Source organism: Talpa europaea, assembly GCF_964194135.1.
Source record: "Talpa europaea genome assembly, chromosome: 14".
Taxonomy (NCBI): domain Eukaryota; kingdom Metazoa; phylum Chordata; class Mammalia; order Eulipotyphla; family Talpidae; genus Talpa; species Talpa europaea.
The window spans coordinates 35,159,505-35,216,396 of NC_140082.1; the positions used below are offsets into that span (position 1 = coordinate 35,159,505).

General features: G+C 40.6%; 1 protein-coding gene across 1 annotated transcript; it reads left to right on the forward strand.

Moving 5' to 3' along the window:
• Nucleotides 1-10,527: 10,527 nt before the first annotated feature.
• Nucleotides 10,528-43,456, forward strand: IL15RA (interleukin 15 receptor subunit alpha; the record flags this gene model as incomplete). The annotated part of the gene is made up of 4 exons (XM_084253974.1): nt 10,528-10,612; nt 39,550-39,744; nt 41,471-41,563; nt 43,079-43,456. 4 exons carry the CDS (start codon nt 10,528-10,530, stop codon nt 43,276-43,278), a joined length of 573 nt encoding a protein of 190 aa, XP_084110100.1. The 3' UTR covers nt 43,279-43,456.
• Nucleotides 43,457-56,892: the final 13,436 nt, after the last annotated feature.

Consider the following 56,892-nt stretch of genomic DNA (forward strand, 5'->3'; position numbering starts at 1 on the left):
ATAACATGGAATACTACTCAGTTATAAAAAAGGATGAACTCCAGCCATTTGCAACCTGGAAGGAATCAGAGAGAATAATGCGAAGTGAAATAATTCAGAAAGAGAAAAACAAACACCATATGGTTTCATTTACATGTGGAATATAGAGAAACAAAACAAGTGTCAGTCAAAATCAAACCAATAATATTTGATTGCAAAACTGAAGCAACCTGGGGCAGGGGGAGGGGATTGGAAGTAGAGGAGGGATGGGACCCAGTGGAACATATTAGAGGGTTGTTGCGGTAATGGTGGTGAGCAGGGTTTAAAAGTGTACATTTGTACACATTTGAACTTACAACCCCCAGAACAGATTCAAAGATAGAACTCTATTTTACCCCAATAAACATAATTTTGGGGAAAAACAAATCAATGATCTTTGTTAATTTAGTGCTACCTTGCATATCTTCTTCTTTTTTTTTTTAGGTAAAACAAATTTTTTTTTTAAATTTTAACATTTATCCTTTTTTTTTACATTTTTAGACAATATTTGCTTCCCCCCACCCTCTCAGATTGAGTCCCATAGAATTTCCTTCCCCAAGGCACCCATGTACCATCACCACAGTCCCCTGTGCTCCTCACTCCCTCCCTCTGATCCCTCTCCCTCCTCCTCCCCTGCAGGATGTCTCTGGTTTACAATTGTCTGTTTTTGCTTTGTTGTGGTTTGTACTGTAATTATTATTTTTTGAAATTTTTTTAAAGAATTATTTATTTATTTATACAAGCACTGGGTACAGTCAGAAGCACAGGAGGGTGAGAGACTTCACCAGAGCCAGAGCGGGGAACAGAACAGGCAGACTGATTAAATACACTGCTGAGGGGAGCAGTGGAAGCAGCAGGAGAGGTCTGGGCGCCATGTGGGACCCTCACTGGTGGCCGGGGATCAAACTGGCGCTGTGGGCAGCTTTGCAACCCAGCGCTCAACCACTGCACCACCAGGGGAGGCCCTGTAATTATTATTTTTTTACACTGATGTCCTATTTGGTTCCCCTATTTTCCTATTATAAGTGAAACCATCCGATATTTTTCTTTTTCCTTCTGGCTTATTTCACTGAGCATAATTCCTTCTAGCTCCATCTACATTGCTGCGTACCTTGCATATCTTCTATAACAATCCTAAACCCCCATCTTCTTAGTTCCCGCTGAAAAGGTAGATGACCCAGTTCAAAAAAAAAAAAAACAAAGATTGTGGCCTCAGAGAGACAAAAAAGAAAAGAATATTATTTTCTAAGTATAATTCTTATCAAGGGCCTCCCTGGTGACACAAGGGGTTAAGTCACAGCGCTATGAGGTTATCCATGAGTTCAATCCCTGGCTAGGGATCTAACCCTCATGGTGCAGCAGACCTCTTCTGCCTTACCCGCTTCTCCCCTCAGCAGTGTATTTCAGTCAATCCGCCTGTGCTGTTCCTCACTCTGTCTCTGGTGAATCCTCTCACGCCCCTGCACCTCTGGCCTGTACCTCAGTTCTTGTATGCATAAATAAATAAATCTTTAATATATATATGTAATTTTTATCAAATAGGACTTTTGACCCACCATTCTTAATTAACTTGTCTAAGTTCAGTCTTTAGGTTAATGATTGAATGATAGTTTTATTTGGTTACTGAAGTGGCAAGGACATATTTTAGTCTTAATGTTAGTTCATTGCACAGCAAACTAAACTCCATGCTTATAACATTTTGACTCAGATTGTGGAAATCTTTCCAGAACAGAAGTTTGTGGTTATGAATCAGAAGTTTATCTGGAAGGAAACAAGTGTTTGAGACTCAAAATTCATTCCCCCCATATTTAGCGGTGTGTCTGGGAAGGTGGAATGTAAATTTATTTAAGCACAAGTCCCAATCTCTTCTCTGTCTAGATGAATCTTGCTGGTTGCTTTAGAACAGTTTCTTTTCTCTGGTTTGAGTATTTGCTCTTTTGTTAAGAAAATTGGAAGCTAGGAAGCAACTCCAGCCCTAGGAAAAAACATAATCAGACCTCCAATTAACAGGGAAATGCTATCCTTCCAATCCTTGCAATCCCTTGAGCTTGCAGAACATCCGATATGCAATAAGTCAATTTCCAAAGGAGCTCTCCTGACTCCTACCTTTTTGAGGATCAGTGTATGTAAAGCTTCTCTACTATACTATGATAACCACAAAGAGATATACAGATGAAAAAAGACATCACAAACTCCAACACATCATAAGGGAGCAAGGGATTTGTATCAGGTATCTACGCCCCAAATCAGACATTAAATATTTATGGAGCTAGTCCTACTGTTATAGGACAAAGAGAGGGGCAGCCCAAACCCCACAAACCTGCCTACTCTAAATGGGTTCTGCCATCCGCTGCATCAACACAAAACATATGAGACTTTAATGGGAAGGAACTTTAATAAAACTAGGAAACAATACAGGAAAGGCAAAGAGTCTAGTTTCTAAATGAAGCACCCAAAGTTACCCGTCCCCTCGTGGGTAAAAGTCCATCCATATGGGAATGGCCTAGAGCAAGGCCCCAAAGCCTGCCACAAGTCTAAAGCATCTTCCAGTTGGGACCCACAGAAAAGGGTCAGAAACAACCAGACAAGCCCAGAAGGAAAAGAGCAAAATCAACATCAAGATAAAAGCTGCCATTGTCACCCCCCCACGGGTCTCACCCACATCTGTGTCACCCAGTCCACAAACAAAAGACAAGCGCAGTTTCTTCATGTGTCTCTAGGCTCCATGCACCTCCTCCAGGTCTCCTGGCTCCATCCTGCTTCCTTCCTCAGTCCCCTCTGCATCCTCTTCTCTTCCTGCTCAGCTCCACCCTCCCTTGGGTGGGGCAGGGAACCTCCCCCTTTCCTGGGGACCACCCTGTTACACTACCACCACACATGACGAAGCCTAGTTTGGTAAAAATGCACTGTGGATTGTTTCAGCCTGCACCCAGCCAGGAGAATAGAAAGCTTCCTACTTGCGTCAAACAAAAAGTGTTTTAAGACAGGAAATCAAACAAAAAGGGATTTCAGGGTCTCCCCAGTGGCTCAGCGGTTGAGCGCTGGAGTGAGAAGCCCGCAGCCTTTGCAGCACCAGTTGGATCCCCGGTTGCCCACTGGTGAGGGTCCCACATGGCACGCAGACCTCTCCTGCCCCCCGCTGCTCCCCTCAGCAGTGTACTTCAGTCCTTCTGCCTGTTCTGCTCCCCGCTCTGGCTCTGGTGAATTCTCTCACCCTCCCGCGCTTCTGACTGTATAAATAAATAAATAAATAAATAAATAAATAAATAAATAAATAAATAAATAAATAAATCTTTTTTTAAAAAAAGGGATTTAAGACAAGGAGTCAGGTGCAAAAGTTTTAGAATGATTAACAGGACAAAAGGTGGAAGGTTACACAACAATGAGGGTAACACTAGGTGCGGGGTGTTGACTTGGAACTAAACAGCATAGTGGTTCTTCCACGCATCCTCCTGAACTACTCAGATTAGAAGCCTGAAAGCTACATTTCTTAATCTCCCATGCCAGCTGAGTCTAGTTAGGTTTTGCCCAATGGGAGGCACTTGCACAGAGGATAAGTAGGAAGAATGCACAAGTCAGCTTGCTCCTGGCAATAGATTCAGGAGTGTAGAATTCCGGGCTCCTCCAGCATCAGTAGCTGCCCACATCTGAGCAGCAGTGTTGGCTCTAATAGAGCACAGCAGTAGTAGCAAATGAGTGTTCATGGACTCTGGTAATAGCTTTCGCAACTCTAACCCTAGGACCCAGGAACCCATTAGCCTGGAGGCCTCCAGCCTAGAGCCCAGAGCCTAGAGGCAAGTCTCAAAGAAAAGTTTAAAAAGTTTCTTTTTTGTGCTCTTTGGGTTTGAGACCAATTGAACCATTTAACTTGGTTACAAACTCATTTCATTACATTTAATACTTCTGATTTCTAATATAATTGAGAAATAAAAATACTCTAATGCTATATATTAGATGTTGCAAAGCCTATAGATTGGTTTTGTTTGTTTTGCGTGGTATTTTGATCTTTTTTCATAAAATAATAATCATTTATTAACTGGGAGGTTTCATGTAAGGATCTATATTTTCAAAGTTTCTTCAAAAATTAAAAATCTAGGGGCCTCCCTGGTGGCGCAAAGGTTTGAGACGCAGCACTGCGAGGTTATCCACAGCCACTGCAACATGAGTTCGATCCCTGGCCGGGGAGCTAACCCATATGGCGCAGCAGACCTCTCCCGTCTCGCCTGCTGTTCCCCTCAATAGTGTATGTCAGTCAATCCAGCTGTTCTGCTCCCTACTTTGTCTCTGGTGAATCCTCTCACCCCCCACACTTCTGGCCTGTACCCCAGTTCTTGTATGTATAAATAGATAAATCTTTTAAAAAAATTAAAAACCTAGTGGCCCTGGACACACATTGCTCCACATGAGTCCCATGTGCTTTCAGCCCACTTCCTTGGATCTCATTTCCATCACCCCTTTTGTCTGACCCAGACAGTTGGGTTTGTGATAGCTGGACAAATCTTGGATGTGTATTTTTAAAACTCTAAGTTTTTGTCACTTTCTTCTTCAGTTTTATCCGGAGGTGTTTTTTTTGTTTTTTTGTTTTTTTAATATTTATTTATTTATACAAGAACCACTGCACAGGTCAGAGGTACGGGGAGGGTGAGAGAATTCACAAGAGAGAGCAGGGAGCAGAACAGGCAGACTGACAGAAACACTGCTGAGGGGAGCAGCAGGCGAGGCAGGAGAGGTCTGCCCTGCCATGTGGGTTGCTTTGCAGCCTGCGGGGGTCCAAGCGGCGCTGCAGAAGCTACAGACCCCTTCACAGCGCTGCACTCAAACCGCAGCTCCACCAGGGAGGCCCCTATCCGGAGTTATTTAACGATAAACAAACAACAACAAAAAATGGTGAAAGCAGGAGGTTTTTAAGTTTTCTTTCTTCTTACCAGGAGGTAAAACAGGGAAGGTAGAGATGGTTGGTGATGGAAGAGAAAGAGCAGATATATTTTGTGAAAATGAAGGAAAAATCCCAAAGGTGACAAGCCAAATCAGAGTCCCAGGGGAGGTGAGGATCAGTAGGGGTGCTCATGATGTAATAGGGAGCCATACATGAAGCCATTTCTTCTTTGGGCCAGTTTGCTTTAATGTGTTTATCATTTTAGTCAAGTGTAGTCTTACTGTAGAAGTGTAGAAGTGACAGCGAAAGTGGGAACACTGGTTCTAGCTGTGGGAACTTCCAGCCAGAGCAGAGTTTCTATCTTCACCATCTGTTCATCCATCCATCTTCTTGGTGCTCTGGCATCCTACCTTGACATATGACTCTGATCTTGTATCATAGATAATATTTCTCTGGAGAGTCTCTCAGTTGTACTTAACATTATTTACTAACAACTTTACCATCATCATAGGTAGGTTACACAGGATAACATATTACATACTGTGTATTATATTTCTAATACTGACTGAGCATTTATTGTATGTCAGGCACTGTTCAAAATGCTTTTATAAATGTACTTAAACTCACAACCACCCTATGGTGTAAGTCCTATTATCCCCATCCATATATATGAAGAACTGGAGGGGATGTGGTTTCAACGTTAATTCAAAAGAACATTCCAAAATAACTCTGAGTTGGAAAACAATGAAATGTTAAATAGTTTCAGACTTAATCTACTTTGACATGTCTAAATATTCAAAATTCAAAATTCAAAGCTTAAGTTTTCAACTACAGATGTGGGGAGTTATGAAGTTCAGAATTAATATAATTGAGCAAGTTATCAAGATATGAACTGTTGTCTTGGAGATTTTTGCTACCAAGACTCATCAAAGGGGAAAAAAGTAAAGGATGACTTTCCCCAACAGCAGGTAAGCTTTTGTGTCCTAGAATTTGCTCCATGGATATAATTTACAGATTGCTTACTTATTTAGTGACTGCAAGAAGGTGACCTAGCTAGAGAGAGGAATACACCCCAAATAGCCAGAGAAAGACATATGCTCATTGAGATAATCTGCATATGTTACCTGTATAACCTCGGATATAGGCTATATCCTGTATACCTAGGATAACTGGATATGCCAGAGTGTTTTGAAGAGAAAAGCAGCGGACTACTTAAAGGAAATCAGTTGGGTTTGTTGAGACCAGAGAACATTAACCATCAGGAATAACCAAGAAAATATAAGTCATAGGCCCCACACTATTTTTATGGGACCTGGTAAAACCCAAGGGAAGGGAAGAGAGGCTATTTGCATTCAGAGAAAATGATATCAGATTTTTGTTGATCTTGGCAAGTGGAAGTTTGGAGCCAGATATGATAGGATTTATGAAAATGAAAAAATATGATTGCCTAATTATTTGAATATTGAGAAGCAATTGCATCAGTTTTTTTCTCCTGCTCTTAAGTAAAACTCCTTTTGTGAGTGAAACAATTTTCTTTCATTTCCTCCACCTCATTTTCACTGCCTTTGTTTCTTTAAGTTAACTGATTTCTTTAAGTTTACCTCAATTAAATTCCCTTGTGTTGATGGATAGCGTATCTACAGACTTATGTCGCCTTAGTTCCTAAGTTAATATCTCCCAAAGCCAAGTGCACATCTTTTGGTGAACATTAGATATGAGTCAGTCCCCAGCTGCACTTGGCCCTAAATGGCTTCCTGAGTCTCTTTTTTGTCCTTCAAGAATGTTAGAATTACCATATGACTCAACAATTCCACCCCTAGGTATATACCCAAGAAAACGGAAAACATATGTTCACACAAAAGCTTGTGCATGAATGTTCATAGAGGATTGTTCATGATAACCAGAAAGTAACAACAACTCAAACATCCATGAACCGCTGAGTGAATAAACAAAAGGTAGAATATCTATTTGCTAATAAAAAGGACTGAAGGATGGATCTATGTTCCACTGTGGATGAACCTTGGAAAATTATGCTGAGTGAAAGAAACTATATACATGCATATTGCATGATTTACTTTGTGTGAAATATTCAGAATAGGTAAATCCACAGAAACAAAATAGATCAGCGGTAATTAGAGGCTAGGAGCAGGAAAATTAGGAGTCACTCTTAACAGGTACTGGGTTTCTTTTGGGGGTGATGAAAATATTTTGGAATTTGATAAGGGTGATAATTATACAATATTGTGAAGATACTTTTTAAAACACTGAATTACATATTTTTCATGGTGAAATTCATGTTATATGAATTATTTCTCAATTTTTGAAAGTGAAGATTGTAAAGCAAGAAAGAAAACTCATTAGCCCCGAGTCACAGCTCTCTCCTTGGTGGCCAAGTGTGACATCTTCCTGTCCTCAGGTCAAGGATCCACTGTCTACCCCCTCCAAATGACAGCTGATGGCTGAAGATTCTGCTACTACATGTTGTCTTTCCTGACCCCACAGCCTTGTTTTTAACTCCAGCTTGCTCTGGGGGATGTTGCTGACCAAAGTCCCCACCCTAATATAGGTCCTCCGACTTGGAGTCCCCCAATGAATCACCCCTGGAGTGTGGACACCATACCTCAGGAATCCAGTCTTCCTAAAGCCAAATCATTTCCTTTGACTTGAGAAAATGGATCTTGGACTTTGTCCTCAGAAATAAAGATATATTGTTATGGGAGAAAGTGCACCCCCAAAATCATATATTGAAATCCTAATCCTCAATACCTCAAAATGTGATCTTATTTGGTAATAAGGTCTTTACAGAGGACACCAAGTTAAAACGAGGTCATTAGGGTGGACCCTAATCCAACATGAATCGTGTCCTTATAAAAAAAGAAAAATTTGAACACAGCAACACATACAGAAAGAAGGTATCATGGAGACACACAATAGATGGCTACATATCGATAGTAATGCATCTACAAGCCCCAGAATACCAATGATTGCTGGCAACCTTGAACTAGAAGCTAGAAGAGATAAGGAAAGATCTTCCGTTGGAGTCTTTCCAGAAAACAAGGCCCTGTCTTTATTTATTTTTTTTAAAAGGCTGTAAACATCCCTCGGCCAAGTCTTTATTTTTTGTTTTTAAAGATTTATTTTTATTTATTTATACAAGCACTGGGTACAGTCAGAAGCGCACGAGGGTGAGAGAATTCACCAGAGCCAGAGCGGGAAGCAGAACAGGCAGAAGGACCGAAGTACACTGCTGAGGGGAGCAGCGGGGAGCAGGAGAGGTCTGCGCGACATGTGGGACCCTCCTCCGGTGGCCGCAGGGATCCAACCCCTGCTGCAGAGGCTGCGGGGAGCTTCGCAACCCAGAGCTCAACCGCTGCGCCACCGGGGAGGCCCAAGGCCCTGTCTTTATACATTGATCCTCTCCAAAATTGTGAGAGGATCAACTCCTGTTAAGCCACCTTGTTTCTGATACTTTGTTAAGATGGCTCTAGGAAAATAATTCACATATAAAAGCATAGTGTTTTCGTATGTGGATGGGAGGGATTCATACATTAAAAAAAAAGAAACGGCCTCCCCGGTGGCGCAGCGGTTGAGCGCTGGGTTGCAAAGCTGCTCGCAGCCTCTGCAGCGCCTATTAGATACCCCACCGCGGGGTGAGGGTCCCACATGGCGCACAGACATCTCCTGCCGCCCGCTGCTCCCCCCAGCAGTGTACTTCTGTCTGCCTGCTCTGCTCCCTGCTCTGGCTCTGGTGAATTCTCTCACCCTCCCGCGCTTCTGACTGTACCCAGTGCTTGTATAAATAAATAATCTTTTTTTTTAAAAAAAAAAATGAAACCATCAATACTATTCATAACAAAGAACAACAACTAGAGTGTATCTCAAGGGAATTATACCGTTGAAAAAAAGTCAACCTCTACAGCTTACATAGTGCATGATTCCATTTATATAATATTTGTCAAAGACAAAATTTTAAAGATGAAGAAAAGGTTGGTGGACTATCTAATAAAATCCTTGGTGAAAGGAGATGGGGGAGGGCAGGGTACAAGGGTAGGAGGAAAGGTAAATATGGCTATAAGAGAGAAGCAGGAGTGGGTCACCCTGGTGAGCAGGCGGTTGAGCACCGCACAGTGAAGCTGTCCACAGCCTCTGCCGCGCCGGTTCATCCCGGCCAGCCGGCGAGGGTCCCACACCGTGCAGCAAACCTCTCCTGTTTCGCCCACTCCTCCCCTCAGCAGTGTATTTCAGTCTGCCTGTTCTGCTCCCGGCTCTGTTTCTGGTGAATCCTCTCACCCTCCCACGCATCTGGCCTGCACCCCGGGTCTTGTATAAATAAATAAATCTTTAAAGAGAGAGAGAGAGAAAGAGAGAGAGAGAGACATCCTTGTAGGGGAGCTCTCCCTGTCTTGCCAGTGGTGGGGGGTCACAGATGTCTACATATGTGACAAGCTTGCACAAAGCTAAATGCACACACATGCAACTATGAATGCAATGAAAACTGGCAAAATGTGAATAGTGTCTAAGGCTAGTATCAAGATTACATTCCACGACAGTTATTTACGACGCTACCGCTAGGGGACCAGCTGGAAGACCAGAGATGTCTCCTATTTCCCAATTTCACTCCCAGAACTGGGATTTTCCGCGAGTGTGTCTAGAGCTGTTTCATTACAGACCTGGGATTTCACTACGGTCAGGGAACTTGCATTCCCAGGAAAGAAGCAAAAACAAAAGCAAACACACAAACGAAACAACACCGCAAAAGGGCAGGCTGGCAGACTGGTAGAACTAAGCACAGAGACGAAAACCGTCAGATCCCCTCCCCATGTCTGCTCCCTCCCGGAGCCCCTCAATCATTTGAAAGGTTATTGGGGAAGCAGATGCAGCAGGGAGGAGACCAAGTGGCGGTGCGCGAAGCCGGGAGGAGAGTGAGCAGACGGCCTGAGCAAAGCCCCCGCTGCCAGACCCGGGCACACGGGGCAAATGACCTGGCCAGCCGCGCCACGGCGACACCTGCACGATCACCCTTGGCCACCGGGTCCGAAAGGCGGAGCGAGAGCAGGGTCACTCGGTCGCCAGCTCATGGCCCAGGAGCGCAGGGAAACTCGAAAAAGTTGAAGTCAGAGCGACTGAATGAGACAAGGGGACGTGCCCAAGCGCAGCAGAAGCCAGGTATGAATGCCGACCAACAGCGTTTGCTGGAAAGAATTTGTTTCGGATGACTTTGCTTTCGGATGACATTAGATCGAAAGATTTTCTGGGATCACCAGGGGCGAGTAGAGAAGAGGCAGGACCCTGGGCCTCCGCAGTTGAAAAGCCGGATCCAGGCTCCGCGGGCGCAGCGATGCTCAGGGGACCCGGGCGGCGTGCGGGGGGTCCGCGCGGCCGCCGGGGCTTTTTCTAGAGGAGGGGTTGGGGCTGCTGAGTCATGGATCTGTCACTGCTTCTCACCTCTCCCCAGCCCTCCGGGGGCTAAAGCAAAAGCGAAAGCAAATGCGACTCGCGGGGCGGCGAGCACCGGGAGCTGCACCCGCCACCTCTCCCGGACCGTCGGGCATCCGCACGCGCGGGGTGGCTGGGCATCCCGACCGGTGCCAACACCCGAGGTGGCCCGCTGGGACGCGGCTGAAAGTTCAGCCATGGCCCGGCGGCGGCTCCAAGGCTGCGGGGTCAGCGCCCTCCTTGCGCTGCTGCTGTTGCTGCTCGGGCCGCCGGTGACTCCGGGTAGGGAGAGGCGTGTGTCCCGGGTGGGGAGGCGGAGAGGGGCTGGGGCGGCCGCGGCAGACTGCACCGAGCGCCGCACCTACGGTCGCGGGGAGTGCGCCGGGAAAGAAGGGGTGTGCGCCAGGAAAGACGGGGCGTGCGCCGGGAAAGAAGGGGTGTGCGCCGGGAAAGCAGGGGTGTGCGCAGCACTGGAGGAAGGGAGGGGGCGTTGCGCCCGCGCGCAGGGACACGTGGAGGGAGCCGTGGGGAGAGGCTGCGCTGGTCCCCGCGCTCGCACCCACCCGGGCATGTCTCCACTGGGTAGTGGAGGGAGCCGCGTAGCCAGTTTGTAATTCCACTAGAGTTTTACAACAGTTTGGAAAAATGCGTGAGTGCAGTCTCCAGAGCCCCCCAGGAAAGCCGCGCGAGTGGCTCGACCTGAGTCTGGGTTGGGTAAGTGGTAGGACCGGGCAGGTTGCACACCTTGGGAACCTGGAACCCACTCCAAATTCTTAAGCTGCAGAAAGCCTTGCCAGGGCGCGGGCGTGGTGCGCGCTCTTGGGCAAAGGAGCAGAAATGAAGCTGATGACGGCTTTGGTGGATTTAGGAAGGTAGAGCTCACAGATGTTATCTAGCAGGGAGAAGAAAATGAGTGAGTTTTGGCCTTGGAGAGAGAAGAGGAGGGAGAAGAAAGATAGTTGGGTCTAACTTTATCCCTGTTGGCGCTTCATAATTTTTTTTTTTTAAGTGAGGTTGATCTTGAAGCTCCTTGATAAAAGCTCCAAAGCCTCTCCCATAAAAATGCATAAATGCGGGCCACCCCGGTGGCGCAGCGGTTGAGCGCTGGGTTGCAAAGCTGCCCGCAGCCTCTGCAGCGCCGGTTCGATCCCCGGCTGCTCCCCGGCCACCAGAGGAGGGTCCCACATGGCGCGCAGACCTCTCCTGCCGCCCACTGCTCCCCTCAGCAGTGTACTTCGGTCCTTCTGCCTGCTCTGCTCCCCGCTCTGGCTCTGGTGAATTCTCTCACCCTCCTGCGCTTCTGACTGTACCCAGTGCTTGTATAAATAAATAAATAAATAAATAAATAGATAGATAGATAAATAAATAAATAAATAAATTTTTAAAAAATAATAAATGCACATATTTACAAAACTCGCGTGTAATTTTGGAATCAAGGGCACACTGAGGACCACCTGACTTCAGAAGAGTCATTGACTTTTCAGAAGTCAGTAACCCCAGGATATGTGTGTGTGTGTGTGTGTGTGTGTGTATGTAAGGCAAGTGACCCAGTAACTTACATCCAGTCATGCCTGTCTACCCAGTACTCTGTGTGTATGTGCGTTTGTGTGTGTGTGTGAAAGGCAAGTCACCCAGTAACTTACATCCAGTCAGGCCAGTCTACCCAGTACTTGATGAAAGCCATCCCAGGCACAGCTGCAGTTGAACCTCATAGTTCTGTGGGCTCTCATGAAGTTTTATTTTCAAGAGACTATAATGTTTGGATTTCCCCCCCTACCCCCCCCCCACATCTGAAAAGCTGACTGATGTTGGTGACCTGGTCAGTTCCTCCTAACTGGCTAGCCAGCCTCAGGCTTGACTCAGAGGCTATTCCAGAGAAAGCCTGTGTACCAGGACAACTCTGTCTTAGAATGTGAAAGTGAAGCCCAGCTTTAGTGAGAACCCAGCAAGGATGAGCTGTTTGCTTCAAAGTGCAGACAGGGAGCACAGCATGACAGGCAAGATCTTCAACTTATCAATCACACTTGTTCTTATAGAGATATTGCTGCCATCCTGTAGCTCCTGATGTTTCTTAGTTTTTTAAAGGCAGCTTTAGTTTTTAATTGCCTGTTTGGTTTTGTTTTGTTGTTTTTTGTATTGTTATTATTGCCCCCCCCCCATGTCTTATTTGGTTCCCTTATATTCCCCCTATAAGTGAAACCATGTGATATTTTTCTTTTTCCTTCTGACTTATATCACTGAGCATAATTCCTTCTAGCTCCATCCATGCTGCAAGGATGAATCGGTGAAGGAAATTCTATGGAGACTACACTTAGGGGGCAGGGGGGGAAGCAAACATTGTTTAAAAACAAACAGTGATGTAAAATATATATAAATTAAAAAAATAAAGGCAGCTTTATTGAGTTATCATGGACAGATATTAGCAGTATACACACAATTTGGTAAGTTTAGAGGTAAATGTAAATTCACTTGTGAAACTACCACCACGATGTAGAAAGTAATTATCATTTAGAAAGTTTCCTCATGCTCCGCATACTCCTTACCTCCTAGCTTGCTCTGCACCCGCTGCCCTGGCAAACACTATGTGCTTTCTGTCACTATTGATTTGTTGCATTTTCTAAAATTTTATATAGATGGGGTCATACAGTATATACTCTTTCTTGCCTGGCTTCTTTTACTCATAGTAATTATTTTGAGATTTCATCCATCTGCATTATAATTTGTATTGACATTTCTTTTTCTTTTCTTTTTTTAAAGATTTATTTATTTATTTATACAACAACTGGATACAGTCAGAGGTGTGGGAGGGTGAGAGGATTCACCAGAGTCAGAGGGAAGAGCAGAGCAGGCAGAGTGACGAAATATGCTGCTGAGGGGAGCAGCGGGTGGCAGGAGAGGTCTGCGTGTCATGTGGGACGCTCGACCAGCGGCCGGGGATTGAACTGGCACTGTAGAGGCTGTGGGCAGCTTTGCAGCCCAGCACTCAACCGCTGCGCCACCAGGGGAGGCCCTATTTATTTTTTAAAAAAAGATTTATTTATTTATTTATTTATTTATTTGTTTGTTTGTTTATTTATTTATTTATTTATACAAGCGCTGGGTACAGTCAGAAGTGCGGAAGGGTGAGAGAATTCACCAGAGCCAGAACGGGGAGCAGAACAGGCAGACTGATGAAGTATACTGCTGAGGGGAGCAGTGGGTGCGGCAGGATCCAACCCGCGCTTCAGAGGCTGCGGCAGCTTCGCAGCCCAGAGTTCAACCGCTGCGCCACGGGGGAGGCCCTTGAGTTAGTTTTTTTAAATGAGGTGAAGTATGGATTAAAGTTTTTGCATTGGTTTGGTTCCAGGGTTTTTTTGAATGGACATCCAGTTGCTCCAGCACTTTTGGTTGCAAAGGTTATCTCTGCTGAATTGCTCAGATCTTTCATGAACATTAGCTGCCCAAACATGTGTTATATATCAAAAAATCAATATACAGAAATCATTTCTATTTCTGTAATTAGCAATTAGAAATTGAAATTTTGGGGCCTCCCTGGTTGGCCTAGGGGTTAAGTCTCAGCGCTATCACAGCTGCAGCCTCAGTTTGATCCCTGGGCCAGGGAGCTAAACACTTGGCGCAGCAGACCTCTCCTGTCTCACCCGCTGCTCCCCTCAGCAGTATATTTCAGTAGATCTGCCTGTTCTACTCCCCACTGTCTCTGGTGAGTCCTCTCATCCCCCATACATCTGGCCTATACCCCAGTTCTTCTATGCAAAAAAAAAAAAAATGGAAATTTTAAAATAAATATCATTTGCAATAAGATCAAAAAATATGAAACAGGGATAAATCTGACCAAAAAATTAGAGCTACCTATACACTGAAAACCACAAACCATTGCTAAGAGAAATTAAAGATCTAAACAAGTGGATAGATGTGCCATGTTCATGGATTCGATAATCAATCTCATTAAGATGTCCATGTCCCCAGAAATTGACAAACTAATTCCAAAATTTACATTGAAATACCAAAGACCTAGTATAGCCAAAAGAAATCTGAAAAAGAACTGAGTCAGGGAAACAACACTTCTGATTTTGAAACAAATTATAAAGTTATAATAATCAGGGCCATGTGGTATTGGTATAAAGATAGACAAAAGGTCAGTAAAATAGGGGCTGCCCAATGTTTTTGAGTGGGTTCAGAAGGGTTTGGATCCAAGTTATTACATTTATTACTCTGGAGTATAATCTTGGTCAGAAATTATAGAGAAAAGCCCATTCTTTATCACTAGCTGGATAAATAATATAGTCTCAGATTTTTCCCTGATGGTTTATATTGCTACTAGACAAAGCAAGTTGCTATAAGTCTGCACTTATTCAAAAGGCTTGTTGGTGGCCGCAGGTGATTTGCCAAAAGCAACTGGAGAAGACAGTGATCTCTTTGAAGATAAATATCCCCTGCTCACCAGTTCTGATTTGATTTGAATATATAGAGTAATAGGGCACTGGGGGTTTTACAACTTACATGTCTCTAGATATTTTTAAACAATTTTTCAGAACTCTAGTGAATTTTTTCCAAATCTTTCATTTTTTATTTCAAATCAATTTTATTCCATATTATTGTTTTGTGCTGCTACTGAGAGCAAAAACATGTGATAAAAATTTAAATGTAGAAAATATAAGATTGGTTGAAATCAACCTAAATTTCAACAGAGGAGAGAACTTCCTGAGTAAAATGGAGTTGCTTTCAAATAGTAAGCATCATACGATTCAATTTTTATTAAAAGATCTAAAAATAGTTGTCATTCATCAGAGAGAAATGATGGAGTGAGTGTGTGTGTGTGTATGTGTGTGTGTGTATTATTGGCTACATTTTTTTATTTTGTCATAATTTGAATTGTTTTTATAATAAGTAAAGCAAAATAAAGCTACAAAATAATTGACAATAAAGGTTTAGAATTTGCGGTGTTTGTTTATAATTGATTTTTAATTAATTATAGCTGATGTCCTAGTTTTGCATTGTTCTCCTGGCTATAAATTTTGCAGTTGCTCAAAATAAAGTCTGTGTAGTCACTGCATGTAGCATTTGTGCTACTAAGCATACATATTATAATTACATTTTTAATTATATTAAGTGTTTATTTAAACAACTCCCTAATGTTTGACCTGTGTGTAAGTTTTAATGACCTCTCAATGGCTGTACATTTAGGTTATTTCAAAATTTTTGATGCTCTAAACGGCACAGAGTTGGAATAACTATATGAATACTGGCTATATAAAGCAGAAAGAAACCCCTCAATGTCTAAAAAAATGGCAAAATACTAAAGGGAATATTCTTTTTTGATCAAATCACCATTGCAGCTAAGTTGTTTGGGGCTTTTACAAAGTTAATTTTATCAAATTATTTGTAACTACTATGTGAATAAAAGTAAGATTCCCTATATATATTCCTGGAGTCACACTATTGTTACTTATCACATGTAGTTGATGTTATCTGACTGTTTTCTACTTAGAAAAATTGGATTTTCTTCTGCACTTTGAAGGTTTCGAGACAGGATACATAGTGGAAGGGTTACTCTTATAAAGAGTATGAAAAATAAACTGTAGTCAACAGGGTCTGGAGGCAAGTAGCTAAGCTGGAGGGTTTTGCAATTAGCGATGATGAAATCCTAAACCAAGGCAATGTCAGTAGAGAGAAAGGAAACAACAAACTTCCTCTTGAATTCTGTGAGTATGGATTTCACTTTCCCTATTGTTAGCTCTTTAACGTAAAGCCACTCTCAACTTCTCGAAGACTTGAAAAATCAATATTTAAGCACTTATCACGCAAGATAGGTTGGGAGGCTCAGTTAATAAGTCTAAGAGAGAAGACTAGAATTGATGAATGTACAGTGTGTACTACTCTAAATGCCAAAAGGAAATATGTTCACTTGGCTAGCATTTCAACTTTGTAAAGTAAGCAGTGGGCCAGTAGGGGGCTGATTGATTGACTGTAGTATAATAATAGCCTGTGCATGGACACACACACATATGTACATACATATATATATAATTTATGAATTTATTTTTAAATGGAAAGGCCACTAGTAGATATCTTATTTCAGCAAAATGACAAATATTCTGGAAAACCATCCTGCAACAAAACCAGGAATGATTAATAATATTGAACAAAGATTTATTAAAATCCATAGCTCATAAAATATGTAAGCAAATACATTAAGCAAAAATAGTAACAATGTGTTGTGGGGTTTATAATATATGTAGAAGCAATAGAAAATAATCTAACATGTGTATAATTAGAATTCCAGAAGCAAGAGAGAATGAAGAAGAAGAAATATTTGAAGAGTAATAGTTAAGACATTCCCCCAAATTTATAAAAGACATTAAATCACAGATCCAGGAAGCTCAGAGAACAAAACTCAATATGAATTCCTCCTCCTCCCCTCAAAAAAAATGCCTAAATACATCATATCCAAACTGCTGAAGAGCAAAAATAAAGAGAAAAGCTTGATAAAGAGAAATAAGATATATTACACACAGCACCAAAGAATTACAGAAATCTTCTTAGACGGTATCCAAGTCAGGGCCTCCCCTGGTGGTGCAGGCGGTTGATCGCGGCGCTGTGAAGCTGTCCGCAGCCTCTGCAGCGCCAGTTCAATCCCTGCCGGTTCAATCCCGGCCAGCCAGCAAGGGTCCCTCATGGTGAGCAGACCTCTCTTGTCTCGCCCTCTGCTCCCCTCAGCAGTGTGTTTCCGTCAGTCTGCCTGTTCTGTTCCCTGCTCTGTCTCTGGTGAATCCTCTCACTCTCCTGAGCATCTGGCCTGTACCCCAGTTCTTCTGTAAATGAATAAATAAATCTTAAAAAATAAAATAAAATTTTAAAAAATAGAAGGCAAAATAAAAAAAGTCATAAGCAAATGGAATGACATCTTTAATGTGCAAAAGTAAAACAAAAGGTAGAGGAAAACCTGCCAGAACAGAATTATATAACCAGTTAGGGTATTTTTCAAAAATGAAAGAAAAACAAAAAGTTTGTCTACAAACAAAAGGTGCAACAAGAAACCTTAAAGGAAGTTCTTTAGGCAACAGAAATATAATCATAAACAGAAATTTGGAACTACAAAAAGGATGGGCAAAAATATATCATGCAAACAATCATCAGAACAACTATGAAGTAAATGTATTAATACAAAATAAAAGAAGCAAACATCTATACAAAAAATATTACCAGGGATAAAGAAGGACATTATATTATAATAAGAGTGTTCATTCACCAAGAAGGGTGAATGGAGAGGAGACCAGGAAAATGGTGGAGTTGAAAGTAACAGATATCTGTTTCCATAATTGGACAAGAATTGCCATAATTTGCCAGACATAACTATTTTGGAACTCTGGAATCTATTGAAGACTTGCAACTTCCAAGGGAAGACTTGGACAGTAAATTAGAGTTCATGGCAGTCAATTTCAGTCCTCAGAACAATAGCCACAATCCCAACCCAGCCATGTGGCAGCCAGCTGCGCACATGTTTCTGCAACTCACAGCTTGTAGGAGCGAGAGTAAGCAAAAGGACCCTTCAAATATCATGGACCTGAACTGTGATTGTTGCACAAAGGTGCCACCAAAGAGGTGGGCATTTCTGCACCCTCCCTGTTGTTGCAAGTCTTTCTCAGACTGGCTGAAGTCTGAGTCCCGGGGATTAAAAGTACTGGCATCCTTTTCCCCTATTCCTTTTTCCTTCCCCTCTGCCTCTTGGGAGCCAGACATTAAAGACTCAGACATTCAAAAACAACTGAATGTATAGGAAATATTGGAAAGAGATCACACAAGCCCACGGAACATTCAGGAATCACCTGAGAAGACTTGAAGTTTATACATTAGGCACAAAGACCGTCTACAACAATAAAAAGATATTACAAACATTAAAGTCTGAGGTATAAAGTAAACTTGATTTTTTAGAGGTACTACATTAAATATCTAGTTTTCAACAAAAAAAATTACAAGTCATAGAAAGAAAAAAAAAAGTACGACCCATTCAAAAGAAAAAAAGTAAATCAACAGAAATTGTCTGTGAAAAAGAAATGCTGGCAGCTATAAAAGCAAAGACCTTAAAACAGTAATCTTAAAGATGCTCAAAGAACTAAAAGAGAATATGGAGAACATAAAAAAAACAATGTATGAGCAAAATGGAAATATCAATAAACAGCTAGAAACTGAAAAGAAATTCTGGTGTTGAAAAGTACAATAACTCAAGTGAAAATTTCACTACAGAGATTCAAAGGCAGATTTTATCAGCAGAAGAAAGAACTAGAAAACTTGAAGGTAGGACCACAGAAATTATCAAGTCTCAGAGATAAAAAGAAAAAAGACTGAGAAAAAAATTAACAAAACCTAAGAACCTGTCAGATACCAACAAGAGGACTAACGTATGCATTGTGGGAATCTCAGAAAACATAGGAGATAAAGGAGCAGAAAGAATATTTGAAGAAATAATGACTTAAACTTGCCAAATTTGAGAAAAGACATGAATATAAATATCCAAGAAGCTCAGTGAACTCCAAGATGAACTTAAGAAACCCACATGAAGACACATTGTACTCAAACTTCAAGAGAAAAAGAGAGAATCTTGAAAGTACCATGAGAGAAACATAGTATCCTACACAAGGGATCCCCAATATGATTATCAATGGATTTCTTTGGGAGCCAGAAGGCAGTGGCCAGTATATCCAAAAGACTAAAGGAAAGGCCAGCCAAGAATCCTATGTTCATCAAACTCTTTTCAACAGTCAAGAAGATACTAAGACATTCCCAATAAACAAAAGCCATTGGAATTCATTACCATAGGACCTAATCTGCTAGAAATGCTCAAGGGAGTTCTATAAGGTGAAACAGAGAAGCACTAGGCCATAACTTGAAGCTACACGGAGAAGGATCTTGATACAAATAAAAACATGGACAATTATAAAAGCTAGTGTTATTGTGGGCCTCCCCGGTGGTGCAGTAGTTGAGCGCTGGGTTGCGAAGCTGCCCTCAGCCTCTGCAGCCCCAGTTCGATCCCCGGCTGCTCCCCGGCCACCAGAGGAGGGTCCCACATGGCGCGCAGACCTCTCCTGCCGCCCGCTGCTCCCCTCAGCAGTGTACTTCGGTCCTTTTGCCTGCTCTGCTTACCGCTCTGGCTCTGGTGAATTCTCTCACCCTCCTGCACTTCTGACTGTACCCAGTGTTTGTATAAATAAATAAATAAATCTTTAAAAAAAATACTTAAAAAAAAAGCTAGTATTATTGTAACAATGGTTTATAACTGCACTTTTTGTTTTCTGCATGATTTAAGATTTAGTATACTTAAAGAAAAACTTACTGGTCTAAAAGGTGGTATTAATTTACCAAAGGACACAGAAACATCAATTCCAAAGAGCACCTGCACCCCTATGTTTATAGCAGCACTATTACAATAGCTAAGCTTTGGAAACAACCCAAATGCCCAAAAATAGATGACTGGATCAAGAAGATGTGGTACATATACACCATGGAATATTACTCAGCATTCAAAAAAGACAAACACATGCAATTTGCAGCAACATGGATGGTGCTGGAAGGGATCATGCTCAGCGAAATAAGCCAGAAAAAAAAAGAAAAATACCGGATGGTCTCACTCATAGCAGGAATCTAGAAACTTAAATAAGGAACCAGGAAAAAGAATAACTGTACGAAATAAAATATCAAAATCAACAAACAACTATGAGCCAGAGACACTCTATGGGGGGTGGGGGGTGGGGAAAGGAGAGTTTGGAGTCAAAATAAGGGGGTTGTAATTGTATGGGGAATATAAAAATAAAATTTAAATTAAAAAATTAAAATTAAAAAATAAATAAAAGGTGGTATTATTGTAATTTGGGTTTGTAATTCCAGGTGTTGTTTTCTACATCATTTAAGAGACTAATGCATTTAAAGGAACTATTATTTTATGTTTCAGAGCACACATGTATAAAAGATGTAATTGTGTGACATCAGCAGTGACAGCATTGTGTGAAGCAGAGTTTTTGTTAATTATTGAAGTTAAGCTGGTAAAAATTCATATCAGAGTGCTATAACTTTAGGATGTTAAATGTAATCTCCACAATAATTACAAAGAAAATAGCTACAGAATATACACAAATGAATATGAGAATAGAATTTAAACATTTTATGACACAAAATTGGCTAAACACAAGAGATAAGCAAGGAATTAGTGGACAGAAACAACACAATAGACCAACTAAATCTTGCAAACATATATAGAACATTCTACCAACTACAACAACATACACTTTTTTTTTTTTTTTTGTGGGACCCTTGCCAGTGGCCGGGGATCAAACTGGCACTGCAGAGGCTGTGGGCAGCCTCGCAACCCAGCGCTCAACTACTGCGCCACCAGGGGAGGCCTAACAACATACACATTTTTTCTCAATTTCAAGGGACATGTCCAGGATAGACCATATGGGAGGTCAAAATTAAGTTGCAATTGGCTTTTTAATAGATTTTCCATATTTATTCCATTTGTTTTGTCTGGCTTAATTAACTAGTCCTTGGAATCCACATATGGAATCTCCTTTTGAACCACATGGTGCTGCAATTGAGGTTTATAAACATTGACAAGATCTTTCAGAAATGTTACAGTGAAGAAGTGGTTGGCAATGTGCCTGACATTGAACAACAGTCATCTATCTGAGCTTCATTTCTGAATAGTTTATGGGAAAATAACACTATATTCTATCGCCTGGTATACTCTGTCCACTCAACAAACCACTTCAATTGTTCTATAGGATTTGTTTTCTCTACTACCTTTCTCCACATTTGGATCCTTTCTGAATACAAAACCCAGCAAACCATGAGTATAGAGATGAATGCTCCAGCAACTCTCTGCTCTATATCTTCCACAATATTGTGGGCTGTAAGGACCCAATAAAGTCAGTGTTCCGAACTGGAACCATAGAAACCTTGTTCTTCTCTTCCAAAATAATTTTCCCATCAAAGCTCATATGCCTGCAGCATTCCTGGTTTAAAAAAACATTCCATTCTCCTTTTGTACCTTGTGAAGAATTCCTTTGTACGTTGCATTGTTCTGTTACTGATCTTTATATACCAAGGCATGATGCATTTGTTGTCATATCTTTCAGTTAACTGTTACAACTTCAGTGTACCCTCTGCCTGGATGTGAAAAAGTGTTCTGTGGGATGGAAAACCCATGGCAGATATTCCCTTGGGATATGCTATACCAAGACTTGCCAACTAGACCTGCCCACATTGCTCTAAGAAATCTAGAAAATGCCTTCATTTTCCCAGGCCTGAGGAACTGCTTGAGGAACAAATTCCTTTCATGAATCCACTTTCCACTTTCTTTTGCTGAGAGGATTGGTTATATCCTTTAATGGCCTTTCAAAAAAAAAAAGTTCAGCTCAAAAAAGGTCATGACCTAGAGCTCTGAATAAAATTCTACCTCTTTCACTAGCTCATTCCAGAATTGTAGCAGGGATACTTTCCCAGCACTGGATAACCTGAATTTGAAGCCATTAACATTCATAATGCTCTGGTAGCCAAGTTTTGTGAAAGCTGAGGTGTCATTGTTGTATCAGTAAACCTCCCTCAAAGGACAAGGCCTCTGCTGAGCTCCCTCAGTCTGACAACTCATCAGTATCCTGCACCTGCTCCAAATAATATGCCCTTATCTGGCACAAGGCGGGTAAGGCTTGTCTGGCAGGGAGCAGGGACAAGGGGGCCACCGTTCTCTGTGATAAGTAGTAACACACCTCTAAATACCAATGGATCAAAGAAGAAGGCACACAGTGAAATTACAAAATACTGCAAGACCATAAAAGTCACAAAACAAACACATAATACCAAATAATGCATGGGTCACAGTGAAGTAGTACCAAGAGGAAAATTTATAGCTATAAATGCTTATATTAAAAAATAAATCTCAAATTAATAATGTAACTTTATACCTAAAGGAAAGTGAAAAAAGAACAAACACATTCTAAAACTAGCAGAATAAAGGAAATAATAGCAGGGATAAACAAAATGGAGAATAGGAAAAATCAATTAAAACAAAAGTTGGTTCTTTGAAAAGATCAACAAATTGACAAACTTTAGCAATATGAACTACAAAAAAAAGGAGTCACAAGTTACTAAAATTAGTAATGAAGTGGGGCTATTACTTCCAATTCTACAAAAATAAAAAGGATTTTAAGAGAGTACTATGAACAGATGCACATCAATAAATTGGATAACCTAGATAAAATGATCAAATTCATAGAAACACCAAGAGTAAATCATGAAGAAACACAACATCTGATAGACCTATAATTAGTAATTAAAAAATTAAATCAGTAATCAAAAATCTCTTGATAAAGAAAAACCCTGGACCCAATGGCTTAGTTCATGAAGTCTACTGAACATTTAAAGAATACCTATTATAAATCTTCTTAAGTTTTACCAAAAGATAAAGATTAAAGGATAAAATATTTTCTAACTAATTTTATGAGGCCAGATTTCCCTGATACCAAAGTCAGACACCAGAAAACACCAGTCCAATGTTCCTTATGAACAATAATGCAAAAATCCTTAAGAAAAACTAGCAAACTGAATTTGGGAGTATTTTATTTTATTTATTTATTTATTTATTTTAATAGAGGCATGTTTTATTTATTTATTTGTTTGTTTGTTTGCTTGTCTGTTTATACATGCACTGGGTACAGTCAGAAGCGCGGGAGGGTAAGAGAATTCACCAGAGCCAGAGCGGGGAGCAGAGCAGGCAGAAGTACCGAAGTACACTGCTGAGGGGAGCACTGAGCGCGGCAGGAGAGGTCTGCGCGCCATGTGGGACCCTCCTCTGGTGGCCGGGGAGCAGCCGGGGATTGAACCGGCGCCGCAGAGGCTGCGGGCAGCTTCGCAACCCAGCACTCAACTGCTGCGCCACCGGGGAGGCCCGAATTTGGGAGTATTTTAAAAGCATTATACACAATGACCAAGTAGGATTTACTCCTGGAGTATAAGGATGGTTCAATATATACAAAGTGTTCAATGTTACATACCACATTAATAGAATGAAGGGGGAAAAAACAAGATCATCTCATTTGGTGCAAGAAAATCCATTTGGCAAAAATCCAACAACCTTTCATGATAAAAAAAATTAAAATACTGGGGATAGATAGAAGGAAACTACTTCAATATAATGGCCATATATGGAAACCTACAGTTAAAATGATAATGTAAAAGACTGAAAGCTTTTCTTCTAAAGTCAGGAACAAGGTAAACATACTTGGCTTTAGCACTATTCAACACATTCAAAGTTTGAACAAGGAAAGTAAGAAAAGGCATCGGAATTGGAGGGAAAGAAGTAAAATTACCTCTGGTTGCGGACTGTAAGCTCTTATGTATAGAAAACACTCAAGATTCCATACCTCCCCCCCCAAAAAAAATGATAAAACAAAAAAACTTGTTAGAACTAATACATGAATTTGGCAAAGCAGCAGGATACAAACTCAACACACAAAAATCAGTTGCGTTTTTTTATACTAACAATGAACAATCAGACAAAAAAAAATACAAATACAATTCAATTTTCAATAGCACTGAAAAGAATTAAACCAACGAGGTTAAAGTCTTATACAATGCAAACTAAAAGATATCACTGAAAATATTAAAGACATAAATAAATACACACTTTATGTTCATGGAAAAGTTAATACTGTTAAAAATGCTGACACTATCAATGTGAACCACAGACTCAATGGAATCTTTATCAAAATCCCAATGATATGTTTTTCAGACATAGAAAAACCCACCCTAAAATTCATATAGATGCTCAAGTGGCCCCAAATAGCTTAACTAATCTTGAAAATAAGAAAAGCAGAGGAGGGCCTCCCTGGTGGCGCAGGGGGTTGAGCTCAGCATTGTGAGGCTGTCTGTGGCCTTTGTGGTGCAAGTTTGAACCCGTCTGCCTGGGAAGCAACCCACAAGATGCAGCAGACCAATCCTGTCTTGTCCGCTGCTCCCCTCAGCAGTGTATTTCGGGACATTTGCCTGTTCTGTTACCCGCTCTCTCTGGTGAGTCTTTTCGCCCCCCGTGACTCTAGCCTCTACCCCACATTTAAAAAGAAAAAGCAGAGGACTTGTTCTTCCTGATTTCAAAACATACTGAAAAGCAACAGTACTCAAAACAGGAAGATAATGGCTGAAAACAGACATATAGAGGGAGTAGGGCACAGTGGACTATGGTGGAGGATTATGTGTGCTTCAGTGGTAGGAAAACTATGTTGACCACAACTGAGGGGATAAATCCTATATTGTGAAAAAATAAACAAGATGTTTAAAAAATTTAAAACACATATAGATCAATGGACTAAAATAGAAAATTCAGAAATAAACCATTACATATGACAAAATGATTTTTTTTTAAGATATATTTATTTATTTATACAAGCACTGGGTACAGTCAGAAGTGCAGGAGGGTGAGAGAATTCACCAGAGCCAGAGCAGGGAGCAGAACAGGCAGAGTGACGAAGTACACTGCTGAGGGGAGCAGCGGGCATCGGGAGAGGTCTGCGCGCCATGTGGGACCCTCGCTGGTGACCGGGGATCAAACCACTGCGCCACCAGGAAGGGCCCCAAATGATTTTTTATAAGCATACCAAGACCATTCAAATGGGAAAGGACAGTCTTTTCTACAGAGTGCTGGTAAAACTGGACGGCCACCTGCAAAAGAATGAGGTTGGAACCTTACCTAACACCATATACATAAATTAATTCAAAAAATGAATCAAAGACCTAAGTGTAAAACCTGAAACACTAATATTTTAGAAGAAAACATTGGACAAAAGTTTCATGACATTGGATTTGGCAGTGATTTCTTGCATATGATGCAAAAGGCACAGGTAACAAAAGAAAAAATACACAAATTGGGCTTCATGAAAATTTTAAAACTTTGCCCACAAAAGGCTCTGTCAACACAGTAAAAATCAACCCACCAAATGTGAAAAAATATTTGAAAATCACATATCTGATGAGGAATTATTAGTAACCACAATATATAGAGAACTCCTAAAACTTAACAACAAAAAACAATCATATTCAAAAATGAGTAATGGACTTGAATAGATATTTCTCCAAAGAAGATATATAAAAATAGTTAATAAACACTTGAAAAGATTCTCAATACCACTAATCATTAGGGAAATGCAAAGCAAAACTTCAATCAGATATACCTCACATCCTTTAGGATGATGTCAAACAAAGTGTTATTGAAGATGTAGAAAATTAACCGATGTGCTCTGTTTGTGGGAATGTAAAGTGAACAGTCACATGGAAAACAGTATGGAAGTTAATCAAATAATTGAAAAGAGTAGAAAGAGATATCTGTACACATATGTTCACAGCAACTTTATTTACAACAGCTAAAATGTGGAAATTATTCAAGTGTCCATCAACAGACTAATGAATAATTGAAATGTGGTTTATACATATAATGGAATATTATTCATATTTTAAAAAGGAGAATTTTAAATATGCTTCAATATGGATATATAATAAGGACATTATGCTAAGTGAAATAAGCCAGTCACAAAATGAGAAAAACAGTTTTGAACAAAGCAATCTCAAAGAAATGGACAGGCAGCTCTTAGACTAACTGTTTGTGATGTTTAGGGTAAATCAGGTCTCTCTCCCTTCTGGGGTTCCATAGTAACCCATGGTAGGGTCCACCAGTCTTCTACAGGCCAAGAGCTTGACTCTGAGATCTCAAGTTCCTGCATGTTCAAGAAACAATGTTGTCAACTTCAAGGAGCAAACTTGATGTAAAGAAAGAAAGGGTAGGTGAAAAAAAAAAAAAAAAAGAACAACAGCAACAATGATGAAAAAACCAGATACACTATAACCAACTAAATCAGCTTTGCCTAGCCTTTTCCCATAGGGATCCCATGTCTCTCCTGCTATTTGGAGTCATTAACCTCTGGCTGGATGGAGATTATCCTGATGACATAATTATCACCTGAGCAGTCCAAAGGTCTAAGGTTGATTGAGGTTCCCTTAGAAGAAGGGAACATTTTATCATAGAGCAGAGTCTAGTATTTTTATGGGACTATCCATTCTAGTCTGGTATCATGTTGAAGCCAGATCCAGGTTTGGCTACTTGTTGCTTGCCCGCCAAACATGAAAGACAGGGCTGGGTCAGGAAAGCAAAGGTTTATTCAGATACTGGCATTCTGAGAGATGGCCTACCTCCGTCTTAATGAACCACCTCACACTTAGAGTGAGGGCGAAGGATATTTTAAAAGCCTTGAGGAATGCACTTCTGCTGAGTTGCATGGTATTTCTTTCCCTGGGAGTTATCTCTGGGCACTCAGACTCCAGTTCTCAGGATTGCAACCTTGCAAATTTTCACTGTCTGGGTGATCAGGGTGTCTGGAGGTCTGTGAATAAAAACCTCTAAAACACTTTTGTTACTTTGGTTCTGATGAAAAGGATCTAGTAGACCAGCATTTGGTACAGCTAATCATTTCCTCAGCTTCCCTAGCTGCGAGGAGGAGCCAAGAAAAACAAGCTAAGTGACTACTATCTGGAACCTCTATTTCTGCAGAAAGGGTGGGGGCAGCTCAGAGGCAGGACATCCCCACCCTTTCTTTCTGAGTTCTCAGTTTCCAGTCCAACTTGGTGCTCAAGATTGTCGATAAGCCGCCTACCTCAGCCATACCTGAAAAGTAAACCCCAAAGAGAAAGTTAGATAAGTTTGTTTGTTTGTTTTTCCTTTTGTGCTGTCTGAAAGCAATTTAACCAGTTAGTCTCGGTTCCAAAATGTTTCAAGAGTTGATTTTTATGGTCCTTCCAGCCCACTCCATCCCACCTCTCTGCCTCAATTTTCCCAGTTAATATACAGAAAGAACCATGGATGCAGACTTTAAAATCTGGTAACATGGAGCTAAACCCATGTACTACCAAGCCCCCCCTCATCTACCCACCCCAATCTGTCTCTCTTTCTCTCTATCACATGCACACTAAAATAGAGAGGTCTTTGAGATTGAAATGGAAGAATAAGGAATGAGGTCAGATTAAAAAGTATTAGAACAGAAATTCGGAAGAGCACATCGTTGACCACCATCTGAGAAAGGTACAAAGTGGATACTAATAACCTCAAGAGAAATTTTATTTCTTTTTATCTGATAACACCTGCCATACTTAAAAAAAAAAAACAACTTTATCTGAGCTCTACCTAGATGAACTGACTTTTTTTTAATTGCCCCCAAATGATATAAATTTGTGCCCATGTGGAGCACCACTGAGCCTCTTCTTTGTTAAAGTTAATTATTTGAAGAGCTTCTGGTTGCAGAAAGAGGGCAAAGGACATTGACAAACAAGCTAGAAGCCAAGAGGCGTCCTGCTCTCTCACCCTTGCCCACATGTGCTTGAATACAGTCCAGGCTGCTCCTGCATGGGGCACGGGGAGACTCAGATGGTGCTCATTCCAAATGTTACCAGACAGCCTGGGAGTAGAAATTTCTTACGTCCCTGTTATTACAAGAGGAGGGAAAGAGAAGAGAGCTATGCATCCCTCTTCCTTTTCTGGATCCCACTTCTGTGCCTGCTCGAGAATTGGAGAGATGGGTGCATAAGGTCAGCAGGTCCCTGGACCCAGAAAGTGCTTTCTTGTTACTAATACCTTGGTCTTCCATCTTTTCTTGCTTCTCAACATACACTCATTTCCTCATCTGGGTTTAGCCTCTCCTGCTCCATGCCTCAGGACATATATGTATGGTCATGGCTGCTTTATCATAAATTAAATATTGATATGTACATGGATTTATTTCTGGGTTTTGATTTTGTTCCATAGATCCATGTATATATTTTTGTGCCAGTGCCGTATTGTTTTTATTACTACTGCTTTTACTATAAAGTCAGGTAACATGATGCCGCTATTTCTTCCCATTTTTCCCAGGATTGCTTTTGCTACATAAGGCACTTTATGACTCTATATATATTTCAATGTTTTTGTTCAATTTCCTTCAGGAATATTTTTGGTATTTTGATAGGGATTGCATTAAATTTATATATCACTTTTGGTAGGATAGTCATTTTGATTTTATTGATCTCCCATCCATGAACCTGGGATGTCTTTCCATCTCATTTCACTATCTAAGTAGTCTAGTATCATCTTACAGTTCTCCCTGCAGAGGTCCTTCACCTCCATGATTAGGCTAATTCCAAGGTATTTGATTCTTTTTGAATTGATTGTGAAGAGAATTCTTTTCTTAATTTCTTTTTCTTCTCATTTGTTGTTTATATATAAAAATACAACAGACTTTTGTATGTTGATTTTTAAACTGCCAATTTGCTGTATTAATTTAGTATTTCTAATAGCTTTTTGATGGAGTCTTTAGGGTTTCTACATATAATATATTGTCTGTGAATAATGATCATTTCACTTCTTTTCTGACTTGGATTGCCTGTGTTTCCTGTTGTTGTCTATTATGCTACACAAAATATCCAATAATAAATTAAACAGAAGTGGTGGCAGTGAGTATCTTGTCTTGTTCATAATCTTAAAGGGAAAGCTTCCAATTTTTCACCATTAAGTAGTATATTGACTGTAGGTTTGTAATTTCTTTGTAATCTATTTCCTCCTTATTTAGAGGGTTTTTAATCATTATTAGGTTCTGAATCTTAGCAAATGCTTTCTCTCCATAATTGTTATTATCATAGAATTTTTATTGTTACTTTTGTTGATATGTGTTATATTGGTTGATTTGTTCAAACATCCTTGTATCCCTGTGATAAATTCCATCTGATTACTGGGATATGTTATTGAGTTCAATTTGCTAGTATTTTGAAGATTTTTGCATCAATGTTCATTAGGGATATTGGTCTATAATTTTCTTTTTCTTATGCTGTATTTGATTTTGGTATGAAGGGAATGTTTTGCATTGTAAAATATATTAGGGAATGTTCCCTCTTCTTGAATTTTTAGAAACAGTTTGAACACAATGGGCATATATTCTCTCTTCTATGTTTGATAGAATTTGTTTGTAAAGCCATCTGACCCTGGACTATTGTTTGGGGGAAGATTGTTTGCCTTTTTCAATTTTCATGCTTGTGGTTGGTTTATTCAGCTCATCTATTTCTTCCTGGTTTAGTCTACATTCATCTAGAAATTTGTCTATTTTTTCAAGGTTATCTGATTCATTGCTATCATTGTTCATAGTAATCTCTGATTAGCCTTTGTATATGTATGCCATATGTGGTCTTTTCTCCTCTTTCATTCTGCTTCTATTTATTAGTGTTTTCTGTTAGCCTAGCTAGAGGTTTATCATTTTGTTATCTTCTCAAAGTACCAACTTTTCCCTTTTTTAAATTACCATTTGTTTGTAAGATCGTCTTTCAGTCTTTAAGTATGTGCTTGTCTTTTTTGGTAAGATAGGTTTCCTGTAGACAGCAGAAGGTTGGACTTTATTTTGAAGTACATTCACCCACTCTATTCATTTTGACTGGCAAATTTAGTCCACTTATAAATGAGGGGATTACTGAGACAAAGTTCTCATTGTCATTTTGTTATTTTTTAATTTTTTTTTTTTTAGTTTGCATTCCACTTCCATTATCTTATGTGTTATTGCTATTGATTTTTGAAGTTTCTGCTGAGGTTAGTATATGATCATATATTTGTATGATCCCATTGTTAGGTCTAGTCTCAAATTTGTTCTGATGGACCACATTGTTACTCTCCTCTACCTCCATAGTAAGTTTTAAGTCCATTAGTTCTAATTATAACAATCTCATATTTCCTCTGTCTGTTTTCTATTCTTGTTTTATTTCATTCAGTGGCTTGTTGTTTGTTTGCTTTTTAATTCAGCAGGCATTGTTATAACTGTTACTCTCTCTGAACAATTCTTCAGGCATGATCCTTAATTCTGCAGGATTGAGACATCTCTGGGGTATTTTTCTCCAGCATTTGTGATGTTTTTCTGTCTCTTCTTTTTCAGTTTTTAATAGGTTGTAATAAACTTTCCAATTGCTGCCTTTGCATTTGTTCAGGGCTGAAGAACTGGTCCTGGCAAAGGGTACTAGGCAGGAAGTAGCATAGCAGTAGGGCCGGGAAGGATCGCTGCTAATATGCTCAGGGATTCAAGCTTTCTGCACTGCTATGGACACCAGCATTACATGGTGGGGATCTACAGTAATCCCCACCTCCCAGAAACTCTTTGGCCTAGGTTTCCGATATAGTCTTGGGCCAGGCTTCCTCCAGGCTACATTTGAGCACTAGATTCAGCGGTAGGCAAAGATTCTAGTTGAGACAGGGCTACGTACCAGGGTTGTTCTCTTTGCTTTCCCAATACAGAAACTTTGCCTGGGGTGCTACCTCCTGTTGTTCAGATCCAGGTGTTTAAACTCTGGTTAGTGAGAGTATTCAGTTGTCTAGGACTCGGTTTTGGCCTTGGATTGGGGGTGGTGGCAATTATTTCAAATACCACAGCCTTATCTACAGACAATAACCTTGTCTATGAGGAGACAGATGATTTCACCTGGTTCTCCCCACCAGTTGAGGTTCCAGCTCTTCTATATTGGGAGCCTCAGGTTCAAGCCAATAATTATCACTCCTTCTCCCAGCTCCTGTTGTTCTCCAGTAGTGCACTCTGTCCCGGATGCCAACTCTGTGCATCCCCTGATCCAGTGCAATGCTAGGTCTCCAAAATCCCTGATGTAGGTATGTACCCCTGTAGGGGGGTTGCATTCAGCACCTGTCCCCCCTCTCATGAGTGGTACTGACCCAATATTACTATAGACAACTTCAGTTAAAGATTTTCCTACCCCTTTCTGCCACACTATTGCTTCCAATGTATACTACAGTCATCCATTTAACTTTCAGATGTTATTGACTTTGTTCTGCTATAATTTCGTTGTTAATATACGGAGAAGCCAAGCTCAGTGTCTTCAAGCCACTGTCATCTTGCCAGACCCAAAAGGAAATTTTATTGCATCCCATAAATAACTTGTGGTGATGCCAAGAGACTCTTCCGCACCTGTAAATACCATAGATATGGTTCCTGGACCAGCAGCATCCCCCAGACCTGGAACTTGTCAAATTGGAAATGTTTAACCCCTACCCCAGACCTCCTAACACAGGAGTGCTAAGGAAGCTCCAGCACTCTGGGTTTGAACAAGTTCCTCCAAGTGGTTCTGATATATTCTCACATTTGAGAACCAATGACACAGAGGACACAAAATGAAAATGAAGGGACTAAAGAGCAGTAAGGAGCAGAGTAAAGGTTTCAATACAGCAATGATGAACAGGCATAGCAAACCAAAACTACTGCCAAAATACCAAATGTATAAAGAATAGAAACACTATTGTTGGACCCTAGAAATGAAAAAAGGGACAAAGAGAAAAGAAAAAAAGTCAGTACTATGAAAACTACAATAAACGAAATAATTAAAGAAAAATTTTCTCACTAAAAGATAATCTTGGCCTGAGTTGCCAAGGGCTCTTAAGAGTTTTCTTCCAGGATTATGCTAGCCAATATTAGTCAGAAGGAAAAAGATAAACATTGGATGATCTTGTTCATATTTGGAATATAGAGAAACCAAGCAAAAGGTCAAGGAGTCAAAATTAGCAAGCTGACCATAGAGGTGAGGCATCACAAAAAACGGGGTGAGGGGGGCAAAACAGGTGAGGAAAGAACACAAATACGGTGATGGCTCATGGGTGACAAGGTGGTGGGAGAACTGTGGAGACTGCAATGATGTAAGAAAAAATTAATTAATAAAAAAAAGAGTTTCCTTCAAGAAGAATTCTTTAAAAATAGCCCAAACACCATTCGTCAAGTGGTTTTAATTTGGTTACATACTTTGCTTATTTTTTACTTTACTTATATGTGATTACCATATTTATATGTGATCTCAAACCTACAATAAACTTGCAAGAATAGTACAAAGACCTTCTGAATACCCTTTACCCAGGTTCACCAACTGTCTACATTTTCCCCCACCCCATTTGCTTTATCATTCTCTCTCCCTGTCCATATGCATTTATTAGACATCTGCATTTTCTTCTAAAGCATTTAAAAGTAAGTTTGAGATATTATTCCCTTTTATGCCTAAATATTTCAAAATATATTTCCTAAGAACAGCATTCTCTTACATGCTTTCCTAAAAAAAAAAAATACTAGTAACAGTACAATGATTAGAAATAGGAAGTTTAACTTTGACACAAAATTATTACCTAATACTCAATCCAGATTCAAATTTTTCAGTTGTCTCAATAATGTCCTTTTTAGCTATTTCCTTCTGAATTCTGGATCTAATTCAGATCCACATATTGCATTTAGCTGTCATCTCTTTGGCCTCTTTCAATCAGGAACACTCCCTCTGCCTCTGTCTTTCTTGATCTTATACATAGGTCAAATATTTTTAGACTGTTCCTCAATTTAGGTTCATCTGGTATTTCTCATGATTAGATATAGTTTGTGGGTTTGGGGGGTAGGATACCACATATGGGATGCTGTGGCTCCTCAGTAAGTCATCTCAGGAGGCATATAATGCTGATTTTTTCCTATATTGGAGATGTCAGCTTGGTTCAGGTAGTGTTTGCCAGCTTTCGCCAATAAAAGGTTAGCAAACAGGGTTGCTTGCTAACTTGTTTGCTGTGCCTGTTCACTTTACTATTGTAACTAGTAACTAAATTGTGGGACAATATTTTTAGTTGAATGTAACCATCAAGGTCGTGGTCCTAGAAATATAAGAGGAGCAGAACCACCATCTGCAGCTGTGGGAGCTCGTTGCACTTTCCTAAAGAGTTGCTCTTTCCCTGTCTGGTGATGGAGTCTCAAGTCCACGGGATGGGCAGTCTGGATGGGAAGGTGTACGTGGGATGGGGAAGCAAAAATCTACCAAAACCTGTGATGCTAAGTTGGAACTTATGTTGGTTCTTCATCTTCACCACAAAGACTACAATCTCCATGATCGGTGGGTCCTGCAGAGGAAGCTGGCGTTCCTCACTATTGAGCTGATTTCACACTTGGCCCAAGAGTGAGAAGCTGTAGCAAAGACTCATGGAACATGGCACCCAAGTGAGCCAACAGTAAGTGGCAGTGCATGAGCTACAACAACACGGTCTCCCAGCGTAACAAATAGGGCTGTTCCTTAACTACCTTCCAGATCATAGCCTCATGTCACAGGCTAACAGCATCATGCAGAAAGGGGATTTGGGAAGCATGTGTCCACAGTGGCTAAAATGACACAGTACAAATTCTCCATACTATATAAATATTTTGTTTCTCATCAAAATTTAACCCACCTACTGAGCGTTCAGTATTTTATATCTCTTATTAGTTATCATTATAATGTAAGGACTTTCCGGGTCTCCCCTGGTGGCGCAGCAGTTGAGCGCTGGGCTGCGAAGCTGCCTGCAGCCTCTGCAGTGTCGGTTCGATCCCCGGCTGCTCCCCGGCCACCGGAGGAGGGTCCCACATGGCGTGCAGACATCTCCTGCCGCCCGCTGCTCCCCTCAGCAGTGTACTTCTTCATCATTCTGCCTGTTCTGCTCCCCATTCTGGCTCTGGTGAATTCTCTCACCCTCCCACGCTTCTGACTGTACCCAGTGCTTGTATAAATAAATTAATTTAAAAAAATTGAATACAAGAAAAAAAATAATGTAAGGACTTTCCTGCTCTGTTCAGTCATTCTTTCATTCATTCATTTGTAATAGTAAAGACTTAAGGGGTTTTGTTTTACATTGTTCCATAGTCTGTTAACAATCTTTGTTTTGATACTCAAATTGTCCCAGATTTGGCCAGCAAGGGCTGGTTCAACCTGGCCACTTTTGTCATGTCCCTGTCATTCTTCGAGCATTTCCTTACTTTCTGACACAAGAAGATATCCCAGGCTTATACTTTATGATCCTAACCTTGGAATCAGCCTTTTCTCCAAGGAACCATGATTTCTTTTAATGAAGACCAAGGTCTGGGCACCCAGTATTCTCACTGCTAAGATGTCATTGTTCCCAGGCTTTGCAGAGGAAATAGGCAGTATATACGCACACATGAGCATACACTCACACACACATGCATATACCCATGTGCATGCACATGCACACACATGATATCTATGATTACATATTAATATCTCCAGATTCAACTCTATTCCACAACCATAGGGGACATTCTAGCCATCCCCTCCTCCTTGCATGGTTGTAACTTCTCCCTCCAATGGTGAGAAACATGGGCTGAGTTTGTTTTTCTCATTGAATACTATGGGTACCTGCAGATTATCAAAAAAAGAAAAAAAAAAAGAAGCAATGACTGCAAATGCTTAGGACTTCGCCCTCAGGTTTAACAGCAGAGATGATGGTCTGGGAGGAAAACCTACAGAAACTATAAGCAATCAGTATTTATTCAACATCTAGCCAAGTTTGTTTCCTTTAAAACAGGGGTTTCAACCATGTGTACATCACATTTCCTGTAAACTCTTTCCTGTCTAGTGTGTAAAATTTGTTGTTGCTAAGTATATCTGCAATAAAAGTATATCTGCAATAAAAGTTTGGCAGAAGGTACCCTGAGCTGAGGGAGGGCACTACCTCATGAATCTAAGGTCAGAGGAAGAAGTCAAGCCAGAACCAAAGATGGCAAATATGCAGGCTTTCAATGAAGATTGCATATTTATTGAAACCTGTAAGAACTCTGAGTTCTTATATGAATAATAAATTCGCTGTGCTCTTAGATGTGCAATAAACTTTTGTATTTCGATATGTGATAAGGTTAGGTATTTATGTACACTATAAATGGTCGCACCCACATAGAAGCACAGAAGGGTGAGCACGTGAGGCGACATTAGCATCATTCTCTGCTGCTGAGTCTTTAGCACTCTTGCTGACAGTCATCGTTGCCTTGCCTTTTTAGATGCCTTTGAGTGACAGATCACAAATGTTTGATTTCAAAGTGTGCCACAAACAATGAATTCAAAATCACCATTTTAATTGGAGGAGGATGTTTCAAGACATAAAACATGTAGAACAATTTTCTGACAAAATTCCCAAATCTGAAGACAACACCAGAAAGCAGTAAAGACTGAACAAAGGCAAATGAGGAAAGATCAAGAGATGCAGAACATCATCTGAAATTAAAATCAGCTAGTCAAATGGAACTTGAGGACAATTAAAGTGTTTTGGAAGGGATTCAGGCACACAGGATGTAATCCAAAAACAAGAGAGGAGAGACAAAAAGGTGAAGGTGGTAAACCAGATTTCTTCTCTTTTCTATCAACTTTGGGTACAGAAATTAGTTAAAAAGTATTTTTTCTTTCAGTCAGCAAGGCGCAACTTGTCCCCCAAGGGGGGAGGGGGAAATCTTCCAGATTGCCCAGATGCCCAGAATCTTCTTGAAAATTCCAGATTCCTGACTGCCACTAGTTGTTACATATTTTAATTTTCATCCCAGCATGTACATAATATGTGAAAAAGAATAGAAAACACCTATGTACATCACAGATTAAGTAACAGCATTCTAAAAACTTTCCAAAACTTTTAATATGTAAAACACTGCACCATTAAAAACTCAAAAAGTTTAAAGGCATCCACTGATAGTCTCTCCTGTCATCTCTCAGTTGCCTCATTCCTAGTGTTAATAGTTTCTTGTGTAACCTTTCAGAGAGTCTGTGTATAAGAAAAGATAGTTTTTTTCTGTTCTGTTTCTTTTCTTCTTTTTTTTTTAAGATTTATTTTTATTTATTTATACAAGCACTGGGTACAGTAAGAAACGCGGGAGGGTGAGAGAATTCACCAGAGCCAGAGTGGGGAGCAGAGCAGGCAGAAGGACCGAAGTACACTGCTGAGGGGAGCAGCGGGCGGCAGGAGATGTCTGCATGCCATGTGGGACCCTCCTCCGGTGGCCGGGGAGCAGCCGGGGATTGAACTGGCGCTGCAGAGGCTGCGGGCAGCTTTGCAACCCAGCGCTCAACCACTGTGCCACCGGGGAGGCCCTGTTCCTTTTCTTCTTAACCTAACAGTGTGCTTTCGAGATCTTTCCACTTTAGTACGATATCCTTTTCCTGGTTTTCCATAGGGTTGATCTTTTTATTGATTTCCAGGAGCTCTTAACATGTGAGAGAAATTAGCACTCTCTGATATGAGATGCAATTTTTTTTATTTCATCATTTGCCTTTTGACTTGCCATGCAGTGTTTTTATTTTATATGTGCTGTATTACCTTTGTCAGCATCATTACCCTGAGAACTGCACCAATTCTGTGCTTACTCATTAGGCAACTGGTCTTTATAACAAGGGCAAAAGTTTGTTTAAAGGCTACACAGAGAAGAGGTTGGCAAACTTTTCCTGTGAAGGATCAGAGAGTAAATATTTTAAGCTGTAGTAGCCATCCAGTTTCTGGTGAAATGATTCAACCCTGTCACTATAGTTTGAAATCAGCTATGAGCAATTCATAAATAAGTTTTCCATTAAAAATGTATTAAATAAAGTAGGTGGCATAAAGTAGGGGTCAGCTATACTTTGCTGACCCTTAGCACTGATGCATTAGAGGGAGCTTCCCACTCCATTCTGTGAGTCTGCCTGCCACTATATTCTCCCACTCAGCCTCCCTCCCTGGTAGAAAAGAGGCTGTTTTCTTGCCCAAGTCCCAGCCTTCTTACCTGCTAATGTCCCAGCTGCTCAGCAGACATTCCTATTTCCAAACAAAACCCAAAAACCAACTGTAGAAGCTGTAGACAGCCACCTATTTTTTTTAATTAATAAATTTTATTTTTATATTCCCCATACAATTGCAATCCCCCATTCTGACCCCAATCCCTCCCCTCCCGCCCCCCACCCCCCAAAAAGTGTCTCTGGTTCATAATTTTTGTTGATTTTGATTTTCACTTTCTTATAGTTATTCATTTTCCTGGTCCCTTATTTAAGCTGACCTGGTACTTTTGGTTGCTTCCCCATGCAAGCACCTCAGCCAGTGACCCACTCAGCATGTACACACATACACATTTTAGTGAGGGAGGTTCTTGGGGGGAGTTCTTACACACTCCAGAACAGAAAAAGCTGCAGAGGAATTTTCCTCTATGGGACTCTTTCACCTACCCAGTCCACTGTCAGTTAGCTCCACTACCCCAGACAAGATTTGGCCTCAGAAACCAATTCGTGCTCATCTCCTCTGCATGTGAGAGAATCTAGTAGTGTATTGAATTACTAGGAGAGTATAAAAATAGTTGTTTTGAGTGTCTAAAGTAAAATCTTAATTTTTAACTTTAGCTGCTATAGACTCTTTCTGGTATAGGACATTGGACCAAACCTTGTCTTAAACAGGACGAGGCCAGCAATGTTGGCCTGGAGGAAGCACAGTAAATACACTGGCTAGCTTCTCACCTTTTAGGAATAAAGTTACCCTTTTGATGCTTTTTTACAGAGCCCCAATCTACAAAATTGGTGCCGAAGAGGATATTTTAACTGATCAAGACCCTATGCCTGGGATCCCTAGTATTTTAATTAACTACATGATAAATGATACTAATTTCATTCATTTTTGCCTAGTGAAAAAAAAAAAGTTAGTTTTTCTTTCTTCCAAGTTTTGTTGTTGTTACGTAATGTAGGAAAAAGTCTGAAGCACTCCTACAACTCACTTATGTAAAATTTTCTTTACCATTTGTCTTTACATGCTTTTACATGGGAAAGGATTTTTTAAAGGATCCAAAAGTATCAACTAACTATAAATAATCAACAGAAAGTCAGTCACAAATATGGTATCTTCAAAATGAAAATGGCTAACATTTCAGTCCCTCTTCTTCTTAGTCCTTTACTCTTAGATATTGGCTTGTGAAACTCCTCTCCGCAGAACAGAGCTAGGGCACCATCGCCAAGATTTCTAGCTGAAGTTTTGGAGTCTGAGTCCACTTATCACTAATGCAATTCACCCCCAATTTCTTCCCCTAAAAGTGAGAATAAACAGATAAGCTGCTTACATGTATGGAAATGAAATAAATTAACTCACTTACTGAGAAGGTCAGTCTTGAACCTGTTATTGAGGATGAGATTTCACCTAGTCATTCTTTGAATAAGTACTCAAGCACCCTATATCCAGGTACTTGGCTGAGCTCAGGGGATATACAGTATTGGGCAAAACAGACATGGCCCTTTGCTCACAGAGCCCACAGTGCAGCTGATAAGACATAACATTTCATTACATTATTTTTTTCTTTTTAAAGATTTCTTTATGCATATAAGAGCTGGGGTACAGGCCAGAGGCTTGGGGGGTGAGAGGATTCACCAGAGACAGAGCGGGGAACAGAACAGGCAGATTGACCAAAGTACACTGCTGAGGGGAGCAGCAGGCGAGACAGGAGAGGTCTGCTGCGCCAAGTGGTTTGCTCCCTGGCTGGCCGGGGATCGAACTCTTGCTGCAGTGGCTGCGGAGAGCTTCATAGGTTGCGTCTTAACCCCTTGCGCCACCAGGGACGCCCCTTCATTACATTATTTCAATGTCTTAAATAGATGCCTGAAAACAACTGCGTGTGGAAAGAACCCAGAACTATGGGGCCTGGTTGACTAGAGGTGAGAGAAGGTTTTCCTAAAAAGTGATGCTGCTAGGAAGGATGGCGGAAGATGGCCAGCTTAGAGTGGGCTGGGGAGAGGGTAGGTAGCCCTGGCAAGTGGCATGGTGGACTGAAGGCCAGTGTGACCAGGGAGAAGTGTAGGTGGCGAGGAAGGCAGAACCAGGTTGGGCAGAGTCTTGAAGAATTCTGAAGGATTTTGGTTTTCATTATAAGAGCAGTGGACAGCCAGGAAAGAGTGAAGTCATCAAAAATGCAATTCTAACTGCCTTATGGAAATGGGAGAAAGGCTGCAGGGAGAGTAGGCAGGGAAACCAATCGGGGCTATTGCTATGTTGAGGCAAGAGAGCACAGAGATGTGGCCAGGATGGGACATGAGAGAGATAAATACCTTTGAGAGAGGTTGAGTTTGGAAATGGTTGGAAAGGAAGGTGTGGTACAGGTGATTTCCATTGATGACTCCCAGTCTCTAGCTATTTCGGCAAAACTTAAAGGCAAAGCTCAAGAAAGCTTCTAGATGATGCTTCCCTTATGGGACTTCTTCGCTGTGCTTTGGAATCTGGGGTTTATCCTAAGAGGCTCCTATAATAAGCCAGGCCCTGGCTATTAATTTAAGGACCACTACCCTGGCAAATGGGTCTTAACAAGTTGAAATTTATTTACCTCTCTCCTTATCTCCTTTTGCAGACCTCATATGCCCTACTCCTACTTCCATTGAACATGCAGACATCCGGGTGAAGAGTTATAGCCTGAACTCCAGGGAGAGGTATATTTGTAACTCTGGCTTCAAGCGAAAAGCTGGAACATCCAACCTGATTGAGTGTGTGTTTAACAAAACAATAAACACTGCCCACTGGACGACTCCCAATCTCAAGTGCATCAGTAAGTAACTCTTCTGCACTGTCTCTCCATCTTTCTTGAGGGTATAGGGCTGTAGAGGAAGCCCATCTCAGGAACCAAGAGAGTTGGATTGTGGTTTGAGGTTAAATAAACCAATGGGCCTCTAAACAACATTTCTGGACATAGAAATTTACAGTTTGGGGGTTCAAATTCTAGGCTCAAATCCTGGTTCTGCTACTTACTATCTGTGAGACCTTGGGCAATCGTCTTAACATCTTGAAGTGCTTAGTTCCTTATTTAGAAAATGGACCTGATGTCAATACTGTGGGTTGTAGGAGGATGAAGTGAAACTTGGCAAGTGGTAACTATTCTTGCACCAATGCTTTAAGATTATAGTAGCAAGTATTTGGTGACAGACAGAGTGGGTGCTCACAGCATGCCTGCTTCCAATAGCGTTTCCTTATTTCTCCCTAGGGGATAGCCTGCAGGGAAATTTTTGTCATTCTTCTCCATTGCTACCCACCCAGGAATCTGGGGAGAAGCATGGAGCAGAGAATCCCTTAGCTTGGTCAACCATGTCTAGGAGCCATCAGTGCTCAGGAGCAAGTGAGAGGGAAGGTCACCAGAATCTTTTTTTTTTTTTTTAAACTAAACAAAATTGCAAAACCATGCCAGCATCTTTGGGGTAGAAGCAACTTAGTGCCATTCCAGAAATACTAAGCCTTTTATTCTAGAAAAATACAAACTAATCCATGGTTGATTCTGATTTGACAAGAGAATTTTGATGGAATAAACATGATTGAGCACTTAGTGCACACTCAGCTGCAAGCAAGATACTTTCTCATATAACATTTGTGAGAATTCTCAACTCCTCTCTGAAGGACAGGGGACAACAAGGGCTATTCTACAGACAATGCACTTGGAGAGCAGGGCTTTCTTATTGAATTTTTAGGGGTTAGATAACCCTCTGCCTCATTCCCTTCCCCTGCCTGACCTGATACAGACATCAGAAGCAAAGACAAAATCTTCTCCTTATTGCAGAGGAATTACTGGGCTGGGAATTACTTGATGTCTTGTGACATCAAGCGCAATTGAAGTGATGAGCTGGGTGTGGTGAGAACTTGGAACTCTTACCCTATCTGGTCCAGGGACACATGAGAACCTCTAAGCCAGCGGCAAAAAATCAGGGCTTTTCACTGTAGGAAAAGTTACTGTTTCTTAAAAGTTTGGATGAATGACTTGGTGATGAAGAAGAGTTGTAGGCTCTGAAGAGGGAGCGAAGAGAGACCTGGAATCATAACATTTTAGAACCTAAAGATTACAGGAATCTTTAGGTTTCATTTTGCCCAAAGTTTCCCCACCTTTTACCACTAACAACTGCCTCCATTATTTTTCCTACTTCCTATGCTTTGAATGCTCTTTCTTCTGCCAAACAGGCTGACTCTATTGAGCAATAATGTATTTTCCCATGCAAAAGCTAGCATGAAAAGGCTGAGTTGATACTGACATCACTCCAATAAAAAACAAATGTGATACTTATCTTGTGCTGACTTTTGAAAGACTAGAAAAGTAGTGTGCAGCCTATGTTTGCACTTGCATTGTGACTGCAGGTTGGGAGATAGTGTTATTTCTTGTGCATCTGACTTACTTCAGAATCCAGAAACATTCACTTTCAATTTAGATATTTATTTTTAATTATATCCAGTTCTGAAGCCACCTCAGGCTCCACCTCAGAATCATAAATGCCATGTGGTTATCCTCTCTCTAGGAGACCCCTCCTTGAGTCATCAAAAGTCACCCACCATCGTAGCACCACCAAGGGTGACCCCAGAGCAAGAGAGCCCTTCCCCTTCTGGAACAGGTAGGAATGTGGGAAACTGTGTAAGGATTCCCATTCCCTGCTACCACTCAGATCCCACAAATCCCTCTGATTCATGGACCTCCACTGGGATTCCACTGCAAACTTATATAATAGAACATACTTATTATCAAAATCAAGAGTAAAAATTTATGTCAGCTTAAATTTTTCTTAAATTAAAGTTGCTTGATATCCAGGTTTCATATGTGCATCATTAATAACAATTTAAAACTCACTCTTTATATGTTGGTTTGAACTTACTTATGGATGCACATTCTTGTCAAGAACTGGAGAGGGTCAGAGGTTATTCCTACCTCATGTTAGCCACAGTTTCAGGGGTGCCACCAAAAATACAACACTCCTGGATCTGACAAAGAAGTTTCTTAGAGCAGGCAGCATACCTGCACCAGTCTCTCATCCCAGCCACTCAGGGGCTATGCAGATGGGCCTAAACAGATGCGTGAAGATTCAGCAAGCTTCCTCCTGGGAGAGGAAACCTGAGCTCAAGGAACCTGAGCCTTTTCTAATGGGGACGAACAAGTATGCCCTTGCTCTCGAGAGATGCTGTCTCCACCTTCAAAAACAATATAGGCATAAAAGACTGGATCCAGAAAATGTGGTATATATACGCAATAGAATATTATTCAGCAATCAAAAAAGATAAACTCATGCCATTCACAGCAACATGGGTGCCTTGGGGAAGGAAATTCTATGGGAACTCAACCTGAGGGGGTGGGGGGAAGCAAATGTTGTTTAAAAATTAAAAAAAAAAAAACTATATAGGCACACCTCAGAGATATTGTGGGTTCAGTTCCAGCCAACACAATAAAGCCAATATCACACAAAGCAAGTCCGCTAATGTTCTGGTTTCCCAGTGCCTTTGAAAGTTACGTTTACATGATACTGTAGTCTAGTCAGTGTGCAACAGCATGATGTCTTTTTAAAAAGTACACATACTTAATTAAAAAGTAATGTATTGCTTAAAAGTCATACCATCATCTGAGCCTTTAGCAGGTGGAAGGTCTTATAAGAAACGCATATCTGTGGAACTCAGTGAAACAAGTCATCCTTGAAGAGAGTGGAGGAAGGGCGATCAGTCCTCTAGGAGAGATGTACAGAAATCTGCGAGAACCATGAGATTCACCTCCCATCAACCCCAAATATCAGCAAATCAAGTTTGATGGCTCTTAGAAGCCTCCTCTAATTAAAAAAAAAAAAAAAAAGCCTGGATCTACTCAATTCTTTGGAGTCTTTAAATTATGTGCACCATGATAAATAACTATGAATCCTTTAGCGTTCTCAAAAATCCTGTGGTTATTCCAGATGGGTAAAGATGCTACCCATTTAAGTGATTTTCCTAAAGAGCCCCGAGGCTCTGTTCCTACGGGGAGGGTTGGCCCAGGGCAGGCTCAAAAGACACCACAAGACACTCCTAAGTATTAAGTCCACTTTCTTCTGGAACTGAGAAAAGAGACTATTCTAAATATGTATGTTCTCCATGTCTTGAACTTTCTACAGAGCCATCTTTCACTTTCAAGTCAGACACCACAGTGGCCACAAAGCCAGCTACCGTACCAGGCTCCAAGCTGACGCCATCCAAACCTCCTTCTGCAGGAACCACAGAAGTAGTCAGTAACAAGCACTCCCAAGCCCCATCTCAGACAACAACAAAGAGTATGGAACACACTACCTCCACTTTGCCCGAGACGCCAGGTTAGCACTGGCTTTGCACAATTTAGGAGGCAACTCCCTGAGTACTGCTGCTGAGATGAGGGTGGGCTCTGGAGCGGGCCAACAGCATCTCCTCCCAACATCCAGTCCAAGTCAGGAGACTCTCTGCTGCTGCCTTCTGCTGCAGCCACCTTGCTCTGCTCTCTGTCCCCCCTGTTCCATCCTGCCATAAAAGAAGTCCATCTCCCAGATATGACAAGACTAATGGCACTAAACTGCCTCTGCCAAGATTCTGAATCTCTATTATCTTCCCAATATGGGAGATAGAGGTGCCTTCTGCAGCATAGAGGCACAATCTAGGAGATGGAGGAGCTCTTGCTAACTAGAATCTTCTGTGAGGGCACATCTGATCCTCATGCATGACCCAGCATCTAAATGAATTACTCTGCTTGTTCTTGCTAAAGCAAGTTTGGTTCTGCCAGTCATATATTTCTCAGAGTGTAAGATGAGAGTCAAACTGTGCATAATTTCTCCTGCTTAATGAAAAATGAGTGCCTTTAAATGATAGCCATAACTGAGCTGCAATCTCTTCTCTGCAGGTGCACACACACACAGCGCCACAAGCATCACGGGTAAGTGTTTCCTCTGTCACCACGGTGTCTGTGTTCAGGGGCCCTCAGCCCGGCGCTGAACAGTCCTGGTGTGTGCATGCTCCCTGCATAATCACTAACAGCACCGCTTCAATGCTTGAAATCTTGATTGAGAAATCTTGATTGCCCTATTTATGCAACTCTTTATATGACATGACACAAAAGGAGGTAGAGTAAAAGTAAGTTCCATCTCTGACTGAAAAATCCCCTTGCAGGGAGGAAGGACTGCTGCTACCAGGTTTCTGTGCAACCTTCCAGAGAAAGTGGGCGTGCAGACAGCACACTGATGATGCCTGAATCAGGATGGATAGGTATTCCACTTTGACCACTCCGCAACGTGTTTCATATAATGGTATATCTTAGACAGCCTTCATTTCAGTACACAAAACCACCTCATCTTTTTAACAGCTACAAAAATCTTCCTTTGTATGGACTTGCCTCAATTAGTTGGCCACCCCCTTATTTGGGGCAAGTGATTGCTTACATTCTTTGACTGATTAATTGGATTAAACAATGATTGATTGGATTAATTATCATTTTGCATATGTGCAAGTACATCTGTAGGATAAAAATCTACAGATAAAATTTGTGGGTCTCCCCGGTGGCGCAGCGGTTGAGCGCTGGGTTGCGAAGCTGCCTGCAGCCTCTGCAGGGCCGGTTCGATCCCCAGCTGTTCCCCGGCCCTGGAGAAGGGTCCCACATGGCGCGCAGACCTCTCCTGCCGCCCGCTGCTCCCCTCAGCAGTGTACTTTGGTCCTTCTGCCTGCTCTGCTCCCTGCTCTGGCTCTGGTGAATTCTCTCACCCTCCCGCGCTTCTGACTGTACCCAGTGCTTGTATAAATAAATTTAAAAAAATCTTAAAAAAAAAGCAAAATTAAAAAAAAAATAAAATAAAATTTGAGACCTTCTTTTCTACATAGATTTTCAAACAATTATTTTAGTATTGAGCTCAGCTTTGTGAGAAGCTATAAGCGATGCTCTGCCACTGGAACTGCTCGGTGATTGTTAACCGAATGTTTTAATCAGCCCATTGATACTAGTGATATGATATTTTATTTTCGTAGATAAGCTATATAAGTGATTATCACACTCTTAAAAGTTGATATTTTAATTCAACAGAAAATGATGAACAGTAGATACTCGATAAATACTGAATGAGTGAGTAAATAAATAAGTGAATATGAAGATTCTAACATCTTTAGGATAGTCTGGAAATATGTCATTTCATTGTCTTTAATATCTACGGGCTTATGTAGCTGGCCTTTTTACCAATAACTTTATTCCAATATCTAATCTCTGATCCTTGCTAGGCTATTTTGAAAGATCCTTTTATAAAATAAAGGGTTAGAATGTCACCAATCACAGTGTTTATTACACTGTCGATTCATTTAATACATAGTAGTGACAATTTTGTTTTTCAAAATGCATTATACTACTAGTCTTTCAGACATGAAATAGATACACTCCAGTCGGTTTGCTCAGGCTTTACAGGAGCTACCTCTGCATTATATCTTTCATCTGTTCATTCAGTATAAACTGAGTTCCTAGTCTGTGCTAGGAACTCCCATTCACCACAGTGAAATGCAAATTCCCATTAAAAAGCAAAGGACACTTTAATCTATTTAGTGTTAAATTATTATTATCTATGTTAGATTATAAAATATCTCAATAATGTATCGAGAAACTACTCTGAACTCTTAGTCCAGTAAGTGATAGAGAAGAGCCCCTGACCAGGAATAATGAGTTCACAACCTTACTTTAAAGTTGCCTCCGTGGGATCCAAGGACTCTGGTCCTAGCAATATCAGAAATACTGCATCCCGACTGCCTAGTTTGCAGGGTTGTGCTGAGAGTCCCTGTATATTCACAAAGGACATTTTCATCGCCCACATCTAACAGAGGTCTGTGCTATCTGGGTCACCATCCCTGCCTTAGATCTCACACGCTGAGGCTGAAGTCCAGCTGGGAAGCTACGGTACTTCCCATGCAGTCATCATCTTCTCCTCCTCCCTCTCTCCTCTTCTGTCTCACCAAATCTCTTTCTCTTCAATCCATGCACCTTCCCAGGAAGGAAATGCGTGCAGAACCTGGAAGCTTAGTGACACTATTTCAGCTTCTTTACTAAACTTCCCCAGGATGTAACTGGTGAAGAAGCCAAGGATCAGGGTTAAATCACTGAACTCAAATTGCTTTGTTCCAGAAGTGGTCTTCTCGACTCAGTTTCTATTCACACTAAAAGAAACAGGAAGGAGCATTGTGAAAGTGGAACTACAGATTTATTAACTTGCCTTTTCCAATAAATCTCTCCACGAAGAGTAAATGCATACCAAGTTCATTAGTCAATATGTAGAAATAGCTTACAATTGGATCTAACATCTCTGCTAAAAAAAAACTATTTCTTTTTCTTAGTTATACTAATGATTAATGTTAAATCTGGAAACTCAAATCATCTTTCACTAATTTCCCATGTTTACCGTTACTTCTTTTCTAACATTTTTCAATGCTTGTTTTATTTACTTGGGTAGTTACTTGCTTTTATAATTTTACTGCTTGTTTTTTTTTTTATTACATGGATGGTGGTGGGGAAAAAGGAATTTGGTTTTATGGTTGCTCTAGGGGGGGAATTAAACAAACAAATAAAAAGTAAAACAAATTAGCGTGACCTTAAAAGTAAATAAAGAGGCCTCACTGGTGGCTCAAGGGGTTAAGCACCGCACTACGAAGCAAAACGCAGCCTCTGCAGCACGAGTGAAATCCCCAGCCGGTGAAGCAGATCTCGCCTGTCTCCCCGGCTGCTCCCCTCAGCAGTGTGTTTCAGTCAGTCTGCCAGTTCTGTTCCCCACTCTGTCTCTGGTGAATCCTCTCACCTCCACATCTCTGTTCTGTACCTCAGCTCTTGTATGCATAAATAAATAAATCTTTTGGGGAAGAAAAAGTAAATAAAACTTCCTCTTTAAAAAAACAAAAACAGTTTCACTTACCCTGCCCTGGGGCTAGGTCCTCTTCTACAGAAACATCACACTCTTCCTAGATTGTCTAATAAATTTCAAAGGCTGTCACCACCACTGGCCTTCCACCCTGAAGTTCTTTTCAACTCAGTCAAAACAAGTTTCTTCCTTTTCCTAAACTCTCTTATTCTCCTTTCACCTATAATACTACTTCTTTCTCCTTCCCACTCTTCCTCTGCCATAAAAAGGTACAAAGAACAATAATGAAAATGGAAGGGGAGGGGAAAGCACTGCATGGTGTTGTTTCTAAGTCAGGATTCTGTGAAGTTGAAGGGGGATGTTGTACCAGGGGACACCTAAGGAGGAATTCTGCCCTATTTTCTTAACTTGGGATTAACAATCATATTTCTGGCCTCCTCGTCTTCATACCTCCACCCTAGCTTCTGGTCTCTGAGGCCCCTCCTCTCCCCTCCTGACTTACTCCATCCTTGCCCCATCACCCTTGTCATCTGCGTCACTTTGCTCAAGAGGTACAAGGTCTAAGAGGAGGAGAACAGGAATAGTGTGAAGGGGCAGTGCTATTAGGAAAGAAGTATACTTCTTGTTCAGATGTAGAATTGATTGAATTGCACAGACCTCAAGAAATGTTAGTAACAGTGAACTGGTTGGGAAGGCATTTGGATCTTCAGGAATGTAAATTGCAAAGGATTTTTAGATTCTTAGAAATGAATCTGCTGTGAGGACTTTCAGCATGACAACAGCTGCGTTCTGTTCTTTCATAGTGGCAATCTCCGTACCCGTCATCATATTGTGTGGTGCAGTTGCATCTTTCCTGGCATGTCACAAAAACCCAAGGTAAGTAGCACAGGAGAGTCACAGTGGGCTAGATTCCTCCAATCCTATGAGAAAGGAGCTGCATTATGACTGTGGGCGCCCTCTCAAAGGAACATACCTTTCCTGTTCCTGACTCCAGCTCGCACTCTCACCCCTTTCTCTGTTGGCCAAAAGACATGTCACTGAGCCAGATCTAGAGAGCTCTTTCCTTCACAAGCAAGTTTCAGGTCACCAGTGGGAAATGGAGCAGTGAGAGCTAACTGGTGACGGGGTCAGTTTACCAAAATCCAATGCAGAAAGAATGCACTAAATGACAGAGTTGGTAGATAACGCAATTTGCATCAGTTCTTATGGTATAGTCATGAATATATTCTACTTGAATGTACTCATTAAATATGGATAAAGTTTCTGGTAATATAATATACTCATTCACTTTGACCTGATTTTTTGTATTTATAATAGTTGGAATTCTCCATTTCAGCATTTGGGACAAGATTTGTTTCTGACACTTGTTGAAATTTCAGTTTTTCTTTCTTTTTATTTTCTTTAGGCATTTTTGTCATTCTTTCATAAGACCTCAAATGGCCTACTGGTCTTAATTTCATACTTCTATCATTAATGAGCAGCATTTCAGCATTCCACAGTGATAAGACTGCTCTGGATCTATCAGCAATACACACACATGGTTATTAGATTTGTTGAAACGAAACTTTCGGTTACTAGTTATAAAATATTCTTTTATGAATAGCATAACAATATATTGTTTAGCCTAATATCGCCACAGGAAGTCCATGAAATGCTACTCTAAGGACAAAATGAAAAAACAATCTAAAAATTCACTTAAACTCTTCAAGGACTGTCAATACCACCCCAAGCAATAAGTAATGTCACAAACCTCATAAATCATAAATGTAATAGAAAGCAGCAAGCTAAGATTGATAAACTACTCAAAAATTTGTCAAAGCAATCCAAAAGATGCTACAATGTTGGCAAAATAGAAAATGACTTTTAAAAGGATTTTCAAAATGTCATTATAAAAACAATTTCCACATAAAAATGTTGGAGTTACATTTTTTTTTTAAGATTTATTTATTTATACAAGAACTGAGGTACATACAGTCAGAAGCATGGGAGGGTGAGAGAATTCACCAGAAACAGAGCGGGGAGCAGAACAGGCAGACGGACCAAAGACACTGCTGAGGGGAGCAAAGGGCGCGGCAGAAGATGTCTGCCTCACCATGTGGGTATCTCCCTGGCTGGCCGGCACTCGAATCCACGCTGCAGAGGCTGCAGACAGCTTCACAGTGCGGAGCTCAACCTGCTGCGCCACCAGGGAGGCCCTAGAGTTATATTCTTAACAGATTATAGCAACTAAATCTACTTATTCAATATATTATAAAGGAATACATATTCTTTTTTAGGAATAATTTTAAAAGTTTTTTTAATTTTTTAAATTATTTAAAAAATAAATTAAAAAAATTTTTTGAGGTAATGTTGGTTAACAACACTGCATGTGATTCAGAGGCAGAGAACCACACCCTCTCATCCATTGTGCCCCTCCCCATGGTATTACCCTTCCCCTATAGCCTTGATTCCAGTCAGTTTTCTAGGGCTTGTAATTGGTTTGGTTTTGTCCGACCTTTTGCTTCATTTCACTAGACTCCATATATAAATGAAACCATCAATATTTGTCTTTCACCTTCTGACCTATTTAACTTAGCATTCTCCACTCTAGGTCCATTTACGTTGTCACAAATTGCGAAAGTAAATTGTTTTTTAATAACTGAGTAGTATTCCATTATGTATATATACCACATTTTTCTAATCCACTACTCTGTCCTTGGGCACTTAGGTTGTTTCCATTACTTACTTGGCGATTATAAACTCAGCTGCAATGAACACAGAAGTGCAGATGTCCCTTCAAATTAGTTTGCTTTTGCTGAAGATATATTCTTAAAAAGAATTTATAAATGTGTTATTTATGGCCAATAAATATTCTTATAAGAGGAAAATAACAATATTCGCTGACTACACTAAAAAAATATTCATGTACAGGGCCTCCCCTGGTGGCGCAGGCAGTTGAGCACAGTGCTGTGAAGTTGTCCGCAGCCTCTGTAGCGCCAGTTCAATCCTGGCAGGCTAGCAAGGGTCCTACATGGCGTGGCAGACCTCTCCTCTCTTGCCTGCTGCTCCTTTCAGCAGTGTATTTCAATCAATCTGCCTGTTCTGTTCCCCGCTCTGTCTCTGGTGAATCCTCTCACCCTCCGTGCATCTGGCCTGTACCCCAGTTCTTGTATAAATAAATAAATCTTTAAAAAAATATATTCATGCACATATATCATTAAGAAGAATTGGTAAATCTGATAAATGTGGCCATTTGGTCATTTGGTGACAATTCTTTCCATAAACTGATTTTTTTGCAAATTGTTTCCTAGGTTTCTCATTCAATTAAGTTGGCTTTTAGAAAATTATTTTGGTAATTTGGCTCAGATATATAGTTTCAAGGAGTTCAAAGTGCTTATTTGCAAATGTCCTAAAAAGCTGCTTCCCCTCAGGAGGGAGATTATATAATCCATGGACATAATTGATGACCCAAATGTATCATTCAACCACACAGGTCAACGTGGAAATAAGATGGTCTGCCTCTCCTGTTCCTAGTTATTCAAGAACTGATTCATGTACTTTCTTTGCTTAACACTAGATGCCAAGTACTATTTTAAAAGCTTATAAATATTATACCATTTTTATCAAGCTGATCACATCTAGCCAGGCCCCTCATTATTCTGTCCTTTTCTTATTCCTACCATTTGAACTATTGTTTTTGAACAGAGAATTGACAAAGTCCAGGAATTTGCTCCAACAACATCAGTAAATCTTTGGCAAATGAGGGATGTAAAAAAAAAAAAAAAAAGATTTCAATATTCTCTAAGAATGGAGGCAATCTAGGTTTTCTCCCTCAGAGAATTCCATGGGGACTATCTGTTCATTTGACTTAAGGGTGCCCATCACCTCTTTTCAAAACCTGTGACTTACATGCTTTATAGGCAAACTTTTCAGGCACCCGGCGCTGAAACGGAAAACACAGAAGATATACCAATGACGAGGGAAATCAACTACAGAGAGGAAGACACAGAAAGCTACGCTTACAACGAACGTCACTTCATGGAAAACCAGAGGCCAGCAAGGGCGCCAACACTGCTCTAACTGAAGACGACCCAGATAAGACTCAAGGAGTTGGACTCCAGGGTAAAGCCCTCCAGGATGAGGAAATGTGCAGTATCATTTTATTGTCTGTGCCCAGCCTAGGAACTGCCTGGATGATAGGTTCTCCAGGCTTAGGATGGAAGCTGTCTGTGTTGCCACACTGCCTTGCATTGCCCTGTCTAAGGCAGAAAGTGGAGTGTCTCAGCTCTCCTGGAAGTTGCTGAAAGCCTCCAGACCTCCTATCCAGGTTTTTTTATTTCACTGTGACATTTATTCAGGACAGCTTTTCTACTTGACTATCTTCCTTCCCTCATCCTGACTTGCAGTTTACAAAGAAAAGAAATATACCTGAGACTCTTAGTTAATTCCAAGTCTTCTCCTTACTTGAGAGGCATCTACAAGCATGACACCAGCATTTCAGCTCCTAAAAACTCTCCATTCAGGTGCTCTGCATGCATTGAGAGCCAATAAAGAAGAGGAATAGAGAGATTATCAGTGCCCAATGGATCCTCTTAATTGAAGTGTTTTTCAGAATAAAAAAAAAGAACTGAGTGACATTTTACAGACATGCATCTATATTTATACTTCTTTGTCTAGTATATCCAAATGTTATATATTATTTGTATTTTGAAACTGTACCTTGTATGAACGAAATAAAACATCTATTTTCAATACGAAAAAGTGCTAAGAATAAAACAATCACTAAGCAGAAATGTATCACAAAAACAAAAAGAGGAAAAGAGCAGATTATAGAGTCCCAAATGGGAGGAGGAGGGAGAAGGATCAAAACAGGGGAGAGAAGAGCACAACGGACTATGGTGATGGTGCACGGGTGAATTGGTGGTGGGGATTCCATGGGTACTACACCTGAGAGGAGAAAGTATACATTGTACAAGAACGATGTAAAATATATATATATATATATATATATATATATTAAACTTGTATTTAGATACCACCCCCCAAAAAAAAGAAAAGAAAGAAGGTGCAGCCTAGAACTGAACCAGATGAGTTTTGGTGAATTCTTAATAGGATTACCATGTGAGAAGCAACAAGTGGTAGGCTACGGCCCAGGCACAGCTGTCCGCACACTATCGTGCATTGCTTTTCTTTTCTTTACTGTTTATGACACTTATAAAATCAGGAGCTTAATGCACCTCTTCATTTTACAGATGAGAAAACCTGAGCCTAGAGTTTACTTGCCCAAAGAAAAGGGACTCAATTAATGCCAGGAATGAGGCCGGGGTTGGGGGGCAGGGGCAGTAATCTCTACTATAAGTCACACCCACCTGCCCCACCAGCCAGCCAAGGGCACCCGGGTGGCCATGGCAGGTATTTAGGAGGTGGGGCATAGGCATAGCAAGTGCCATTGCTTACTGTCGTTTATATCTCAATTCAGATGTTTTCGCTAAAACTGAAGGCAGGCAGGGATTTAAAATTGCTGGTGTTGGGAATTTTAGAGCCACACCATTTTCACTTCTGCAAATATCTTTTTCAACAAGTAGAAAAACTCACACTTAACACTGGACCTGGGCTACTGTATTCTGGCTTAAATTACCTGATTACTCAGAACCTGATTGAGGAAACTTTTTCCGTCTCTTCAGCTGCTTGCCCTTAAGTTTTCAGAGTTTACTATTAATTGGATCCAGATTGTTTTTGGTTAAGGAGTTTTATGAGTGTGATCCTTATTATTTTAAAACTCTGATTTCACAGAAAACACAAGCCAAAATTGGGCGGATGTTTACTGAAACTAGACTTCTGCAAGATTTCCATTAGGTGTGGTTAGTTCAGAGACTGGCTCAAATTCACCATTGTCTCTGGAAGAGTGACAGATAAAATGAGCTCTGGGAAAGCCTGTAAAGCATCAAGCTGAGTAAATCTCATAAAAATTAGGTCTAGTGATGGAAGTTAACAAAGTAAAGTGGAGATGAGGTCTGAACAGACCAGAGGGCGGGAGTGGAGAATAAGGACTTTTTTTGTTAGAGGCCTAGAGGTAACGTGAGTTTTTATCAGATGATGTAGTCCTTCTGTAGAAATGTATAAGTAATGTTTAAGTATGGAGTGGAGCCTGCAGGGGAGGCGCAAAGGCCGCATGGCTGCCATCCCAGTCCTGGCTGGGCCTGAGCACTGACAAGTGAGCCTCCCGCTCTCACCAAGATCTGCTGCTCCAGGCCAGAGGTGGGTGAGTGTGTGATGCACGCAGTGGGTGAGGAGGGGAGTAGCTGCTGCTGTGACTGGCTGTGGAGAGAGCAGGTACTGCATCCTCTGTGCAGGGTGCACAGAGCATGAGGGCGAGCTGCAGGCCACACTGCTTCGGTATAACCACTTGTTTAGAGGTCATTCGCCCCAGCGACCCCACCATGAGGGGCCAGGCCAGGGAGGATCAGAAAAGGTGTTCGCTAAAGGCAGAGAGAAAAAAATCCAGCATTGGAAGAAGGTAGATAATGACTACAAAGTCCTTGAATAAAGACTCAGTATTTTGATAAATTATCTTATACTATCATGGTACCACATAGCCCCTTTGCCTTCATGCCAGGAAAACTTGTCCATACAAATGAAGTCACTGTTTATTTGGGGACAGATGGCTGACAAAGTGCTCAGCAAAGCAGGCTGTGGGCTTAATCCACCACAGTAAAGAACATGTAAGAAAAACAATACAAGACATAAAAAGAGTGATGAAAAATTTCTAATCCAGACTGGAATTCATAGATTTGCAGAGGATGAGTGATGCTGCAGGTTGATGGGTTCTGATGAGAGGTAGGGTTCAGATAAGTGGGATCTTTGGGTTACCACTGAGAAGTTTCTGCAGAGTGCCCCTTTAAGTGGCCGATGGTGAGTTTGCCAGAAGAGGCTTGCACAGACACTGGTCGGTGAAGGTTAGATCCCATAAAGGGCAGGTTTATTAGGGGAAAAAAAGGAAAGAAGACACTTGCACAGTTACAAGTGGGCAGAAAGAGCTGGATTTGAGGGGATGAGTTTGTCACAAGAGACGCCTGCATAGACACAGGCAGGCAGTCTTGGGAGGAGAGCTGAATTTTGCCAGGGCTGGAGTTGTTCTTTTTTTTTTTTTAAGATTTATTTTATTTATACAAGAGCTGGGGTACAGGCCAGAGATGCGGGAGGGTGAAAGGATTCACCATAGGCAGAGCGGGGTGGAGTTGTTCTTACAGAGTGTTCCTTTTTTATGGAGGAGTACATTCCTTTGTGAAATTTTTATCTGTAGTTTTATCACTTCCAGGGTGTCACTGGGTTAATTTGTCAGGACCTGTGATTCTCTGTGCTGTCCCTCAGCATATCCCCACCTTTGGTCTGAGCCTACTGATTTATTTATTTATTGGTTGCATAGAAGACCTGGGATGTAGGCCAGAGGTTGGGGAAGGGGGGAGGAGAAAGGAGGGCGGTTTCACCAGAGACAGAGTGGGGAGCAGAACAGGCAGATTCACTGAAATATACTGCTGAGGGGAGCAGCAGGCGAGACAGGAGCTATCTGCTTGCACCTACTGGTATTTCCTATAGGAGTCCTCTGTAATGACTGACAATTCCCATATCCCTCTCTCCGGGTCTCACTTAAGGACTTTTCATTTCTACAGCTGGTTTAATCATTTCCACCCCCCATCTTTAGTGTCTGCTTTGTGATGCCTCCATCCCAAATTTTCTACTCGAAGCCTCCATCAAAGTGAAATTGATGATATGAGAGGAAATTAACAGTGATTTTGAATTTAAAGCAAAGCTTCATAAACCTCACTCATAAACTTTGCTCCGAACCAAAAAATTCAGGTATTTTTGAAGCAGATTTTTGCAAAAGATGTAAAAATTCAAGGATTTGCTTGCTGATAAGGATCTGTGGGGCAAATTTGAAGAACTAGAGTGACAAGAATTGCTGGGTGAATTTGATATAAGCCTGATACTGTGATTAGAAGTGGAGAAGATACAAGCATAGGGCACAAATAGCTTCATGACTTCAAGGTTACAGAATGACAGGGAAGAGGTTTTTAAATAGCCACCTAGTAGCAAAACCTTCAAGAAGTAGTTTAAGTGCCTTTAAAATGCTAAAGCAAATAATATAATTGTTGAATATACTTGAAAATTTAAGTTTCTTAAAAATGGTCCATAAAATGTACACTATTACAAATATGCTAAGCATTTCTATCTGGAAACTCATATACCCTATTATGGTTAATTTTCATGATTAAAAAAAAAATTCCCAGTCGGTTTTCTCCTCCTGAAACTCTTTATTATGTAGATGTTCAATTCTTATATTGGTTCTGATTATTTCCTTTTTCAACCTTTTTTTTGGCTATACTTTCTGCATATTTTTCTCAATGGATCCTTCCAACAGTTTTTTAGGGCTTTTTGATTTCTATAATACTTTTATCTACAAATATTTGTATACAGTAGGTGTTACAATAATGTTCCTTTGTTATAATGTTGATGAAAAGTAAACAATGCCAGTTTATGTTAAAGTATTTCAGGATCTGCTTTCAACATGTCATTGTGCTCAAGTCAAAGTTGCCAATAGCCTGTTAACGTCATTGAGGACTTACTAGATCCGTTTTTTTCACAACTGCAGTATCTTCTCTTATTCTCTGAATACATTTAAGATATTTAGCTGTTTTCATCTCCCCACACACTATTTCCTCACAATTGATTCTTTTGTTTCTTTTGATACCCAGTGTTCATCTCAGAAGCTCTTTTCAGGTATTCAGCAATCCTTGATTACTTCCTCTTAACAAATTTGAAACTTTTAAGCACTTGTGTGGGGTTTGAAGATTGTAGGCCCCCTACACTGAGTAAGTTGGCTGGTCAATTTCCTTAGGGACCTCCAGCATCACTGTCAGTGTTTTTACTGAAGTTGGTTATACTTCCTAGAGTCGAAATTGAGTCTCATACCTAGGGAATGTGTGTGTGCACAGGTGTGTGCATGTGTGTTTGTGTATATAAAAGTTATATGTTGCAATCCTAGCCTCCAAGGGAAGAGTATCAACCCCCTTTGGGGAGTGATGAGGTCATAAGAGTGGAACCTCATGCATGGAGTTAGTACCCTTGTACAAAACCCCATAGAGGCCCCTTACCCCTAGCCCCTTGTGAGAACATAGAGAAGACAACCACCTATGACCCAGGAAATGGACTTCTCACCAAACACCAAAAATACCTGCACTTGGACTCTCAGCCTCCAAGCTGGTTATGAGCCACCCAGTCTGTGGCGTTCCCTCATAGCAGCCCCAGCATACTAAGACAATGGCCTTTTTTTAATATGGCCCCTGCCCTTGGTGATATTTTAAAATATCTATAGATGAATATCTTAGGTTGGTCTAGTATCATCACCTCGTTATTTTTTTACAAATCTTAAATCTGAAATATATCTTGAGAATAATTTTGTGAGAAGACAAACTAATGCATAGTCTCCAACACACTATGGTGTTTTAACACACCTATTGTAAGAATATTATTTTATTTCAAATACCATTTAAACAAATGCAATATAACATAACATTTATTTTTATATGGGTAACTGTCAAAATCTCTCTATAGAGGATAAAATGAAAGAAGATGGAGATTAATTTGAAATGCTCTCTTTGAAACAAATAACTAGAGCTTCCTATAATTGTATTACTGATTCTTATTAGAATTCAAATAGATCTCTAACTTATCAAAAAGGTGTATTTAAAAACTATGAATCAAAGAAAAATAGTTGTAATTAGTTCATAATTGTTTTTCTTCTCACTAACATGGTTAAGAAAAGCAGAAAATCTTGTACAAAAATATATTCACAACTAATGAAATCATGGGCGCCTCTTAGAGATTACACTTTTAAAAGGAATAGATATTTCATTTTCATGTAGAGTTCAGTTTATATTTTTTAGTAATGCTTTTATTTGTCTCATCTACTCACCTATGTTAAAATAATAGGGTATATTTAACACTTACTTTAAAAATTTATATTTTTACTGGATATTTAAACATTGTTTTTCTGTTTGAAACACACCAGATATTGTTTTTAAAATCTTAACACTTAGGGCCTCCCT